The sequence below is a fragment of the Tachypleus tridentatus genome, chromosome 1 (assembly GCF_004210375.1).
Source record: "Tachypleus tridentatus isolate NWPU-2018 chromosome 1, ASM421037v1, whole genome shotgun sequence".
NCBI classification, from domain to species: domain Eukaryota; kingdom Metazoa; phylum Arthropoda; class Merostomata; order Xiphosura; family Limulidae; genus Tachypleus; species Tachypleus tridentatus.
The window spans coordinates 79747519-79805616 of NC_134825.1; the positions used below are offsets into that span (position 1 = coordinate 79747519).

General features: G+C 33.2%; 1 protein-coding gene across 1 annotated transcript; it reads right to left on the minus strand.

Annotated features, from left to right (window-relative positions):
- Window positions 1-8847: 8847 nt before the first annotated feature.
- Window positions 8848-25498, minus strand: LOC143253137 (uncharacterized). The gene is made up of 4 exons (XM_076506473.1): window positions 25181-25498; window positions 20322-20557; window positions 14280-14351; window positions 8848-13049 (listed from the first exon to the last, which is right to left on the minus strand). Exons 1-4 carry the CDS (start codon window positions 25293-25295, stop codon window positions 12660-12662), a joined length of 813 nt encoding a protein of 270 aa, XP_076362588.1. The 5' UTR covers window positions 25296-25498; the 3' UTR covers window positions 8848-12659.
- Between the last annotated feature and the right edge of the window lie 32600 nt (window positions 25499-58098).

Below are 58098 nucleotides of genomic sequence, written 5' to 3' on the forward strand. Positions count from 1 at the left end.
TGAATCCTTATAACCTTTAATGTGCTGATATACAAACATGTTCATGACTTCATTCTCTATTTAATTTTGTAAGAAATTAACTGGAAAACCCAGAAGAGAAACACGTGTCAGCATGAAAGAACGAATTGTATCTTTCTTCAGTTGCGGTTACATTAAAAGATTGCGAAATACAGATATAAAAAATATCTTCAATACTCAACGATGCACATAAAATACTAGGAAATGTCATTTACAAACATCATATACCTTTCATATGTGTTCCACGAAGATATCAAATTATTCGATGTAAGTATAAATTTCAACTTCATTCTCTCTCTCTACAGTATCTTAATGTCACTCTTTATAAACTTGCTCGCCTGTGTTTAGTTGAAACTTAACGTTGCTCTAAGCAAAGTAAAGAGCAAAGATCGGCAGGGTTTTACTCTACAAAATGACAATCGTTACTGGTTTCTTATGGGTAAATTACGCCGATTAAAATTCTAGCAAACAAATGTCTTGCTCGCAAGTGTAGGGGGCTGTTGTCATGGTTTTAAACAACGCTTTCAGTATATTTTAGCTGATATGTCAAGGCTATATAGATGTACACGGACAGACAGGTTTATACATTTGCTTCCAATATAAAGTATTAGTTAGATTAAAATTCTCTTAATGATCGTCTAAAAAAGATATATTTAATCGTCAGACTACTTTATTGTTTCATCATTTCGTATGTTTTACAGTTACTGTAGTTTTATATTAATGATTTTTTTCAGTAATGAAATAGTTAAATAAAGTTAATATATGTTTCTAGTGATTAGACATCGCACGCAGAAAATGGTTTTAAATGAGATTCCTAACTACTGTATATTATTTATGTTAAAATAATTCATTTCTAAATATTCTGTACTTAACGTTTATTCTTGTAAACTATTGATTATACACAAAATGTTACACGTTCGAGATAATAAATATTTTAATCTTATGTTCATCAGAGGATAAATGTTTCACAAATATCTGCTTATCGTCACTAATTGTGGAATTTATATCTACCTGTTGTCTTAAATTTCGTATCTGCAGTTTGTCACTGTAATTCAAAAGACTATGAGGAGTAGTCACCTGTGGTCATACATTTTGTGTCTCCAGTTAGTCACTATAATTCAAATGATTGGGTATAGCAGTCACCAGTAACAAAATATTTTAAGCTTACTAGTCGATTTTAAACATAAATTGTTTCTACTAGTCACTTATTGCCACATATTTTGTGTTTAATAACCATATAGTGATACAATATATTTTATTTCTTTTAGTCACCAGAGGTATCGGTACTTGTCTTTTATAATCACTAGTGGTTAAATATCTTATTCCTTAATAATTTTTGTCATACATATGCATATAAGACCCGACACGTAATCTGAGGGTCGCGGGTTCGAATCCCCGTCGCACCAAACATGCTCGCTCTTTCAGCCGTGGGGGCGTTATATTGTTACAGTCAATCCCACTATTTGTTGGTAAAAGAGTAGTCCAAGGTTTGACAGTAAATAGCGATGATTAGTTGTCTTTCCTCCAGTCTTACACTGCTAAATTAGGGACGGCTAGCGCAGATAGCCCTTGTGTTGCTTTGGGCGAAATTAAAAAAACAAACAAACATATATATAATTAGTCGTTACCCCAGCTGTTTATCGCCCAAAGATTCCACCTCACACTGATTGGCATTATTTGAAAGTAAAAACATGGGATAATTACTATAATTTCTACTAGTTACCATTGGTCACAAGCTTTGTGTTGACTAGTCACTGCAAATCAGAAAGTTTGTGCCTAACACTAAGAGTTATATTGGTCATACATCTTACGTCTATTAATGACTTTGAGTCACATTTTTTCTAATGGTCACTAGTATACATATATTATAGGTTTAGTGAGCATACATTCTGAAACTACTAGTCATTGGTAGTTATAAATTTTGTATTTAATAATTATCGTTCGAAGAATGTTTTCTTTGAATTAGACAGTGGAAGTCACAAAGTCACAGTTGACCTAATAATTTTTATCCATTAATCACCAGTGATCAGCTTATTTGCGAAAATAATCAATGCTGATCACAAATATTGTTTCTTTCATTTAGCAAGAAACATAATACTGTATATAGGAACCAATCACCGTCATCGTTTTCTGCGTAATAACTGTGTGTGTATTTGAATCATTGTGGTTTACATATAAAATGTATACTTTATTCACTTTCGTGAATAAGCCATCATTCATTTACTGAAGTCTATATATTATATATGTCTCTAGTCATGGAATCATAAATTAAAAGTTTATATAAGTACATGCCTTATTATATCTAATTTATTATTTAGTAATAAAAGTCCATATATTTTGTATGTATCTTATTATATCTAGAATTTACGCACTTATCGAGAATATAAGGTTTATATATTTGTATTCGGAATTAATAATAACGAAGTGTTCTTGAAAATTTTAAAAATATCCTCTTTAGTACGTCTGTTATGATAAATGGCACCACGTATTTTATATTATTTTGTAGCAAATTAGTGAAATTTTATAATAATGCCCCTCGACATGCTTTTAGTGATTTTGCTAATTTTCCTGTGTTTGATTTCGTTGCTTTCTTAAAGGTGTCCAATACTAGAGAATTATTGTCAATAAACTGGCTTGAAGCTATTTTATACAATCTTTGTATAATTTTCGAATCGTGTGGCAGGTAAATATAGTATTTTGTTATTCTGCATGTTAACCTGAATATAAAAAAATATCGGAAAGGTTAATGTTTCTTGGAACGTGTCAAGGTTTAGTATTCAGGAATTGTAGTTCTCTGTCTTTTACACTCTCTATAAATCTTATTTAATCTGTTCCCATACTTAAAACTGTATCCAGAATATAACTGAAGAACATTGTTTTTACAATCTATAATTATAATGATGAAAGTTATACTTAGTGAGAAACTTATTACGTTATAGGTCATTAGTCACTAAAATAAAACTGACACTTATTAGATCTTAAATGACACACAATTATGTTTTCTGGCCCAATAAATCAATGTTCGAGTGCAACCAGAAGAGTCGTTTTTTGAAGAAAATGTATTTTTGGACCAATGGTAGGCAACATATTTTATGTTTTTTGTTAACCCTATGAATGATTGCTTCGTTGCTCTATGTAAACAATAGAGTTAATTTAAAGAGTATATATGAATTTACATCAGCTTCAAACATGAAGATTGGAAGATTCTTTCTTGTTTTCATTCATTTTAAAACGAACAAAAGTGTTTCATGTAAGCTATTTTGTTAGAAAATGAACGAAACTTCAGTTATGAAATACTTTATAACAAATTTGTTGGTTTGATGTTTTATGGCGCAAAGCGGCTAGGCTATCTGCGCCTTATTACGAATAATTAAATGTACAACTGATTTATCCTAGACAGAAGGTGATTTTACGGTATGTCATTTCCCTTGTCAGAACGGTATAGAACGGTTCGGTACTTGGACATTCACATTTCGCTGAGAAACATTACTGTTGGCTTTTCTATACGTTTCAATACGTCACGGTTGTGCGGAGAATACTGATTTGGCTTCAGTGTTTACTTGTAAGTAACTATAGCGGTTCGTGGAATTATGTTTACACCCCTCAAATCTCCCTGGTTTTAATGAAATGACCAAAACATTTAAAGAGCTTTATATATATTTACCAAATATATCTAGAAAGTTGATGATACTGTTATTTTAATGTAATATATTGAAATACGTATTTGTATTGTTGTTCTTGTTTTTTGATTTTCGATCACATTTAAATTAAAATGTTATTGCTTTATACACTCGATTTTGAAGTTTGTTTATGAACAATCGTTACTTTGCCACAAAATGTATTAAAGGAAATTTATTATGTGAATAGATGAACAGACAATAAAAAATACGAATGTGATTATGAAATCATAATCGCTTAACGTACAAAATATTCTTACCTGCTCTAGTTTTTTCTTTATTTTTAATTTTTTTCTTGAAATCATTCCAAGTCGCTTAACATTTTTGCTACGGGCGTGTGCCCCCCAGTGGCTCAGCGGTTTGTCTGCGGACTTACAACGCTAAAAACCGGGTTTCGATACCCGTGATGGGCAGAGCACAGAGAGCCCATTGTGTAGCTTTGTGCTTAATTCCAAATAACAACAACTACTATTACGGGTGTGTATGGAAGCAATTAGAATAAGTGTAAAAATTAAAAATAATTAATTGTTTTTCATTAATATTTACAAGAACACCAAATGTTATTAACCAAGCTATAGTTCTGGTGTTGTAATTGAAAAAATCAAGATTTTTTCTCAATTCAGTTTCGATATCCATAAGACCATTGAGAATAGCCATAGCCTTTGAATACATTTCTAAAATAGAATTAAATATAGAAAATAACTCATAAAACTCATAAGCCGTCCCTGCCCTATTTTTTGACGATCTTCTAAGTCATATTATTCGTGTTTCAAATAATAACATTTTAAAAATATTACAAATTGTTTGAAAAAGATGGTTATTTAACACGTTCATCAGGAACCATAGGGTTTCTTTATACTACAACTTGTTGAATATTAAAAGTAAGTTCAATCCGTTAACTCCCAAAGACGAAAGGAACAACTTCAAGACAATATTTTGTTAGTTAACTGATATTTTTTAAGTAAAATACAGTGTCCTTAAGTTTCCATATTAACCAGTAGTAAGGTCTATACACTGTGAGTAAATTCAGTATATATCGATAAAACCACATCCTCGGCATCATTCATTAAGCAAGTGCCAATCTTTTGTGCTTTTGCTATGACATTTTTATGTTTATTTTTCAATTAATATACGAACGATTTAAGCTGCGATTCTATTAAATAAAATAAAAATTTAAGGCAATCCTTATTGTTCGTGTATCTCTCAAGCTTTCTTCTGAAGTCGCTCAAACTTGATGCCTTCACAACATCCAAAAGCAATCCATTCCATAAGACATTCACCCTATTTGAAAAATAAAATTGTCTTAGCTGACGATACTTGTGTCCCGAATTCTATAATTCCCGCTTTTAAGTACGAAAATTGTTAACAAATTATCAATATCAATTTATTTTACAACATTAAACACTTCCATCAGATACCCTCTAACTCTTCTTATTTCACGAGAACACAATTTTAATTATCTTAATCTCTCCTCGTATGAAAACTCCTTCATCCCAAGCACCATTATAGTAACCCTTCTCTAAATCTTTTCCAACAACTTAGTATCTTTTATAAGGTATATAATCCCAAACTAAACATAATACTCCAAATGTGACCTAACTAGTTACTTATACAATGAAGTTATAGCCTCTTAGACTTGTATTTCTGCATATACAACCTAAAATCCTATTTGCTCTACCACTAGCAACAACACACTGCTTGGATGACTCAAGAGACTGACCAAACATTACACAAAGACCCTTTTCTTTCATGACATTTTCAAGATTATTCTTATTAAAATTATACTTATAATTCAAATTATGAAAACCCAGATGTATTACCTTGCAGTTATTATAATGAAAAGCCCATCTGCCATATATTTTCCCAACTCACTAAATGATCTAAATCATTTTGTAAAGTAGCAGCATCCTCTTCACAACTAACAACAACCAAGACCTTGATATCAGCAAATTTAAGTAATTTACTGACGATACCTTCATCTATGTCACTAATGTAAATCAAAAAGAGCAGTAGTCATAAACTAAGCCTTGAGGTATAATATTAATCCAGTTTGATTTAAGTTGATTTATAACAAACCTCTGCTTTGTTCCATCAAGTCACTCTTCTATGCAATTAGTTAACTTATCACTATAGAGATGTTTCTTCACGAGCATTTTATGTGGCACTTTGTCAAATGCTTTCTAAAAATCTAGTTACACCAAATATCTATACCCTTACCCTCATCTATATATGCAGTAAAATTTTCAAAGTATATCAAAAGATTTGTAAGGTACTTAACTGACTATCCAACATAATTCTAAACTTTGTTAAATGACTATGCAAAGTATCTCTTGTCAAACCTTCCCAAACTTTTCCTATGCCTGATGGAAAACTGATAGGCCTCTAATTACTATGACGACTTCTATTACTTCCTTTGGAGGCAGGAGTGACATTAGCTAATTTCGAATCTATTAGACTTGCAAAACATTGTGACAAGTGACTTTCATATCCAATTCGTGACCTTCTTTAAAACCTTCGGGGAAATATTATCTGACCCAGGAGACTTATCATTCTTTAAACTTCTCAATTCTATTTTGAGAATCTCAAAATTTCCGCAATTGTGTCGTTCAAATTCGTTTTCATCCATCAGTTGTTTAAGATGAGAAATACTGACTAAGTTGTCATTAATAAGAACTGAAGAAACATTTAATAACCTAATCATTTCATAATCATCCATCAAGGATCATATCCTCATCCCAATATATTGTTTATCCCTAATGTACTTAAAGTATTATGGCTTTTAATGTTTGTGTCTTCAGCGAAATGTTTTAACATAGATTCTTTAGTATATTCTAATTGTCTGTCTGACCAGCTTTCTTGATCTTTTATAATCTTCTAAATTTTCTATAATACCAGTGAATTTAATTTTCTTAAATTTGTGATGTGTTTCTTTGATTTTATTTCTTATACCTCTTGTGAGCCAACCTGGTTTATGTATTTGCATCTATATTCCCTTTTCTTTCTGTAAGAAGGGCATTCGTTTTGAATATCAAACATTTTTCTTTAAAACTTTTCACATTTGTTCAGTTTCTTCAAATAACTCAGCAACCAAATTCACAAAAGATAAATTCTTGTTGCAGTCCTTCAAACGTTACTATTTTGAAATTTGGAGTCAAAATATCAAACCGAAGACAGCAGTGACTATTTGTATCAACGTGTTCCCCAATTTCCACCATCTAAACCATTTCTATGTTAGAAGTTAACAGTAAATCTAAATTAACATTATTTCTAGTAGGTTCCTTGACCAATTGTTAAGAAATCTATCTCGAACAGTTTTGCAGACATCTTTCTCCCTCGTGGTTTGACTCTGGCATTTCCCAGTTAATATGTCTGAAATTAAAATCATCCATAATTGTGAGTTCATTAGCAGCAGAAATATAAATCTCACTGTAAAGTTTGTAACTAATTTTCTCAATTTCATCTGATGGTCTGTAACAAATTTTTACTGAGAACTTTTTCTCTTAATACCCACTAACAGAAACCCAGATGGATTCAATCTCCTTACTATTATCCTTAATATTCTTAACTTTAACAGGACGTGACTCATTCTTCACATATAGAGCTACTCCTCCCCCTCTCTTTAGTGATCTGTTTTTGCTAAATAACTTATAACCATGTACATGAAAGAAATGTCTGTCATCAAAATAGACTACATTTAACCTTGTTTCAGTTATTCCCGTTACGTCAAAAGGTAATAACATCCCTACCAGTACCTTAAAATCATCTATTTTATTTCTTATATGCAATAGTAATAATTAAGTCTATTCTTATAACTACTTTTACACTGACTTTCTATGCCAAATTTCTCTAATCTCAATTTTGTTTCATTTAGCTTATCTTTGCCCTCACCACTATGTAGTCCTAGTTTAAACTTCCCTTACAGCTGAGTTAATAGCCCTTGTAAACATGCTCGACCCTTTCCTATTTAAGAGTAACTCATCCTTTCCAGGAAGTTCCTTCCTTTCACTAAACTGATTCCAGAAGTCCAACCAGCTAAGCTGCTCATTCTTACAAATTAATTTCAGCTTAGCATTTAGCCCTAGTGACCTAGTCAAAATTTCATCCCCACAATTAATTCTTGGCAGAATCCCTGGCAAATTTGATTTATGGCCTTTATCTTTAAATACTCTTGTGAACCTTTTGTACGTATCAATTTATCTAATTTATTATTTTCGATATCGTTAACCTCTACGTGCACAACAAAAATTGCATCATTTCCATGCTCTTCGTTATATCTCTTGCTCTGTCAGCTCTGTCTTCTACCTCTGCCCCAGGGTAGCATAATCTAACTCTTTTCTTTCTTCCTACTTATCTCACAGACTATTCTATCCACATGCCGTGTCAAGAAATCACCTATAACTATAACCTCTTTAAGTTCGTATTCTGTATCCTTTCATTCTTTTGCTTTCCTTCTCTCTAATAGTTCCTTGCCAAGAGCTGAAATCTGTTGCTCAATAGTCAGCAGTGAAATGTGCAGACAGGAAAACAGATATAATATTGTTTGTACTCGACTTGATGCACAGTATCTACTAAGATGGTCCTAAACGGTTCCTGAATACGTCTGAGTGTCATTTGGAAACTTTCATGCTTCTCGTGCTTGGCCTAACGTTAAGTTCGTTATGCGCTGATGGATTCCATTCACCTTACCATTTCAAATCCCTTTTCGCATCCCTAACTCTAAAAGAGTGCGGCGGAAAAGGCATTCTTTTTAGCCAATAAAAACGTACAAAACATTTCAGCTCAAATTGAGAAAAACGAGATTGTGTAGTGTTGTTTGTTTTTTTCAAGAAAAAAATGTCTCCCACTGACTCGTGAGAAACCTGTTAAAAACACGAATAGCAATAACAGATTAGATGAAATACAGAAGTTTATAATTGGATAACAGAATAAAAACAAACGAGGATATCTCAATCGCTTTAAGAAAAACGTCCTCCCCAAACCACTGGCTTACTTTTCTTGTTTGCTTTCCCTTGGGAGATATACATAAAAAAGACTTAAAGAATGGATCGGTGTTTAAAATGGATCATTGCGGCCTCACACCCTTGTTACCTGTTACCTTAATGGTAACTTTTTTTTTTCAATAAATAATACAAAACAATGACATTTCAAGAACTGTATTTTAAAAACTGTTTTTATTATTTCTTCCTTAAAATCATCTTATAATCGTTAACTTCTCAATGCCAAAAGCTATACCAGATCAATTATTATTCTCATTGAATTACACAAAAACTCAAGCCTATTAACTTTAGCAAAAAGCCTTCCACCAAGATTCTTTGACATGGCATATAGAACTTCATCATAGACAGTTAAGATACATTAATAGTATTTGAAAGAAATCAGTGTGTAAGTACACATTACCTTTTAATAACCAGTCTATAACACACTACAGTAACATTTTTACGGAAATGTATATAAAAACACAACATATACAAAATGAATGAATAATTTTCACGTTTAAATACAATTAAAACTGAATTTTTTCTTGTCGAATGCATTACAGACTTGTAATAATTATAATTAAGAATAAATAACCATAGACACCATATAAGTTAAATAAATACAACACTACGTATAATATAAACTTCAAGAACATTTGAGATTATAAGGATTATATATGAGTGGACAAACCCCTAAAATGAACGTTTACAATGTTGACTTAAAACAAAACATTTTAATAAAGGCACTTCAAGTTATATTTAAACAAGCAGGGATATGCCCCAAGATTATGCTAATGTTCGGTTTCCCAAATAAAAGACATTACTTGTACAAAAACTTGCAATTTGATTTGAATATTCTATTTGCGTCGTATTTCATTTGTTGTTACATCGACCTAAGATTCATAATTTTGTTCAATTACATTGATGTACAAATATCTCGAAACCGATCAAATGGCTTCCTAGTCGTTGTAGAATATATTATAAAAAATAATCTCATCTATTAATAACTACCTTATAAATTACCTTGACTTAGTACTAATTTTTATCAAAATATATATATATATATATATATGCATAAAAGAAATGCAAAGATTATGATTTTTGTTCATGTTGACATGAATCACATGTATAATACCTAAGAATGTTATGCCCACGACAGATGTTAAATTTGAAAAACAGCTGCATATTTTACATTGTGGAAATTTACTCATACTGTTGGTTCAAATAAAACAAATTGTCGACCCATAACTTCAAAAATAATAATAATACACATTTTTCAAAAATTAATACATACTCATAAATTACTTTACTCCCTAACGCTACAATGTTTTTCAAAACTTCAAACAAAATCTCTGCCAGTTTCCTTTCACGTTTAAGCCATTTTGCGTATCTAAAGTGAGCCAGGTATCATTTCTTAAACATCACACAAACAAGTTTAGGTTAGTTACAAAACAAAGTGAAAAACAAAACGTACAGAATGATTTAAAGCTCCAACAGAAAATTAAAAGAAAAATTTCCCTGAAATTACCTTATATGTGCGTATTTATACAATGGGAAGATATAAAGTATAACAGCAATAATCGTATGGCATTATTATTGTCCCACTTTGTCTTTCAAGTGGATGTGTTAAGAGGAACTTTTACCATACTCTAAGTTTATTAGATTTTCGATTAAACACACAACCATGACATCTGACACACACAAAAGTTGTTCAATAATGATTCAGATTCTTAGGGAACAAAAAAAATTAAATTTAGTAATATAGAAATTATATTAGCAGTGAAAAAAACTTTTTTGAAAACAATTAGGTATATTTAACCCTGATAAAGCCGCAAAGGCGAAACGTTGGTTAAAATATTTTTTTTATATATATCTACAGTGTAAAGGTCGTTTTTTTTAACTTTTCTTCAAAACCCTTTAGTGTGTTACTGAAAATATATGATTTTAACTTCTAACCATTTTCCTACAGTTGTACAAAAAACATATAAAAAAACTTAGATGTTGATTAGAAATATTGCAATCAAAGAAGGTTACATATTATACAAACTAGTATCCTCTATAAGAGAGCCCATAAAAACTATTTTTAAATGTCTTAATTGTGTTATTTTAAAGTGTGTGTGTTTTTTTAAACAGCAGTTCATTCATTGCTTACTTTTAAAGGAGAACATGCGATTGAAAGTTTGACGACATATTGAACCCACGTTAATTCTGCAAAGGACGATTATCCGTTTAAAGTTATATCTTAATAGTAATTTAAAGTTTAAGATATAATTAGAAGGAGACCTATAGCCTAACTTATTTAGTTATTATCAAATAGCGGATAAAATTATAATCAAAACGAGTATCTTAAGATACCCACAGTTTAATTACGTTACCTCACTACCAAATCGTTCAAATTATATGCTATGGATTGATATTTCTATTTGTCATTTTACTTCAATAAGTCTATTTAACTTACATAGATATTTTGGTCAATAAAATGACGATACCTTCAAATCAAAAAACTATTTTTTATAACGAAAATAGTTATGGTTTTTAAAGGTTACAACCTAATAATTCATTATACCATTTTTGGACGACTGGTTCTAAGAAAAGATTAGATGGATCCAACAGAGTACCTTGTTTCAAAATAAAGATATTGATAAGTAAACAATGAACATTGATTCCAAACCAGGAAAATTTACAGGAAACTACATGCCATCGAGTTTAAGTACGAAAAAATAACATGGATGATAGGGACACAATAATGTAGAACAAATATTCACATGTTTCAGCTTGGATTCCATACAGGTGACATAAGCTACCATATTTAAAGCATAAAACAACAAGGTTTCAGCTACATATGTAAGTAACGACAAGAACAACAAGACGATCTTAAATTATGATAAACAATACAAGTCAAAAAGCCATTAAGTTTTGAATTCGTGCATGGACAACAACAGAATACAAACCATTACTTTTAAGTTGCATGTGTAAACAAGTTACGATAAGCTACTAGATTTAAGCTGAAATTATTAATATGGAAAAAAATCATTGAACATAAAATCAAATTATTGATGGTTTTAACATACCAGTCCGAGAAAATTTCCAGCAAAGACTACGTTTGAAGTGAAAGCAACAAGGAGAACAGTTATTCATCTTAAAAGCAAGACGACAACCTACTGAAATCTGAAATTTAATTTTTAGAAACATGATTGTTGCAATTGTTTATTAGTTAACATTTTTCTCGCTTGAATAAGAACGTCATTTAAATTTTGTCCGTCGGGGTAAAACTAGTTATGTGGTTGGTACAAGAGCTAGGTATAAAACAAATCATGATTTATATATATACATTGCTAACGTTAAGCAACCGAGACTACCCAATTACAATTTGATTTATTTGAAAAGAAACACTAGGTACAATCTTATTTATTCTGAATTTCGTCATGCATTTTGATCATTTGAGCGAAAATTAAATAAACAAAATGTACAAAGTACTGTTTTCAAGACACAAGTTGTCACTATGATTGTGTATGAACTACAAGAAAAACAAAAGGATACCTCTGTTTGTTATAGGTCTTTGGCATATGAAGTAGACTAGGCCTAGTACTATCACATAAACAAACGAAAGAAAACAAGAGGTCCAGTTTTTGCCACAATAAACTGATAGCACTATTGCACTGATTATATAAGGCTTTAATTTTACATGATCTGGCACTAAACATTGACCTTATAATACTTCATCCATCATCCATTTAAAGCCAATCCCAACCTCCTCTTTTACTAAGTATCACCTAATGAAATTATTCAAAATGTAAAAAACGAAGTAAAAAATAGAAAGTGCTTTTTTTCTGATTTGTATTGCAGGTGATGGTCGCATTTAAGAGGGTCTCTTTCCACCTCTCACAAGTTCTTCCTTCCTCTTTGATATAAATAAATAAATTACATATAAATAGTTCTAAACGTTTCAGAAAATCACAGTAGATTGTCATGCTGGAAGACAAATCACTTAGCCTTCGGCCGATGATATTTGACTGTTTAAGTACTCGAAAAGTACATCAGATAGCGATAAGACACTGTCGATTAGCTGGCAGTCTCGAAATTCGCGCCGAGAACATGCTTTCCAGTCCTTGAAGCTTTCATTTAAAATCTTGTTTGTGGAACTGTTGATGTCTATTTCGTGTCCTCGAACTTGGCTAGCTACTTTCAAAAAACATCTAACGTCTTGCAAGTGAACGACAACTATTTGAGCTCGTTCCACAAAGCTGAGATCGTTAGTTTTATTAACGTAACATGATATTCCGGAGCTTTGTTGTTGGTATTTCAAAAAATAGACATACGCAGTATAGTTAACTACTAACTCATCCAGTAGTTGCATTGCTTGTGATGTTTGAAGATCCTGCAAAAGAAAATGTAATGTTAACTGCAACTCCATTTAAATAATGGCAGAATAAAACATCACTGAAGAATAATTGATCAAAAACAGTTTCAACTTTTTATTATTCGATTAAAAATTATAAAGTACTAGAAACGAAAAAAAAATGTACACGTCATAATAAATTACTAACAGATAAAACATTATTTTTTTCATTCAAGGCAAAACACACAATCTGGGCATGCTAAGAATACGTGCTTAAATTAACAGTATTCTACTAAAATATTTCACCAAACTTAAAAAAAAACATATTGATATCACAGTAAAGCCAATTTAAATGATGTTGAGAGAGAAGTACAGAAATATTAACATACTTTATTTCTTTAAATGTGTATATGGAATCGCTCTCTATGGCGAACCACTTTATGTCATAGTTAATTTTAAAATCAAATATATATAAGAGGTTGACTATTTTTTTGTATTCTAAATTATTTGTACAATAATGTATTTATATCGTTCACTTGAATTGCTTTACGCCGGCAAATTGATAAAAAAAATCTTCGTTATTTAAAATAATCTTACAGACCTTTCGAAGAAACGTGTGAAAAAACCCATAAGAGTAATAAGAATTTTTAACTGTTTATTTTACGTATATTGATAAACTGGGAGACTTGAAAGCAAAAAAAAAATGTGCAACTAAGAGATAAATACGGAGCAAAGCTTATACTATTTTTACAACTGAAATCTCAGTAAGTGTTAAATCTATCTAAAGAAAACATTATGTTTTTTTCATCCGTGAACCTTTTTCAAAGATTACAAGTGTACAAACAAACGCTTTAACTGAAACCCATAAAAAAGAATTAAAATATAAACTATACTTGATAGATTTAGTAGGCTTAATAAGTGTAACTTATTTTTGTAACAAGCTAGTTGTTCTAATACTTATACGCTGCCCGCTGCTTGTACAGCGGTATGTCTACGGATTTACAACGCTAAAATCAGCGGTACGATTTCTCTCGGTGGGCTCAGCAGATAGCCCGATATGGGTTTGCTATAAGAAAACACAAACATGCCTAAACGCCGAGATAAGTGACATTCAGAATAAGTGAGACAATACATCAATGCTAAAAGTATATTGGTCGTTTCTTAGGATGAAATAAAAAACATGTTTTCACTCGTATGTTTTGAGATTTTATGCATGCATGATATCATAAAATTGAAGAATAATCTGTTGGTCAGTTTTCGTTTACATACCTTTAGTCTGTTCACATTGGGAATCTCATACACGTCATGAACAAACTGATCTGAGCATTCAATTACCAAGTTCTGTAAAGAAGAGAAAAATTAAACATCAGTTAAATGTTTCAAAGCTTATTTGAATTGAATATTGGCACAGTAAAAATATGAAACAAATGAAGTGTTATCAAATCATATTAAGTCGAATACAATTAGATATTCTTGCTAAAGACGTTAAATACGTTTCTTTGTCAGACCTGTATGCGATATACGTTTCGTCTTAACACGAGAAGTTCTTTCTTGCCCTTTAACCTTTAAACAGCGGGAATGTTGTAGGTAACAACATCAACTAATGATGGCCGCCGTTTAAGGGTTAAGCAAACGAAAATGCTACAATAGGACAGAAGAATTTTGCCGGCTATGAAAACTTCATTGTTATTTGTTATTGTAATAATATATACAAGTTTTATATATAAGTGGGAACGGTTGTTGTTGTTATGAATTAAGCACAAAATTAATCAATGAGCTATCTGTACTCTACCGATTACGAATATCGAAACCCGATTTTTAGGGTTGTAAGTCCGCAGACATACCGCTGAGCCACTGGGGGGCAAGTGGGAACGGAGAAGTATTCATTTGTATCTGTTTATTTGGCTTTTATAATTTTTCTCAAAAAGAATTTAGGTTATTAGAATACCAAATTTTGATACAGCATACACATTTTGGATCATTTAATTTTGATGTGATAATTTGTTTCTTTCAAACTAGGGCGGTCGACTCGCAATCTGATCTGAGGGTCACGGGTTCGAACCCTTGTTCCCCCAGACAGCAATGGAACCGTTATAAATGACTCTGAAATCCACTATAAAGTAACAAAGTACCCTAAGAGTTGGTGATTTTTGATGATGACTAGCTGCTCACACTGCTAGGAATGACTAGAGCAGATAACTCACGTGTAGCTTTGCGCGAAAGTCGAAACAAACCAAATCAAAATCTTTCAAATTATTTTATTTAAATTTTGTTTATCTTTAGCACAAACAGCTCTTCTTGTGATTATGAGCGAATTCAATATTATCTCTATCCATTGTGTTCTGTATTTCATTTTATTAGAACATGCGATTTTCTCTGTATTGAATTAATACGTATTTTTGTTGTTGTTTACTTTAATGAAGCAAGTCTATTCAAACAACCCTTTTGACTTATTCAAAATTAGCAATGCTAATGTTTTAGTAAACTACCAAGTAACCTCACAGCCGCATATCTTCCTACTTTTTTTGTCTTTACGCATTTATTGCTCCAGGGTTCGTTGTTCAGTAAAAACCAAATTTATTGTGGCTATATTGAATCGAACTACCGGCTGTTCTGTTATTTCTCATGAATATTACACGAAAAGAAACAAAATTAGAAAAACCAGACTAGTAAACCTCTAGCTTCACTCTTCTTTATATCTGTCTGCAGGCACACACCTGCATTGGTTTTAGGTGACTCATTCAGGGTCAAGTAGATCTAGTTTCTACCCATTCCCCTCTCGAGCTACCCCACCCTTTCCGGATTCCAAGGAGACGGCGACTGATGACCGATATTTGTAATCGGAAATGTCAGGCATGAAGTTTAAATACCCCCCTCGCTCGAACATCTTACCTACTCCAATTATTTGCTAAAACCGTCTTGGAAATATATACAAGGATTTCAACTGTTAGAGGTCAATTCATTAATATAAAATCTGCGAGACTTCAAACGCGCTGTACTTTTTACTACCGCTTGAAGGTACACACGTGCACAAATTTGGCTGTTCAGAAACTATAATTTGTAGGTTCTTATTTTTGTGACGGAATAAGTAGTTCTGGTTTTATTTCGTTTTCCTTTTTTGTTTTATTTTCCATTTCATGTTTAGTTTAATGATTGAAATTTAATTTACCACATAGCAAGGCGGGCTTCATGAAAACCAAACTAGACGTTACATATTATCTGTTTTCGTTACAAATAAACACTATATAGTATTTAAAATGATAAATTATACAGTGGTTATCAACAATATAAAATCAAATTAAACTTAAAAATCTTATCTTTATTAAACATCAACAAAAGGAGAAATATGAGTGCATACAATAATTTACTCGTCTCAAGTAAACTGTTAGCGTATGGTACGATTTGCTTTTAAAACTACTTTCAACGAGTTTTATTTATAATGTAAGACATAAATTATTCCTTATCATTTATTAAAAGACGTATTCCTACAAAATGCAATCAGATTCAGCCCTAGCTTTCTATATATTGTCATGATATAAAACAATTCTCTCCATCTACCTTGCAAGTAAAGAACTGCTAATTATTAAAAACTAGATAACGGGATACCAAATAAATTTACCTGAAACGGTTGCTTACCAGTTAGGGTATATTAGTTGCATAAACTATATTTATCTAATCTTCCCGTGTATTAGGTAGCGTAATATCAAACTTAAGGGTCAGGTTAATTTAACGTTGTAAACCGGGTGGCGTACTTTTAGATGCATAAACTACGATAAATTACCTTATACCAAACATACGAATCAGAGTAACTTTCACCTATAATTAATCAGTTGGCAAAAAATAAATAAAAAATATGAATAGATAAAAGTTTCTCTTCTCACCTACCAGGTGGCAAATACCATACACAGGAATAAGGCTCAATTCGCTTTTTAATGGATTTCTTTTTAAAGAACATCATTATCCTGTGACGCTGCTATTCAACGAATGTATTGCGTGACTACGTTGGTGATTCATTTTGTTAAGAGGTATACCATACTGGATAATTATCTATAGCTAAAATCGAAAAATTGTGTGCGTATCGATGACTGTCTATGGCTCCTTACAAAGGCTGTGCAAAGAGCGGATAGTGCTATGTGTGGAATAGTTTCATGTGAATATGGGTAAAATGTTTTGTACTGAGGCATCGAAACGTTTGGTTTTGTTTAGTTGTTTTGAATTTCATGCAAAGCTACACGAGGGCTATCTGCGCTAGCCGTTTCTAATTTACTAGTGTAAGACTAGAGGAAAAGCAACTAGTCACACCACCCACCGCCAACTCTCGGGCTACTCTTTTACCAATAAATAGTGGGATTGACCGACACATTATAACGCCTCCACAGCTGAAAGGGCGAACATGTTTGGTGTGACGAGAATTCGACCCCGCAACCCTTAGATTGCCATAACAACCTGGTCATATCGAAACGTTCTACAATACCAACCTCTCCTCTGTTTACCAATCTTTATGGTTCTATATTATCAAGTAAATCTGAATCGTAAAGCCTTACTCAAAATTTAAATAAAAACATTTCAAAGGTAATCTTTAAATGTACTTTATTGTTCATGTTTTTATTTTGTTAAATAGAATCAAAACAACGGGATATCTCGCACTGTCTCTTCACTATTTACAAAATTTTAGCGAGCTGGAACAATCACGAAGAAAATAATTTTTCGATGTTGCTTACACCTAGAACTTAGTGTCATGGGGATTTCCCCGACCAAGTAGGACGTCTCTTGTGTGATGAAACTTTACCTGTCTACACGATTTGACTCCAACCAAACCACAGCGTTTCTTTGATCAAACATAGAACATTGCATGACTTACTACAGCAACGTGATTGCCTTATCCTCACGTCATAAGCAGAAAATGACATGCCCAGACTGTTCGTTAAATCGTTCAACTAGAGTAGACCTGTTTAACTGCATATCCAAATAAAAGTGCAAACTTCATATCATATTTGACGTCTTAACCAACAGCAACTTACCATTTTCAAGCCTTTTCCTCAATCCTAGCTTAACCTTTACACAGTATTGATGCCTAACATATTAGTTTATTTCTTTTTTCTATTATTTATTCAAACTGAAGGATTTTAAGCCTAAAAATATTATCATAGATGAAATGTTCTTAACGTAGGCTTAAGCTTAAACATTTCTATTTACATAAAGAACTTTGAGGACACGCTTTTAGGGTCAATTCAATGCATTTGTAAAGTTTATATGAACCCAAATAATAACAAGTGTTATAAATTATGGGTTTTATTTTACAATCTTAAACTTTGAAAACTTGTTATTTAAAATATTTAGCATACTCTTTAACTGATATGAGCACAATTCGTGGACAAAGATTTATTTTCTTTTTCTAGTTTGGATCTAACTTTGTTTCGTTGTATGTTCAATGATTATTGGTATTTGTGTAAATTTTATTGTGGAAAAGTCAAACAGGCTTAGTTGCTACGTTAACAAGTTTCATAAGAAACGCAGAATTTTGTTTAGAAAAATCAGCATTGAATTTATGAAACAAAGTATAATTAAATGTTATATTTCAATAAATTATCTCAACGTGCAGCTTTTATAAGTGATATTTTCACTAAAAGGCAGATTACTATTTACCTGAATATATGAAAACCGTTCTTTGAATAAAGTTATTGTTTCATTCTGTAAGAGGGTGAGTAATCTCTGAAGAGCTAAACCAAAACGGTAAATCCGTACTTGACGAAAACAAATTACGCAACCAAGCCTTTCTTTTTCAGGATGAGAATTATAATAGGGCAAAGAACTTAATTTTTCCCGGTAACTTGGTCATTGATCCTGGTGTTACAAATAGTAACCAAGCTTCAGTCGCTCAAAAATCAATTCATTAAAAATAATAAAACATTTTCTTATCTGAAATCTAAATCAGTACTTTTAAACGTTACTTTAACGCATGGTTCAATGAAATGTAATTATCACGGTAGAAATCCGATGTGCGAGCTCGGTATACAAGTATAATTATAAACTCCTAAAAGAAGAACTTGTAACCTCCTTCATTTCACTCTTATTTATTCAGTTATGTATAAATTATAAATGCGCATGATAACATTTTAATTCGCTTTAAACCTATCGGCATTCGATCTTTTTTTTTTTTATCCAGAACGTGTTTTCCAAACATCTTGGCCTGGCATGGCCAAGCGCGTAAGGCGTGCGAGTCGTAATCTGAGGGTCGCGGGTTCGCGCCCGAGTCGCGCCAAACATGCTCGCCCTCCCAACCGTGGGGGCGTTATAATGTGGCGGTCAATCCCACTATTCGTTGGTAAAAGAGTAGCCCAAGAGTTGGCGGTGGGTGGTGATGACTAGCTGCCTTCCCTCTAGTCTTACACTGCTAAATTAGGGACGGCTAGCACAGATAGCCCTTGAGTAGCTTTGTGCGAAATTCCAAAACAAACAAACCAAACATCTTGCATTGTATATTTACACCTTGAAAATAATTCAAATGTGAAAATATTATTTTTTACTTAAACTTGTATTATTAAACTTGCAAGGTGAACCCAAGACTTCAACAAGTTCTAAATCAAAATTATGAGAACTAAAAGAAAGCAGAAATTAGTGAGAACATACCACAAATTAATATATTAAAAACATTAACGACACCAAGTTAGGTTTCTGATAGCTTAGACATGGCCTGAATAAAATATAGCGTGAGTTTAAATATTCTTTTGTGCATTATTACTTGAACTTTGTAATAGCATATACCTCCTTTAATCGGCGTTATTATTAAATTATAATTACTTGCATTTTATTTAAAGTTCGTATTAGTCTTTTACTTTTATAGGTTTTCATTAAGAGAGTGAAATAATTCAGCAATTAGAAATACAACCTTTAAAACATTCAGCCCCTGGTTAGAAGGATAAATGATTTGTCTTTTTTTATATATTTGTAAACCAGTTAGAAAGCATTGTAGAAGGATCTAAAACATATTTTATAAATATTAATTCACACAAGAAAAATGTATTATAAGATGATAGAATTAGATGAAACTCTGTGTGAAAATACACTGTTGAACATTCTGTTTGCAATCCAAATATCCTATTTTGGAAAAAAAAAAATTATTAACACTGAAAATACCAAGAACAAAAATCCGTTGTATGGAACACACCACAGAACTTTTGATTTTCCTAGCCAAATATATAATCTATTAAAATGATGGAAACGGAACTTTTTGTGGATATCGGGGGAACCCTTTGTTTGAGTATAAAGCGTACCATTAATTTAAATTAAGACCAAACTAGACACACTTACAGATCGACGCATTTCCTTCGTGACATTATTCAAGCTGCTTACGCGCTTTTGCACGGACTTCAACATTTCTGCGTAGTCCACCTGAGCAGAACCTTGCTCCAACGTAAAGCTGTAACCGCTGCAAGGGTTCCGAAGATTTGGGGCGAATGGCTGTTCCGAAACCAGTACGTCGTTCGGTTCACGTTCCACTGGATGACCAGTCACGTAACCGAAAATATGAAGAACGATGAGAAGGCCTAAAGGAAATACATTTACAAATTATTACTAAGTATATTGGATATTTATAGTTGATCTCTGTGAATACTAGTACACGTTACTATAAGAACTTTTATTTACTACACATTATTACAAACGCAACTGGGGTAATCAAAAATGGACAGGTATAACGTTTACAGTGTCACGTTTTTTTTTAATATTGTGCAGTGGTTCTAACAAAGTAACATTGTCAAACCTCTCTGTAATTTTGTATTTATTCAAAACTAAAACCTACTGTAATAAATCCTCAACAAAACCAGCTTCATCAAGAAAAATAATGAATGTAATATAAATGTATGTTTGTTTTTAAATAATTAAGCGATTAACAGAAAGCATACGCACTATTTTTAATTTATACTTTTAGAGCATGAATGAAAGAAACAATTCATAAATTTAACCATAGAGCTCAAAATGCACGAATAAAAAATTGTTTGTTCGAATTTCCTGCAAAGTTGCACGAGGGCTATCTGCACTAGCCATCCTTAATTTGGCAGAAAATCACTAGATGGAAGGCAGCTAGTCATCACCACCCACCGCCAACTCTTAAGCTACTCTTTTACCAACGAATAGTGGGATTGACTGTCACATTACAACGTCCTCATAGTTGAAATAATAGGTGCAGCGAGGTTTCGAACCCGCAGATTGCAAGTCGAGCGCCCTAACCAATATGACATGCCAGCCCTAAGAAAGAGAGAATAGTATATGAAAATTAACATGATACATGTATGTGACAGATGGTAATAAAAAATATCACAATTACCAATGGTGCAAAATGAACTAATGTGAAACATGATACTGCTCGTCTTTGGATTGACTGAAAAAGCACGCATTTCTATACTTGTACTTAAAATATTTTAAGACATAATAAGCACAATCTTTCACAACAATATTTTCGACCATGTTTAATTTTAAACATTTTCATATGCTTTTTAAATCCTATCACAAATCGTTTTGAATAAGAATGTGTAGCGATATATGTTTATGGTTACATTGTTGTTGTAATGTGATCTGTCACCTCTGAACTACAGTAGAATAAAAAACGGATATTACTCTGTAAGTTGTATTAATGACATATTTTTCTTCATCCATTTCTTCATTTTCTGACTTCAGCTTGTAGACAGCTAAGAAAGCTGTCAATTCTATGATTGATCGATGAAGCAGTGAAGTCACGTGAGACGCCTTCAATCTTTGCATTAGATTAATGAAGTGATGATGTCATTTGTGAGATATCAAGTGAATGTTTCTATGTAACAATTTTGGTTTCCTGTTCTTTTATAGGTGTACAAAAGTGATATTGAAAGCAGCACAGTTTCCAAACTTTACCAATAAAGCAGTAAAGCTGCCATTTTTCAACATACTTTTATATGAATGTTAAGCTCGCTGAAGTGTAGTTCCTAAGCATATACTTAAATCCGGCTACAACTCTCTATCCTACGTAAGTGTTATTCGATTTGGTTAATCACCATCAATACACACACACACAAAAAAAAAAAGAGTTTTGTTAGTAAAACATGTGAATATATTATTTATTCATTTACAATTTTTTAATTAATTCTGATAACAATGCTATGCTCGTTGTTGGAATAATATTGAAGATTATCTATTTTTATATGTTATATAAATACAAACAATAACTTTATTAAGATAATTCTTGAGTTGAATTTGGAACTTTTCATGTTAATAAGGTTAACTAATCTCGTTATAATTTTCGAGGTTAAGTTGGTATTTTTAATCTGTTTTCCTTTTTCAATGGTACAGCTATGATTATTGTGTTAACGAGATATATCGTTGTACAGTTAATCTTAGAATTAAATATGGCCCTTTTGAGCAACTGTATTGAATTTTATTCATTGTGAAGAAAATCCTATCAATAAATATTTTCATTTTAAAATATTGTATTTAATAAGAGTTTAATCGTGTCTCAGTTCGTTCTTTCTAATCTACAATACATTTGTAAGACAAGAATATCTTTTTAATTTCTTAATCGATATTTATTTAAATTATCCTGTATTCTCACAATTTTAATTTTATCAGTTCTTTAATGACTCAAATTTAATATTTATATGCTACCTGTTTCGTTATTTATTAATGTTGTACTTTTTATTAATCTCAGTTTTCTTCTTGAGTTAAGAGATCTATGTATTCATACACAATGCTCCTTCCATTTGCAACAGTTCACTTACATACTAATATTTGATTACATACAATTTTATTTTGTATTTACATAAGTGCGATACTCTAACATTTATTCAACAATATGACTCTTACAACCATAGCGAAGAGGAAGTAAGAAGGTTATCATAAAACTTCAACAAATCCCTAAAGATTTAATAACTTAAAAACGTATACCTCTGATTTATGTACTTATAAAATACAGTAATTATTTCATTATAAACAGCAATACGTCTTTTTATTTATTATATTTATCAACAAAACATATTTATTATAAATAGCATGATGAGCTCTATCTCATTACGTATTATAATACCTACAAATATTATTTGCCATTTTGGATTACCCAAACATACCCAAAGTTTCTGCATAGTTCATCCTAATTAGCAATATGTAGTTTCATCTTCTTGCTTTCTCTTTAGTTTCAGCGTGAATTTCACACACAAACATATATATAAGCTGATTTTACTTGAAATCCCGGGATTTCTGTTTCAAAAGCAACCAGTGGTTGGTCAAGTTTGCGAAATTTTTCTTCTGTCCCCCTCAATGTTTTCTTAAAGAAAGTGATTGTGGCTAGTTCCTCCTACTTAAACAATAGTACTTTCTGTAAGATTCATCAAATGAATCTTTGATTAGAATATAAATATATATATGAAGGACTCCAGACGGAACCCTTCTAATGCGAATGCCATGTCATACGAGTGAGAATAGAAGTATTTCCTTTCGAATAGAAAGAAGAGTATAAGATCTTGTTACGAAGCTTGAATTTCTATAGTTAAAAATAACTTGGAGTGGGTTTTATCCATCGCGTCTAATATTGCATAGATCATGTTTCGTTCTACGTACATTGAACGTAAACTGGAAGTCAAGTGTAGGCACACTTTATATGCATTCGTTATTAATAATATTCTGGTCACAGTTTAAGCATGCTACTTTCCTATTTCACTGGTTCATGATATGAAGATTGTTACCTTAAGATTATTATGATTACTTCATTACTAGGCTATTATATCAGCACTGTTGTAATTAATAGATAATAGTGTAAAGAATGTAACTATATTATAAAGTAACGTATATATATATATAAAGTGTAGTCTTTTCGAGCGCAATAAATATATATAAATATTGTATTTCAAGCATCACTACGTTCGAAATATCGTATCTTTTGTTTATATGTTTGATTCCGGTAGGTCGGTAGCCCTCTTTACTGAGCATGCAAGTTATGTCCACAGGGACTGTAATTTTGAATTGATGGTTAGAAATATTAAACAGTGTAAGACTTTAGTTACTTCCTGTATATATAGCACTATAGAAAGGGACGTTGGCTGAAGAGAGGTGTTAAAGCTGCGAAAGCGCTACCATCGTACCGAAATAAAAATGTAAATACAAGCATGACAACGTTTAAACCTTGTAATGCTTTGAACATTTATACATATACACACACACATTTCAAGACAATTACTAGCACATAATATGAAAAGTTTCTAGTACATACCAAAATAGTTGATAGCAAGTGATGTCAAGCTGCAGTTACTACACTATGAAACCAAGAATGTAACTAATATATTATATATCAAAATAATTCTTCGTTTCTCACTACTTTATGATGGTAAGGTGTCGATATTCACCGACTGCTGTGTTTCATACATTTCAGTTACGATAAAAACATGGATGCTATAAAGGTCAAACTATAAATAACCTTAATGAAGACACTTCTTTCACAGTCCACTGAACAACACACTTTAAAACAGACATTACCTCACCATGAAGAATTGTTAACCATCGCTTGTTCCACAGGGACTGGAATTTTGAATTGATGGTTAAAAACTTGTTGGTGCTATGGTTATATGTAGTTTAGTGGATGTCATCTTACTCAAATAAAACGATTCGTGCTACGAAAAGATACAGCGATACTAAATCTGCAGCTTTCAGTGTTTATTTTGAGACACTTATCATTTTGAACATAAATAACTTACGTCTCAGAAGATTTGACGTAAGTCTACGACTTCCCGTTAACTCAGCTGCATCAGACAGTTTTACATCACCCGCAGATATTACCAGTCTGACTGCATATACTTATAAGATCTTCAAGGTTGTATGTATCGCGACGTTTGGAAATTAAGGGATTGAGAAAACTCGGTAACATAGTCAAGGATTCGGAACGCAGCCGCTGTCGATAGAGAAAAATGACGCAAAACATTGTTCAAATAGTAGCAGGTACTGGCACGAATCCATGTTTTCCTCGCGTAATCTTACGAGGGTTACGTGCTTGTGAAGCAAAGACCGTGCATTCGTGGCTGCTTATCATTATCGTCCACCCGATGGTAGGAATATATAAACAGACAGGTACAGGTGGAACACAAAGCATGCGTAGGTTTGGGCTTCCCACTTAGGTTAGAGGCTTATTTTATATAAAGATAGGCTTAACTTACCTGTTAAAAACTTTCGAATTTTGAAAACATCTGTAACCATCAGGTGATGAGTCGAGCAGACACGTAATAACACGTTCACTTGTAAAATATGCAGCCCGGGCGCTCTTAGTGTCATGATTCTATTGGTATTGTATCAGGTAACAACGGCGAATGGACAGCTTGATTGGGCAAAAAAGGAAACTAAACGAAAGTTGTGGCTGCCTGTTCCACTGACTCGCTTTTATATTATAGGATGCCACTATTTTTCCGCCGGCTAGTGGGGATTTCAGATTTTGTGGGTTGTGTTGTGACGTACGTGTACGTCACGAGGGATTTGATGTCATTCCGGCCGGATGCTACCATGGAAAGCGCGCGCGAGTGGACTGCACTGTGAACAGACCAATCCACGTAAAGAATGACCGACAGAAAAGAGTGCTGAAGACGTGAAAGAACACGTGGCGACCAATAACACATGTAAAAAGCTTCTGATTACATTTGTTGTTCTAGCTCATTTCAGGATACAAACAGAATGTAAGTTATTTCAAAGGTCAGGATTCCATGTCAAACTTTCACATGCGCTGTGAGAAAGATATTGTTATCACAGAAACCAAACGAACACCGAATTATGAGAAACCAAATCTCTTACGTCACGCTACTCTACTCAGAAATGTAGCATTTATATATCTATCTATATATATTTTCTGGGGATGGTATTTACTTCCGTTTTTGATAAATCTACTAACGTTTAGTTGTGACAAGATACATTGACAACTTTCGTATCAACAAAAAAATATTGCATGCTATTCTAAGAACTTAAGTTTCTTAGGGCATTATTTCGCATTGCTATTTGCCAAGAATCATGCTGAATCATAACTAGTGAAAGATAGGTACCCTTTTGATAAAATAACTTACTTGGTCTTTAAAGAAATCAAGGGAGAGTATATCCAGGTCTTTAATACATCATCGTTTTTGTTATAGACTTTCATCCAAAACATTTTCCAAACTACACCACATTTTGTATGATCTATTAAGTAAAACACTATTGACTGGTCAGCGGTAGAATCAGTAAAATATTACCTCAAACATTTCCCATGTCTATTGCTTGTTATAATCTGTAAAGCTAGTGTTTAAACAAAGATTTTCTTCGGCTCTTAATGAAACATTTAATGTGATGCTATAAATGGGATGTGAACCTAAAGCCTGCCAGTCATAATATTAAATTTATTGTTGTGACCTTGGTATTGCGTAGGCCCTTATAGTTTGTCTCCACACCCATTCAAATTCGTAAAGCCATTTTTCTCTTTTAAGAACGTATACGAGCTGTTAAAACAAAGATTATCAAACATAAGATCTTCGATTTTCTAGATGTAGAGAAAAATCCAAAAATAGCACGACAAAAATTTCATTTTTTTGATGACAAGAAACCCACTTGAAATAAAAATGTATCTCAGAAGAGCTTCTATGGGTATTAACACTTTTATTGATAAGCAGAGAACAACGTTTCGACCTTCCTAGGTCAACTTCAGGTTGACTCTTCTTATCAAAAAAATTCATTTTCTTCACGTTTTACCCTCCAGCAATACAAAATCCCTCAGTTTCTGAAGAACTCACACCATGTGATCTGTCTAACTTGATATTCCTAGATTTAAAACCATCGTAACGAATTATTGGAAATTGTGAATAAATTATACTAGGAAATCATAACAATACCTTTATTTGACCTATGTGCTGCAGCAATGTCGCTTTCTAGCAGCATAAGCAGAACCTATGAAACGAACTTCAAGAATGCAGAAATAACACGGAAATGAGTAGTAACCTCAAATATTCGTAGGGAAGATAGGAAAAAAAAATTGAAACGAAGTGTTTTTACACATCTTGTGTATTGTTTTCCTTTCGGCAACAGTTTGACGCGATTTCAGAGAAATATAAATTAATAAAATGCTACAAAATGAGTTTTAATTATTAAAATTGTTTCCATTTTATTTCCTTTTCTTACACTTTTTAAGTTATTGTCCTGAAGGCTTATAACGCTAAAAACCTGGCTTAGATACGCCTCTTAAACACAGAAAGCCCACAATAACAAACAAAAACATAATAACTTATTTGTAAAATAATTGTAAGTATGTTAACTTTTACTCATTAGTTTTCAGAACACTTCTAAACTTATTTTAACCAAACTTGATAATTGCTTGTGTGTCGATCAGGGTTAAATTGCACTACTTGTCATGTGTACTCTATCAACTACAAATAACAAATTCCAAGTTTTAGCTCTACAAGTCTGAGAACTTTTCGCCGAGGCACAGGGGAATTCGAAGCTGATGAGTGTGTGTTTTCTTATAACAAAGCTACATCAGGCTATCTGCTGAGTCCACCGAGGGGAATCAAACCCCTAATTTTAATGTTGTAAATGCGTAGACTCATCGCTGTACTAGCGGGTGACTAAAGTGATGAGAAGCCAAACTTAATATAGTAAATTAGAACATAAACAAAATTATAATCTTACTTCGACATCATCTATTATTTAATATTGTAACAAATATATTGCAATATTGTAACAAATAAAATAATTATTTATTCTTAAGCCTTAACATCTCTTCCTTAAGAGAAATTTTATAAATATTTTATGAATATTTTCTCCTTACTAGGAAATGAAGAATGTACACCTTTGGCGTTAGCTGCAGCACGAAAATTTTTATTAACAGTTGAGGCAATACGTCACTCCAGATTTGGTGAAATATGTTGTCACTCTTATTTTCAAAATAGCTCCAAATGTAATAAAATCGGAGCAAATTTTTGTTTCTCTTAAGAGTTCCGAAATGATTCAAAGCGACTGATATGGTTTAATTCGAAGTACTGTGTTGACAAAAACATGCCATAGACATTTTTTGTCTCGAACCAATGTTGTAGACGTTGTCATAATACCTAGAGCAGCCTATATCGAAACAGATGAAAAGTAGCAGAATTAATCGCTCTATAAAATAGTTTTGTAAAATTATTCACTTCAGGATTGACGCTTGAGACTCCGTAAGAATGAACACATTATTGTATGTAACGGACTAGAGTCTATGTTCGTAAAAATCAGTCTCACGTGAAAAATGAATAATCATCTCTTAAAAGGTATTAAAGCTTTGGGTGTTTCGTTTGATAGTCCGCTTCAAAGTCCTCGTGAGGCGAGTAGTGAATAATATTTTGGGTGCCACACTGAGCACCTCTACTGACGTTGAACCTGGTCAGCATATTGTGGGTTTTGTAAGAACGGGTGCACTCATACACCTACGTTATATTTAATAACCATTCCTCTTTGAAGGTTTACAGACACTTTTCTTTCTGACAGTTTTACTTCAGTTTGTGGTCTGAGGCAATTGAGAAGCCTTATAAAACCTAAGAAGAAGTGCAGTAGGGGATGAGCCCTTTTAAGATTGAGTGTCTGTTGTCCCAGTATTTATGGTACAAATTGTATTCCATGTACTATACTTAATTTTACCGTTACAATCATGGTTTATTACAATTATACTAACTGGTGTTATACATAGTGGAACGTTGAGGTTACAGTATTTGTTGTTGAGCTCAAAGATAAGCAATGGCCAATAGCGTAGCTACAAGAGATGTCCCCCCCCCGCATTAAAAAGTAATTGTGCTACCTACATTTATTTTCACTATAATTGTACTATTGGTTCGACCCCTCGCACATTGCGGGTTGCAGGGGCATACTTACGCCATTGACGTTTCGCTTCTTCTTTGTGGGTATTTGGGTATGTTGGGTTTTAGATACCCAGGAGGTACCATCGACAGTGACTATCTGTACTGTGTCTCGAATTTTAGCGCTTTAGAGGGCTTGTTTGTGACGTCACAAAACTTCCTGTTTCATATGTCTTCGCAACATTAGACGTCAACATCCTTTCTAGCAACCAGCAACAAAGCATATCTACATACGTAAGATTCGATAAAGCTTTACAGATTGTTAACAGTGTGAATATTGCTTTTGGCATATAATGCAGATCCGAAACTTTATATTTAATGACGTTTCTTTATGCGTATTTCTATATCCACCTCGCTGAAACCGTTTACTGTCAAATAACGTGATAACACAAGACAAATTTGCCATGTTTCGCACTTGCAAGCACCTTGAGTCAAATATGGCGAAGATAAATATAAACCACGTAACTTTTACCGGCCCAGATCTTACCGCTAAATCAACGGGACAAACGTTTCATGCAACGTTATAACTTTTGCACACAATGAAATATGTTACAAGCATAATAAGATTACAATGTGATGTAATTACTGTAACCCGAGTTAGAATTACAGTAAAATGTTTTATCTTCACGATATTTAATACTTATATTCACTTGTTTCAAACGTTACATCAATTACAATGTTCTGTATAAACTAATTTGTGTATTAGCAATACATAAGTGAGGTAAAAATATTTTCATTGTAGAATGGGCTTAAATGAACGTAAGAAGATGATTCTACTTTTGTTTACGTCTTTTAATCGCAATATTTGCATACGAAATTGCATAATATATAAATAATAAATACAATAATCCCACCCGTGAAAATTATCGACAAAACGCAAATTATGTTTGCTAATATTTAAAATAATGACAGCGCTACATTTTAAACAATAGTTCCAATTTAAAATTTGTAATTATAAAAGGAGTCACAACAAAACAGACTTTATTTACAGTAATTGCTTCCCACTAGTTTTGTTTTATTATCGTATTAATTCAGTCGATTTTATAAAGAAGGTTCAAAATAAATCAACCAAAGGTAAGATTGTCATGTCCAGTTCGGTAAGAGCGATTTTCTATCTCATATTTTACTCGGTTTAAAAACTATTTATATTTTAACAAGACTCTATTTTTTTTGTATTACAATATCATTTAGATATTGGGTAATATTCTAACATTGTCGCTTTGTTGTTTAGATTGTTTGTTTGTTTTGAATTTCGCGCAAAGCTACTCGAGGGATATCTGCGCTAGCCGTCCCTAATTTAGCAGTGTAAGACGGGCCTGGCATGGCCTAGCGCGTTAAGGCGTGCGCTTCGTAATCTGAGGGTCGCGTGTTTGCGCCCGAGTCGCGCCAAACATGCTCGCCCTCCCAGTCGTGGGGGCGTTATAATGTGACGGTCAATCCCACTATTCGTTGGTAAAAGAGTAGCCCAAGAGTTGGCGGTGGGTGGTGATGACTAGCTGCCTTCCCTCTAGTCTTACACTGGTAAATTAGGGACGGCTAGCACAGATAGCCCTCGAGTAGCTTTGTGCGAAATTCCAAAGCAAACAAACAAGCAAAGCAGTGTAAGACAGTGTAAGGGAAGGCAGCTAGTCATCACCACCCACTACCAACTCTTGGGCTACTCTTTTACCAACGAATAGTGGGATTGACCGTAACATTATAACGCCCCCCACGGCTGAAAGGGCGAGCATGTTTGGTGCAACGAGGATTCGAACCCGCGACTCTCGGATTACGAGTTAAACGCCTTAACACACTTGGCCATGTCGGGCCGTTGTTATTTACAATAACACTAACTAAGTAAAACCTTTCTATGGCTTTTGAAATCAAGGCGATTTGTGAGTGAACAGTTAGTTTGTCATTATACGAACCACATTTTTTTTAGATAACTAACATTTGATTTCTTTTAAGCAAAAAAAATGCGTTTCTCGGAAAATGCATGTATTGGTTTTTTTATAAGAACTTTTTACAAAGACAAATTATAAAGTTTCAAGATCTTGAGTGGTCTTTCTTTAATAAAATGTATTCTGTACGATTCATCTGTTCCAATTAAATCTAAGGAATACAATTTACAAAATTCTACTTAGCAGAAATTATAGGGTAATTGTTAAAAAAATGTCTTTGTAGTTTAAAATAATTACTCATTTCTTTGCTTGAGAAGTACAGAAATACTGAATATGTGTTTTGATATTCAGGTTGAACGAGGTCCAGTTTTTTTGACAAATTGTGACATGTCAAACGGTCTTCTTTGTAGCTCACCATTTGCAGTAAACTTTGTTATTCCAGAAGCCGACATTTTAAAGTTGTAAATGCATTTATGCAACGTTGGAGATCGTTTTTCAACTATTCTAAGAAGTTGGACAATAATTATTTTTCGGTTGAGCTTAAATGTTTTATTATTGTTCAACTTACATTTAGAAGATTTTGGTAAATATATGATGTATTGAATTTAAGTAATTCGTTGAATTGGAAAATAAAAGTTAAGCACGTGTAATTTTAAAATAACAAAATGTATATTATAGCGCTTTGTACAAAAAATATGTTTGACAATAAATTTTTACTTTTTGTCCATTATGTCTCTCTATGTTAGCTTCATAACAAGGATTAGTGGCTTTAGGTATGCACTAAAATTTATCTCTTAGTAAATATAAAATAAATTTAAAGGAAATCGTGACACTTTTTTTCTTCTGTTTTTCTATCAAAATCTGACGGCACCTCCAAGTTTAGGTTTTCATTTCGAGTAACTTGTGGATTTTAGCAATTGGATGCAAAATTAACGACAAAATATCTCTTTCCTAGAATAATTATTTGCAAAATGACAAAAAGTCACATTGTGATACTAATTAATTGAGCGAAGAACAATCCATTTAATTTATTTCATCTTAGTTTCGTGAATTAATTCCAAGTCTGTATATTAAATTATTAAATATTAAATAACCCACTCTAGGCTTTATTTATTAACTGTGAAAAAGCTACGTCGTTCTGCTAATGACCCTTCAGCTGGTTTAATGTTGATATAGTCTTTCTTCTTAATATATGATCAAAGTTTTAACTTGTACACTTCCTCTTGCAGAGAACCAAGGAGGAGTCCATGAAACGTTATCATACACTACGTCATTAAAATATGGCAAGCACGTGAAGGTTTCTTGCAGTCAAGTGTTACACATTTTCCATTGTATCAGTCAAGTGTTACACATTTTCCATTGTATCAGACATCTATGGAAACAAATAACCAATTCCTATTACCATAATAGAATTACAACATCCCACTAGGAATGATACCATTCCACAAGTGAGAGAAATACGATTATACCCTGTAACGCATAGAATGCTTAATGAGCAATTAATATCCGTTATATGTTAATCGCAAAAACCAGTTTTTGAAACGTTGCCATGAACGACGTTTTTACTAGAATAACGAAGCTAAAATTCCCAGTAAAATTATTAGTGACAACAATGAATATTAATCAACTTGTTTCTTAAGAATTTCAAATTAATGCCTACACGAATGTAACACCAGATATGTGAATTGCAACAGTATTTGCTTATTTGTTTCACACCAAAATGTTTCTGAGTAACAACTATTTACTGATAAATTACATACACTAAATGCATTATATTCTCATTTACCCCAGACTATATCTTTCATTACTGCCTTTGATTCTTAGCAAAATTATCTGAGAAGTGTATCATTACATAACGTACCGATTTTACTCTGTAGTTTTATTTGCTAACTTATTATAAAGTAAAAAGATTTTTCCAAGGGTTTTGTGAAGCATTGCTGAAATTGAATTTGTCCGGTCATTATTAGATTACTTACACTAGCAGACCCAGCATGACCAGGTGTTTAAGGCGCTCGATTCGTAATCTGAGGGTCGCGGGTTCGGATCCCCGTCATACCAAACATGCTCACCCTTTCAGTCGTTAGAGCGATATAATGTGACGGTCAATCTCACTATTTCTTAGTAAAAACGTAGCCCAAGAGTTGGCGGTGAGTGGTAATGACTACAGCTTCCTTTCCTCTAGTCTTACTCTGCTAAATTAGAGACTGCTAACGCAGATAGCTCTCGTGTGTCTTAGAGCGAAATTCAAAATTTATACTAGAGGCATTTTTATTTCTTGTATACCAAAACAAGTTCTTGTTATCCTTATTTTTCCTTCATCATGATTCGTATCCTTAAGTTCTATATTGACTCTTTAATCATAAATGTTAACGGTTCAGTTTGGCGGATTTTCATGAAAGACTCTTTCTAACAATCATATGTAATTACTCAATGAATTTTATGGTGTATTTTGGTTTCGATAAACATTTTGTTTGAAATTTGAAAATTTGAAAACTTTTTATTTGAAAAAAAATATTTTTTCAATGAAACAACGTTTGATCGTGCGCTTAACCCTTTTGCTGTTTGACGCAAATTCATTATTTTGACTGTGACACTTTTTACCTATTATAGCTTTGCTTGTTTTTTAATTTTGCGCAGAGCTACGCGAAAGATATCTGAGTTAGCCATCCATAATTTAGCAGTATAAGTTTAGAGGAAAGGCAGCTGGTTATCACTACCCATTGCCAGATCTTGGGCTACTCTTTTACCAGCGAATAGTGGGATTGACCGTAACTTTATAAAGCTCCCACAACTGAAGGGGCAAACATGTTTAGTATGACAGGAATTCGAACCTGCGACCCTCAGATTACGAGTCGAGCGCCCTAACCTCTTGACCATGTCGGACCACCTATTATATGAACTATATAGTTTGGACTAAAAAAAATGTTTTCTAGATTTTTTAATTAGAGTACGCTCAACATTATGTCATTTACAAACCCTGAATATCACATATGATACCCAACCATATGAAGTTATTTTTACTCCGGCTACGTTTTGAGAATCATAAATGATTGATTGTCATAATTACTCAACATTCTAGTGTATTGCATCATCATTGCCACTTGCGCAGTTTTTGACTATGTAATAGTCTGAATGGAAAAATTACACTATTCTTATAAGTTTAATAAGAACCAGAAAGTCTACGTGGTGTGTTTGATTTCATAAAATCCATTTGTAATATATTGGTTTTGATCTTCAGGTATGATACTCAAACATGTCAGTTGAACCATTTGAGCGTATCTCTATATAATAATTTGAAGGGGAAATTACACTATTTTAATATGTCTAGTAACAACCAGAAAGTCTAAGTGATACTTTTGATTTTATAAAAATCCATTCTTAACATATTGGCTTTGATTATCACGTGTGATATTCAAATGAATCACCTGAGAGTCAATTTTGACACTTCAAGTTGTGAAAGGATTAAATAAATGCACAGAAACTTTTGTAGTATTATTCGCTATGTTTGCGAAAATCAGTTAATACAGAAAAATGTATTTCAAGTTCTTCTTGCATTACAACTTCAATAAGACAAAATCATTGGTTGGTATAATTTACATTAAATTATATTAAAGTTTCGCATATACGTATACAGTATGTGAGACAAGCCCATCAGGTAATGAAGAAAAGATGGCAAACAGAAAAGCGTAAGATAAAAATTCTTATTTACCAAAATCGTATCATTAGAAAGTGATCATACTGGTCCAGACAGCCATTCAAAATTTTAAAATTGATTTTTAATGATTTATTTTCGGCTTCAATACACCTAATAAGGAGATAAAATGTATGTCCTCTGTATTATCTTAAAATTTGTTAGGGCTCGAAATGGCGTTCGACTCGTAATCTGAGGGCCGCGGTTTCGAATCTCCGTTCCACTAAACATGCTTGCCCTTTTAGTCATGGGGCTGCTACAAAATTGTTGTCAATCCCGCTATTCGTTGGTAAAATAGTAGCCCAAGAGTTAGGGGTGGGTGGTGATGATAGCTGCCATCCTTCTAGTCTTTAACTGCTAAATTAGAGACGGGTAGCGCAGATAACCCTCATGTAGCTTTCAAAACAAACAAGATTTGTCAGTTCGAACTAAATTGCGCAGCTAATCCTCATGTAGCTTTGCGTGAAATTCAAACCAAACCAATTGAACAAAATTAATTTGTTGAGATGACCTCTATTAAATAATTTTAAAATCTTTAGCAACTGCTGCAATGTTATCAGAGCAATACAATTTCAAATTAACTAATTAGTAATTTCATAAAACAAGAACTAGAGAAATAATAGATAAATTGTAATATAGCAAACGACAATTTATTCCATGAATAGCAGAACTAAGATCCCTAAACTGGATTTTTGAAGTTAAAAATCCATGTTTTGACGGACTAGTAGCTACAGATCATGTTTTTGTTACATACTGTATAAGTTTAATAACGTTTATTTGATGATGTCAAACCGCTTGATCTCCTATGTTTACGCTCCACCACAATTTAACTTATTTTAACTCAACTATATAAGAAATTTACACAAGCAACTTTTTTACACGCCTCTGCGTTTATTGTCCTTTCAAGATATGCTGTCCATCTGGTCTCCAACAAAATAAGAAGAAAGAGCTACCTAATGTCAGAGTGTAAAACCTTTCAGCCATGACAAACCTTGAATTAGTCTGTAGCATAGAAATTACAATTTTACTTTTTTAAAATATATGTTTTTGTTTGTTTGTTTTAATTTCGCGCAAAGTTACTCGAGGGCTATCTGCACTAGCCGTCCTTAATTTACCAGTGTAAGACTAAAGGGAAGGCAGCTAGTCATCACCGCCCACCGCCAACTCTTTGGCTACTCTTTTACCAACGAATAATGGGATTCACCGTCACATTATAACGTCCCCACAGCTGAAAGAGCAAACATGTTTAGTGCGACCAGAATTTTAACCCGCGACGCTCATATTACGAGTCGAACGTCCTAACCCACCTGGCCATGCTGAGTCTGAAAGATATAGAATTTCCTTTATTTTAACTCTCCATGTTTTTGTTGTCAATTTTACCTCTTCTTTCTTTCTATCTTTAACTGCTTAGGTAAGAAGTATCAAATTTTATTTTGAAATAATTGAGTATCAAATAAATGCCCTGATAAAAAAATCATGATAGTTCATTCAAAATACGATAAAAAAATCATGATAGTTCAGTCACAATACGATAATATTCATTATGGTATGTCCACGGATTTACAATACTAAAATCAGGGGTTTGCTTCCCTTCGGTGAACTCCCCAGATAGCTTTTTTTTTCCGATATTTTCGAATATTTTGACGTTTATTCTTTATCACTATTCAAAGGACACAACATGTGATAATAATAGAAAACACTTACTGTAAATTAGTTTAATACATGTTGATACAGCTAGGTTAAAAAAGCCTTGATAGATCGAAGCGGTTACATTTGTTTGTTACATTTGTTTGCATGGAAAAAAAAAAAAGGTGTACTATTGCTTAAGAACTTAAAAATGATTCTGTAATTTATTTGTTTTAACTGTTTTCTTTGTAAATCAAATTATAAATGCTTATATTATTGAAAACAACAAAAATTCTTATAATTGTATGTTTTTATTTAGTTGTTTTTATATGTGTATGTGTGTATGTATATTTCAACCAGAATGTATTTGCATCTTACATTATTATATTCCGCAAAATTTGGTTTAATATTGAAGATTTTGGAGAACATATACATATATTCCAATAGTTGATTTATTATTAAATTATTCAGGGGTCGTAAATAATTAGTGTATTGAAACTGTATATTTTGAAAAGGATGTTGTCGTGCTTCAAAAACTCTATCTTATTTTAATATAAAGTAGTCCTATTTTAGTAGTAATCAAACGTTATTTTAGTACCATTTGTAAATAACTGTTAGATAGGGTAATCCTTTTGTCAGACAGCAATAAGTACTGTGAGACTCTGAGGTCTATCTTTAATCTACCGTAGGTGATGTTTGAAAACATCCGAAGTAGTTTAACCGAATCCAGGTCGGAGTTCTGGACTGGCCAAGACAGATATTAGGCATTATTTGTCTCAAACCGGTACTGTGTAAAATATGTAGTAAGTCACGGTACATATTATGTGAAAAGAAGTATGGTCCTTCCCCACACGTTTTTATCAACGTGGGCAGCGCCACACTGTACAAACTTTCAACAAGACAATCATGACACCCGTATCTATTATTGAAGGAACAAGTCCAAGCTAGTTGTAACAAGTTTACAAAATAACACTATCCCACCATTCTTCAGATCGTTCTTTATTTTGTCTTGAAATCCAGAGCAGCCTACTTTGGAAAGCGATTTTCTTCTTAAAAGACTCCAAGCTATTACAATCACTAAAAATTTTAAACTGTGGTTTAGTAATTACTGTCCCATGTTTTTAAACGATAAAATATTTCAGTAATCTTAATCGTACACTAACTTTTTCACGTAATTTTTTCATCCAAGGCATTTTCTTTTATATTCCCAAAAGCACTGTAAAGTAGGTTTCAGCAAATTCGTATCGGCCCATAAGAAAATATATGTGGATTTTCAGTAGCTTCTATCATTGAAACTAAATAAAAAATAGATTATATTTTTCATGTTAATATTAATATGTTTATGAGTGATCAAAATACTCCAAGAAAAAAGCAAACAAACTGTGACAAAGAATTGGTAAGGTGAAATTCAAAGAAAAGGTGCGGTATATAAGAGAAGGAAAACAGAAAAGGTTATAGTTTTCTGACAGCCATACTTAAGCATCATTAACTACGCCACCAAATAAGCTGTACGAGTTTCTTGCGTAAGTTATGAATAGGTTTAAGGCGCCCTCTATATGCCCTTTTAGTTCGATGACTTTAATACCAACAGACTATTAAAAATGAAAATAATAATGTTTATCTAATGTGCACGACGAAGATTTCGTGACATGTTCCTCCATATTGAATTTTCTACAACACATGTAAATATATTAATAAAAGTTGCTTATCTTGTCAATTGTAATTTTTGTTACGTAAATCAATAGAAAAAAGGACACTAAATATTATACATTTGTGCACGAATTTCAAACCCAACTGGTACTATAATTGTTTTGCCTACAAAGACGAATATAATTTTGCAATTGCAATTGGTCGAGTAGTTAGTGTGTTTGTACAATGAATTCGACAGTTCATGGTTCGCGTACCTTTGCCTCAAACACGTGCTCCACACTATTAGGTCGAGGATGCGCTACTATAGGAGTAACGGGTCAAATTCTTTTTTTCGATTAAATAAGAAAAGTCTAAGAGTTGACAGTGGGTGCTGTTTATTAGCTGTATTCTCTATAATTTATCAATTGAAAATTATGGACGATTATAAGTGAATGTAGTTTCGTACGAATTGCTTAAATGAAAACAAGTATTCAAGCTTGTATCTCAATCAGTATAGGGCTTTACAAGCTTTAAATTAACCTCTTTCCAACGAACATATCCAACATGAGAACTTGATAAATTTGAATTAGTTAGTGTTCAATAGCTTTAATCTACTCAGTTAAAAAAAAAAAGAAATTACTATTTGGTTAGCCAAAGGTTTGGGATGTGACGTACTTTCAATTGTTGACGTGTTTTAAAGATTACATCTAGAATCGTAAACGGCCTTGTGTCAGTAGATACCGCTCTCTACTTGCCTTATTCTGGTCAGTAGTTCACAATAAGAGACCACAATACTTTAACCAAGTGGCTGGTGCTTTGGATTCGTGGTCATAAGGTTGCGAGTTCGTGGCGTGCTCGCGACACGTCGGTGTGTCCTTGAACAATGCACTTTAGCCCAATTGGTTCAGTCTACATAGATGTATAATGAATACCAGCGTGTAGCTTGGGGTTAACTTGTGACGGACAGGCATCTCCGCCAGGTGGATATGTTAACGTTTTCATTTGCTTGTGCCATTGAAACAAGAGGTAAACTCTAGCTCTTATGAACCGTATAGGCATGGGATGAATTTATCTTAACTAAAAACAGCTGAATCCTAGGGATCTTTGACCTGGTATTTTACCCATGTTCACATAAGGTGCCATAAAACTTGAAATTCTTAGTCCCAGTTTTTATTATTTCCATGATATTGTAATTTATGTTACGGCCCGGCATGGCCAAGAGTGTTAAGGCGTTCGACTCGTAATCCGAGGGTTGCGGGTTCGAATTCCGGTCGCACCAAACATGCTCGCCCTTTCAGCCGTGGGGGTGTTATAATGTGACGGTCAGTCCCACTATTCGTTGGTAAAAGAGTAGCCCAAGTGTTAGCGGTGAGTAGTGATGACTAGCTGCCTTCCCTCTATTCTTACACTGCTAAGTGAGGGACAGATAGCCCTCGAGTAGCTTTGTGCGAAATTCAAAACAAACAAACAAATTTATGTTACCAATCATTTTTGGTTCATTCATCTAAGTAGATCTAGTTCGTCAGTCATTATTTCCAGCTATACTTGATATTTTTCATTAGTTGTTAACATAGTTAATCTAGTTAAATATCATTTTAACCTTACACATGTGAATTTAATCGCAGTAAACAACATTGTAATACTATATGTCAAATAAGTGTTGATCACAGTAAACTAATAGCGTTTTTTGTTTCTACATAACACGTATTTTGCTGACACATAAAACATCGTGTTAACAATAAGTCACTGCTAACTAGAATGACGTTCCCCTCAGGGACAGCGGTAAGTCTTCGGATTTACAACACTAAAATCAGGGGTTCGATTCCTCTCGTTGGACACAGCAGATGGCCCGATGTGGCTTTGGTGTAAGAAACACACACACTAAATAGAATGTAACTTTATTAACAAAAATTGAAAAATAAAACCAACATCAAGACATTGAGCATATAACATCGTGTTAACAATAAGACTCTGTTAAGTAGAATGTAACTTTATTAAGAAGGAATTGAGAAATAAAACCGGTTCAAGATTTTGAGGCACTTAAAATGGTATATACCTAAGATAATGAAACAGATAAGCTATGTTCACGGTAAGATACCGAGATACATAACCTCATATTAACAACAAGATGCCGAGAAATATAAAATTTAATGTCAATAATAAGATAATGAGATAAAGCTTGTTATTCGCAATAACATACTTAGAAATGGTACATAAAAGACTGAGAGAAAAACGAGCCGTTCTCAACAGCATGTTTATACAGTGAACATATTTTCCCAATATCTAAAAGAAACCTGACACATAGAATTTGAAGTTAATAGTAGGATATTAAGACATGTAATCTTATATTTATAGGAAGGTACTGAAGTAGAGAAGTTAGTGGTCACACTGAAACACTGGGGGCAAAACTTTACGCTATCAGAAAGACTTTGAGACGTAGGTGGCTGAAACTTTGATTAAAATAAAATACTCTGGCATGGGACTACAAGTCTACGTTAAGAGACTAGGACATTGAACGTCATGTCCACATTTATATACTGAGACGTTGAACCTCATGTCTACACTAAAATATTGAGATACAAAAACACAGCAAGATATCAAGGCATAGAACATAATACACGAAAATATCAATTTTTAGCCGCGGCAAATAGGCTCATAGATTAGCTCTGAGTTTGTTTTCTTTGTTTGTTGCCAAGTGCAAACGTTTAGATCATAGCTCTTTTGATTGGTGTACTTGACCATGCCCAAAGTCTCAAAGGTTAATTTACGCTAATCCTTCCTGAAAGAATTTCAATATCATATAGGTCTACAGAGGTCCTGATGTGTAATAAAACTGAATGGGGTATACACGCGCCTCATGTTTGTTACTGCTCGTGCACAAAAATATAACTAATTAAATGGAGATGGTAAAAAAAGGTCTCATTGATTAATTTACTTTAATCCTGCTTAAAGAATTCAGGTGCCGAGGCTATTGATGATTTCCTCTTATTGATTTATATATTATATAAATATACCTTCATTAATATTAAAAATCTACTGATATCGTATTGAAATCCTTGCCGTTGTTTTTTTTTCCTGTATTTTAAATTGTAAATGATATGTGTTTCATATGTATTCACCATAACCCACCAATGTTTTTCAAGTAAATAATTTTTGTGTGTGTGCCCTCAATGTCCTTTTAACTTGCCACTCATTATGGTTCTAAAGGTTTTGTTTGTTGAATTTCGCAAGAGTTATACGAGGGCTATCTGTGCTGGTCATTTCTAATCATGAATTGTTAAACTAAAAAGAAACACTTAATCACCAAGGTTTACAGCGAACTATTTTGCTGCTCTAATCGAACAGTGGAATTTTACTGTTACTCTTATAATGCACCCACGACTTAAAGTGCGAATCATAAACTCCTGGATCCACTAGGCCATGGCCGGCTCGTTTCGTAAAGAATATTAACATGGCATTTTGCTTAAGTTGCTAAGATTCATTTTAAAATAGACCTCATAGTAACATGTACTACCAAAGCGCGAAATTTACGAGACACCTTACATGACACCAAAAAATTGTTGTTCACATTTTAGAAAAGACGTAAAAGCAGTTTAACTTCTCTGATGAAATCTCTCTCACCCATACTTTACATGAAACGCTTTCCTAGTCAATCGTCACATACCCTAGACAACACATACGAAATAAAAAAAACCTTCTCACTTGCGATTTAAAATCACTCAATACATCTATTTCAAACAGCAGTACAGGCTTTATTCTTCAGCCTCGAGCAATTATATTGGACCTGTTCTTACTAAAGTAGTGCAATACATAACAAAAAAGCGTGAATTTTGGTGGTAAAAATTATTTTCTTAATTTGTTTCAACAAATCTATCAAATTAGTTTATTTCTCAACTTCTTACGTTCATTGTTTGTGCACGCTGTTTGAGAGTAAAAAATTAAATAGAATGTTGTATTATATATTAACTCGTCCCTCAGAAGCCAAGAGGTGTCTTAACACTACAATATGTTGATTATTAAAAGTAAGTTCAATCTGGAAAGTCCGAAAGAGGTTGGTTTTGATCGTATCTTTTCGAGAGAAGTTTGCATTTCTTAGTTGATAAATTAAGCATCAATTCTCCATATCAATAAGGCCACATTCTCAGCATCATTAATTATGTCATTACCAACATTTTATACTTTTGTTATCAGGTGTTTATGTTTAGCTTTCAAATAAGATAAGAACAATTTCAGTTGCGATTCCGTAGGGAAAGTCGAAGTATCACGATAGTCCGGCCCGGCATGGCCAAGCGTGTTAAGGCGTGCGACTCGTAATCTGAAGGTCGCGGGTTCGCATCCCCGTCCCGCCAAACATGCTCGCCCTTTCAGCCTTGGGGGGCGTTATAATGTGACGATCAATCCCACTACTCGTTGGTAAAAGAGTAGCTGAAGAGTTGGCGGTGGGTGGTGCTGATTAGCTGCCTTCCCTCTAGTCTTACACTGCTAAATGAGGGACGGCTAGCACAGATAGCCCTCGAGTAGCTTTGTGCGAAATCCAAAAAACAAACAAAACAAACACGATAGTCAGCAGTAGGATGAGCAGATAGGAACACTTTGAAAGCAGCTACAGATATAATATGGTGCTCGACTTCCTGCACAGTATCTATCAAGATGATTTTATGTGGCTCCTGAATACGTCTGAGTGTCATTTGGAGACTTCCATGCTTCTTGTACTTGGCCTAACGTTAAGTTTGTGATGCGCTGACGGATTTCAGTCATCTTATCATTTCTAATTACTTTTCGCAGCCTTAATTCTAAAAGAGTGCGGCGGGAAATACCTTCTTTTTAACCAATAAAAATGTCCAAAAATGTCAGTTCAAATTAAGGAGAAAAAAAAACAAATCGCATAGTTGTTGTTTTTCGACAAAAAAGGGTTCCCCACTGGCCTGTCAAATTTCTTCCTCATAACATAAAGTTCAGGGCTCTGTGAAACAAGCTGGTTAAATCAACCAGCCCTAATAGTGGTGAATAATCACGAACCAGCAGTAGCTCAGAGACAAGTCTCTGAAGGCTTATGACGCTAAAAATCTGGTTTCGATATCCACAGGAAGCAGAGTACACATAGACCATTATAATGCCTTATGTTTAACACTAACCAACTAAAAAAACCTATACTTCTATCGGTGCTCATTAAGCTTCAATCACTCTGTAAACTGATCAAATCGATAATTTAAGTTGCGCATGCGCTACAGTATTTTTTTTCGTCGTTAAACTGTCGACGACTCGCTTGACAGCTGTACCTACGGGACTAGCACTGGTTGACACATTTTATGATGAATGTATACGTACATCTTTTGGTCTGAATTGCTACGATATAATGCAGATGTTTTGTAAGATGGACTATAGAAACAGTGAAACGTTTCAAAATATGCCGATCTTTAAATCAGATAACCAACCTTGAAATTTGCTTCTATTATTTTGTACTAAGGGTTCCAAAATTGTATTACTTTTCCTTATTACTGTTGTAGACAGTGCTTGACTTAAGAGAAAATGAAAATTTCGAGATGAAAATTATAAACATCGGTACTACGTTGAATGCTGTTAGTAATTCGTTTAGAGTTTGTTTTTAATTTGTCTCTTTTAACTGGAATCATAATATTTTTCTTGGTTTGTTTTGTTTTGTTAGATGCAAAGAAATTTAAATTTGCGTGGAGGGTTTTCAAAATTATTAAAAATATTTGGTAAAAAGAAAACAGAAAATGGTATTACTTTCTAAACTTTACAAAATGCAGCGGAAAAACTACTGAAACGTCTTTAGTTGAATTCCATAAAATTAAAATAAAACAACTTCATAAGCCTGAACACTTGTTTAACAATGTACATATTGTTAAATACGTTTTCAGGCTTATGAAGTTTTTTGTCTGAGAATCTATGAAGAAAATGAAAACATCATTGTCTAGAAGTAGCCCAAAACACGTTCTTCCAAGCTGTCTTCAACTGCTGTAACATACATCCTCCATTTTGTAATCCTGCCAAACGTTTGTTCCCTTTTAGAAAGAGTATAAAAATTTCAGTTAGCATAAACAAGTGTGAGTAGCCATCGGGACCATAAGGTTTTGGTTCAACGCGTACTCGAAATTTCAACTATGCATTATTGCCCTGTATATGTATATATAATATGTTCACAAGTATTAGATCTAGCAACAATATTTAAGTTTTATTGGTTATTTTGACTGCACGTTAAGTCAATAAATTATAACTCTGTTGGATACCGAACTAAAGGACCATAACACCTGTTTCTCATTAACTGTGTTGTTTGCAACTGAAATGCATCATAAAGATTGATGAAAATACAAATAGAAAAACAGACAAAAATGGGAAATAAACATAAGCGCTGATTCTATTAATTAAAAAATAAACATAAAGCGCTGATCCTATTAATTAAAAAATTGAACTAGTATTCATATAACAATTATATAATCGTTAAAATAGATATTTACAAACATACATATAAAAATAGGTAGGTGCATGAATGTGATGAAAGGTACGTGTTTAATGGCAGGTATTATGAAACAACAATCTGAACAATCCCGAGTACGAGACCACGAGGTACGTGAGGTGAATCACACTACCACTGAATACAGCAATCGTTGTCCTCTCGTGATCTTTCCCTCCTTCAAAACCCACGTAACCCTTCGAGTCTTGAGATTGCTACGAAAACAAAACCGTCACATACCAAGTCTATTACGCTGGAACCATGTTTGTACATAATTCAGCTCCTGTAACAAAAACTATATTTTTCTTACATCTCTTATTAGGTCGTTTGAAAACCATAATTTGACCTCTAGCCAGTACAATACTAACAAGTGTGGTAATTGGATGTGACTGTGTTAGTAAACTAGGTCATGCACAGGTGTTCACAGGCTATAAATACCATCTTACCCTCGATAACAATTTTCACATATTCCCATACCTTAATCTTAAATTTCCTGTATCTCTCTGCCCACTTACTCAGCACTGAATAGCACAGGCCTAAAAACACATGTATTATTCATAAGATAGGAATATTTTTATGGATTTTAAGCTTTATTTACTTTTAACCTTTAAGCACATGTCTTACTTCTCTTCGTCAACATTTTTGTATTATGCATATTCAACAGTGACCTAATTTCTTGTGGTTTAGAAAGAAAAATCCAAGGAGTACTTTTATGTGTGTTTTTATTTATTTGTTTTACATGTTGAGAATATCTTCATTCTAAACTTCTAACCGGCTCTTCTTTCTGAATGCAATTTATATAAATCTACATGAGTATTTTTGGACTAATTTTATTACAACAAGGGTAAATTTCAGTTTAACTTTCAACTTATTGTTGTACTTTAAATATATCAAATGTATTTCCTTTTCAATGTTCCAATTAAACAAATATTCATTTCAAACTAATCATTCTTTATTTGTACAACTTAAATTTCCACCATTTAATGGATCGGTACGGGTTTCCGCTTTTAAAAGAACCATTATTTATTGGTTTAGTTTGCATTTGCGCTTTCAAATGAATCACCCTTTTTTATTATTATTGTTTTACATTGGGCATTCCCCAGTGCCACAGCGGGACTTAGAACGCTAGAAACCAGTTTTCGATACTTGTGAGGGGCAGAGCACAGATAGCCCATTGCACAGCTTTGTTCTCAACTGCAAACAAGCAAACACATTGGACTATTTATTGTGTTCACCGTGGAAAATTGAACCTCGGATTTAACTTTGCGAATTCAGAAACTTGCTGCTACCCGCCGGGGATCGCGTGTACTAGTCTAGCACATATATTAGTTTTATACGATTACACTTTACTGGCCCAATACAAATTTGCACTTTTAAACGGATCACTATGTACTGTATGTGTGTGTTTTCATTATAGCAAAGCCACATCGAGCTGTCTGCTGAGTCCACCAAGAGTAATCGAACCCTGATTTTAGCGTTGTAAATCCGTAGACTTACCGCTGTACCAGTGGAGAACCACTATGTACTGAGCCAAAAATAATTTTATAGCGCTTAAAATGATTACTCTTTGCTAGTTTGTGCAGTTTGCTATTTTACAACGAATCGCTCAGGTAAATACACTCTTGCACCTTTGTTTTTATTTTTTTCGAAACATATCGTTGCTGGCCCAGAATGAAATTGAATTCAAAATATTTTATGGTAGAGTTATCATGAGACAACCAGGCCTTCCACCTAATATTAGAGCTCGTCAGATTATTTTTGGCCATCTTCAGTGTTATACGATTTAAAAGCTACTTTACTTTATGCTTTCTCCTAAAATAAGAAGGGCCCGACATGGCCAGGGGGTTAAGGTATTAGACTCGTAATCTGAGGGTCGCGGCTTCGAATCCCAGTCGCACCAAACATGCTCTCCCTTTCCGCCGTGGAGGGGTTGTAATGCTACTATCAATCCCACTATTCGTTGGTAAAAGAGTAGCCCAAGAATTGGAAGCGAGTGGTGATGACTAGCTGCCTTCCCTCTCGTCATACACTGCTAAATTAGGGACGACTAGCGCAGATAGCCCTCGTGTAGCTTTGCGCGAGATTCAAATACAAACGAACAAAACAAACCTAAAATAACATTTTAAATTCATTTAGGCTTATTCTTAATTTAATTTCTAAAATTAACAAAATGTTTTATACCTTTATTTTGTCCTTTAAGACAAATTATTTCTTGCGTTTAATTCCTTTCCTGCTCAAATATACAGTGGACAATAATGATTTCTAATATAATTTTACGTATTGTGACAAATTTCAAGTTTCGTTGAAAGAGGACTAACATAATTAAAAGTGTAACATATAGAAGAATAAAACGGAATATTCCAATGGTAAATAAGAATAACAGACAACTAAATAAAATATAATTGTTTTTTTCTAAACATTTAAGTAGGAAAAACGCCATCAATATAAAGAGAGCCCAATCATAGATGAAAACCAATATTTATGAAAACTACAATTATCATAAAATATCCCCACTCGTCCACAGTGTTCAGAGGCCCCCTCATGATTCACAAAAATTTTAATGTACCAAAAAAACTCCTTCATTATCTCAAGGGAGATTTGTGACCAAAATTAAACCCCGTGAAGACACCACGTATCGTAACTAAACACTTGTTTGTGAATAGGATAAGAACATTTACATGCCATTGCCTGGATCCAAAGAAAAAAGAAAGCCTAAATACAAAATTCGATTCAAGATTCAGGTTCAGCGACCCTAAAAGACTACATCTAGGCTTTCGTCATGTCAGTAAGACCTTCTGTGCGAGTTTCAGCCCTCCTTATTATCCTCCTGAAAGGAGACTAATTCATAAAGTGGACGACACCACCGGGGATACCTCGAACTCCCCTGCCAAGTTTGTTCCTGCTGGCTATAAAACCGTGGGAGTGGTTTACAGACAAACAAACGCCTATTAATATAGGATAATAATGAAATTAGAACGAAGATAATCCGCAATACAAACACTGAAAAACACTAGTTATTCGTGAATTGATAAAGTAGTTGTTTTGTGGGAATTCTTATAATGTTTAAGTGCAGAATATCTTCACGAGAGAAACGAACTGTTCTAGCTATACTTGGCATCTTTCTAAAACTCAAGAATTATTATTATTGGAAGATATCAGTAAATAGGACTCCAAAACAAACGAGACAACATATATGCTATCTTAATCGCTTTTCACGGGAATAACTATTTGTGGGGGCGGTAGCTGTTCTTGTGGCAAAATTCTGTATGATGGAGCAATTCAAATTACAATTACAATCTCTTATTAACAATAAAATATTTCTATCAATAATCTAACTCCTCACAAAGTCTGAAGGCTTAGAACTCTATTGTGTAGCTTAGAAACAAAAAACAAACAAACAGTAGTATAAACATTCTCAACAAATTATTAGTGGTAAGTCTACGAATTTACAACGCTAAGATTAAGGGTTCAATTTCCCTTGGTGTGCTCAGCAGATAGCCCGATATGGCTTTGCTATAAAAACACATGCACACAACCACACAGTTATTAAATAAAAACATTAGTGGAAAGTAAAGAAGTTAAATCTTGAAATTACAATAGTACGTTTATAAAGGATAAATAAAAACATCTATTGTTTTTTTTTTCAATAAACGAGCTAATATTATCAAACGTATCTTCCTAATGAATTCGTTTATGGGAAGGAATACATTTAAGGTTATATCATCATTTCTAAGGAAAGTCATGATGATAACATGATGAACATGCAGACACATTTTTCAGTGCTATCCAATATATTCTTCAGTGAAAAAGTCCAAGGTTTCAATGTAGCCTTAAGCCTGGTGGGAATGTATGTCCAATATATTTTATTGTAAATGACTATATCATGAGGACATGGTTTAAACGTATGTATATACTTTAGTATTATATATATTATATTGTCTCCGGTATGAGTTTGTGATAGCGCCATGTGCAAGTGTTAGTATGTCACTTAGTATCATACAGTATATCTTCTTTTGAATGAATTCCTGATAGTGACATATAGTTTAGTATCATACAGTATATCTTCTTTTGAGTGAGTTTGTGATGGTGACATGTGTAAGTATTGGTAGTAATTTAGTATCGTGCATTACATCTTCTCATGAATGAGTTTTAGACTAATATGTGTAAGCTTAGGTGTGTGATATAGTATCAAACAAATGTAGTTTCTCTTTAATGAATTTTTTATGATGAAAGTGCCTACAACATATCATTCACTTTTATATTAAACAATTTTGAAAGTATTTAGACATTCATTTTTTAACAGCGGTCAGTCCATGAAATCCTTTATGTCCAGATTTATGAAAACAGATTAACCACATTTTACGTTCGACGCCTTTAATGTACAGATATAAAAAGAAATTAAACTCATTTAATGGTAATCAGCAACTTGACAGCTACCTACAACACATACCAATGGCGAGAAAGTATTGTTATTGCTAAGTGTTATAGACCCTAAAACTTCAAATATAATCAAGTTTTGTTTTACTTGTTTTTGTTAAACGTTCATTGGGATCCTTGATAAAGGTCTCAGATTTTGAAAGAAAATTAATATACCTTACATAAAGTCCAGTTAGTAAGCTGACCAAGTCCAAGGTTGTAATATTATTTTCAACCCACCACAAAAAATTTTGATGTCTCTACCATCCGACCAAGAATTGTACATTGAAGTTCTGAATACTAGTTTCGGAGACTTTATGTCAAAGTTCCAAAAAAAAAGGTATATATATTTTAGTATAATTGCAAAGTAACTTGAAAGCTCCAAATTAATACGCATCTCACACAAGAAACATATACAAATATTCCAGTAAATAACTATCTAGATAGAATTAGGCAATTATTATACAAACACGCGTTTCTCTAGATGTATGCGTTGCTTTTTGTTATATTTTTCATTTGGAGGAAGTTAGCAGAAGATAGGTCAAAGGAAGACACAGATAGAACAGGAAATATAACAACAACAGGATAAAAGAAACATTTTCTTGTTCAAATCAGTTTGTTTTTTTCTCCTGGCTGGAACCTAAAATGTTTAGTTTACGTATTTGAACACTTAAGATCATGACTATTAAATATGTCGTTGATGCAACTACGTCACTTGTTACCTGAATAGCTCTAAATTCGAAAAAATAACAATAGAAACTGTAATTTATAAGTATTGAACTTCCCCTGTTTATCTTAGCATTGCATTTGGGCAGCTAAGAGCCTGTAATAAACAAGATTATCTACGTTTCATAAGACACTCTGTGATAACATACTAGAAAGTCTAATTGTATAAATAAATAGCGCGGCAAGTAACTTAGGCAAAAGAAGGGGCAGGGCTAGGAAAAATGTTGAAATATACATAAGAAACCCATACCAATCGCCATCTATTATCAATTATAAGAAGCTGCAATGGCAAGGTGGTTCAAGTGTTTGAATTTCCGCATTAGTTTAAAACTTAAATGTTTATGTCCGTAAGGTATGAAGTAAACGAAATGTTAAAACCAGTAACAATTTTCTGTTTTGTCGTTTAGCTGAAACATTACTCAAGCATGGGTTCCTTTTACTTAGTGGGCTATGTTCCATCACAACAGGGCTCGGCATGGCCAGATGGTTAGATCGCTCGATTCGTAATCGAAGGTCGCGGGTTCGAATCTCTGTCACACAAGACGTGCTCGGCCTTTCAGCCGTGGGGTAGTTGTAAAGTTACGGTCAATACTACTATTTGTTGGTGAAAGAGTAGCCCAAGAGTTGGCGGTGATGCCTAGCTGCCTTCCCTCTATTCTAACACTGATAAGTTAGGGACGACTAGTGCAAGTATCCGTCATGTAGCTTTGCGCGAAATCCAAAACAAACAATCTACCAAAATGTGTGTGTGTGTTTTTTCTTATAGCAAAACCACATTGGGCTATCTGCTGAATCCACCGATGGGAGTCGACCCGCTGATTTTAGGGTTGTAAATCTGTAGACTTACCACTGCACCAGCGAGAGAGATCAAAATGTGTGTTTAAATTTGGAAACGTACACTAGAGAGTGTGTTTTCTTAAATCAAAGCCACATCGGGCTATTTGCTGAGTCCACCGAGGGACACTAGAAAGAAAACAAACCTGCAAAGATATAATGATTTAGAGCTAAATGATGTTAACCTAACTGACAAAAATTTCTGAAAATAGTGTTTCGAACTGACTATGGATGAAACGGCTATTTTAATCTGTCTGAAGTGGCTGGATCCTGGTTGACGTTTTAATTTTCAGTTGCAGTAAATATTTAAATACCTGAACAAAAACTTCCGGTTGAAAAATCGGATCAATTTTATATCAAGTCTTCAAAATTGGCTTTATTTGTATTATATCCTACATGTAGGTTAAACAGGAAAACTCTTGTGAAAAATAACCGAAAAATTTGCTTAACTAGCTTGATCTACAGAGCATCCGAAAAGTCTTTATACGTAAGTGATTTCTAATATCAGATACGCGACTGGTTATGGTACTGTCATAACATGAGAGGGTCGAGTTAATTCAAACTGTTTCGAATTGCAAGTACAGTCTGTGGTTCTACGTTTTTTGGTAATACGATATGTTATTGGTAGTTTCAGAGATTTGATTATAGCTCAAAAGTTACACTACGATTGCAACTTATTAAACTAAGCGTAAATCACGTTTAATCATACTTTGATTAGTCCTTAGTAAGCTCTACGTGCTACGTTATTCAACTCGGCCGTGATGGAATCGCCACTTAACCCTACCACTGGAATTGGATTATATTTGTCACATCTTATAATTTGTGCAGGACTGATGGTAAAATAAAACTTTGTTTATAAGACTTTTTTACGTTACTTTCACCTTAAAAGGTGCGTATAACGTTTCCACAAAAATCTGTTGGAACACGCGTAACTCAACAATAACATATGTTGGAATGAACGTATCTCACATGCAAATATAAGAAACCGTGCGTGGAACAAACTTTCCAAAAATGTAGAAATTATTATTTATTTATATTAGTTAATTTATATTTATATCTACTTATGATGTCTATATTGTAAGAACGCAGAAGTCTTACTAAAAATGTCGAAGATTAATTAAATGTGCATTAAACACACTATTACTTTCTATTACGTAATTCAAAATCATGTCGATAATAATTGCCTTTAGCGTTAACTCTGCATGTTTTGATTGATACTTACAGAAAACAAATACTAAATTTAACAAATATTATGAAATGGTATAGATAACTGGGTGTTTATATTTTGAAAATTTATTTTCTATGAACATTAATAGTCACTTCAATTAAGTGTTTAATAGGCAAAAACAATTAAACTGATGTAAGGGAGAATATATTATTAGAAATAAAATAATGACAAATAGTTTGGATTTTACCATGTCCCTTATGGATATAATAACAATTAATAGTTTTGATGTTACCATAGATATGGTTTGGTTTTTGGTTTGTTTGGAATTTCGCGCAAAGCTACACGAGGGCTATCTGCGCTAGCCATCCCTAATTTAGCAGTGTAAGACTAGAGGGAAGGCAGCTAGTCATCACCGCCAACTGTCCGGCTACTCTTTTAACAACGAATAGTGGGATTGACCGTATCATTATAACGTCCTCACGACTGAAAGAGCGAGCATGTTTGGTGTGACGGGGATTTGAACCCGCGAATTACAAATCGAGTCCCTTAACCACCTTGGCCAAGCTTGGCCCCTTATGAAAATGATAACGATAAATAGTTTTGATGCTACCATGCCATTTATGGATATAATAATAATAATAATAATAATAAATTTATTAAGCAATAAATTAGACACAAAAAATCAAATATCAATATAAAACCATCAACAAAGAGTTAACTCGTCCTGTGATGGTTAAACACATAATAATGTAAAATCAAAACTTACAAAATCAATATAAAGTTCCCAGAATATTATCATCAGTATTTAAGATCCATTGTTTTAAGTATTTCTTTTGATTAACACGATTAATAGAAGATCTTATACTATAAGGAATAAAATTATGAATACGAGGTGCCAAATAAAGATATTGATGAAGTGTAACTGTTTTACGTGGTGTGGGTACATTAATTGGAAAAAAAGATTGAAATATTGAAATAGAAAAAGATTTATATGGATATAAAATTGGTATTAAGATAGACTCACCAAAATCTTATTATTTTTACGATAAATGTTAACCACAAATATGTCTCTACTATTGACCTTCAACAATTTGGTCATATTTATTATTTGTCTTTGGTAACTTTATCTGCACAGTTAATTAGTCCCCCCCCCCAATATACTTCACTAATGTTTAGTGTGTCTGAAACGACTACTCTTAATCGAATAACGAAGTTTACTGTTACTATTATACCTCTGCAACCGAAAGTGAGTGTGAAACGTGTTTGATGGGACCCGTGATTCTCAAATCCCCAACCTAATAGATTAGTCACTAGGCCACGCTAAGGGAATTAGGGCTGGAAGCGACTTACGATATGAACTGCGTAAGTCAAATATCGAATCACAATATAGTTGAGGCGGTATTAAAATTAATTATAATTTTTCTGCCTTTATATAAAAAACAGATTCTGTATTACAGATTCATAGACATCAGAAAGAAATTAAGGACTCTTTGATATGTATTTGGACCGGCTTTTGAAACCACGATCTCAAGGCTGAGAAAGGCGTTGCATATCTGCGGAAACATGGGATATGTTTTGAAATGGTCCCTTAAGAATTAAGATTACAGGTGTAAGAGTCAAGTAAGGGAAAAGGGAGTCGTTTAATAAGTTCTTAATTTGTAATCATTTTAGTTGCATGAAGTTCATTCCTTTTTTTGATCTTTTTTACACAAATCAAACATTACCATAATAATCAACCCTAAATGAAAGATAGTTGTCAAATTGACTATAAATATATTCAAACTTGTATTGTTATCATAGCAATGTCCACCAATGTAACAATTCTGTAAAGTATGAAACAAAAGTTAGCTATTCGATTAAATGCTGTCAATTAAACCGTTATGTTATCTGAAACGGCCTTTCAGTAGACATAGCATTTCCTTTTTAGCAACGAAGAAATGTAATCTAAATACATTTTATGTTTGCTTTTACCTAAACATGTTATTTTAAAAATAGATTTTTGAAAAACCATACATCCTTTTTCTTATTTATTTGCTTGTTTTGTAGTTAAGCACAAAGCTACACAATGTGCTTATCTGCAATGTACCCATTGCGTATATAGAAATCCTATTTTTAGCATCATAAACTTCAGATGTATTTCTGGGCCACCGTAGAGTCTCTTTTATTCCAAATAGCTTTGAAGAAAATTTAGATGTCCTATTGAAAACCAATTTTATACCACTCTTTAAAAAAATCAAGTAGAGCAATACGTTCCAGAGTTACAATTATAATACTGTTATTTGTAAATCATTTGCTAACGTTAATATAGTCAAAACTTATTTGATCTTGGTATTATTGGTATCATTATATGCGGTAGTATTTAACAGTGCGGATCGTGATGAACCAAAATGGGCGCCATAAAAGTCGCCCGTTTAAAACCAGCTGTCTGTAAATTTGAAGTTATAAACTAGGCAGAAAGTAGCTATTCAGTATCGCTCGCTGCTAACGCTCAAGCAACGTTTATGAGACTGAATATGACATTTGGCCTTCACTCTTATAACTCACCCACGATCTCAAAGAGTAGTTTCTAATGGCGAACTATGGACCCTCATCTCTATAGTCTAGCATACTAACCATTGTGACACACTAGGGCGTGAGTTCGTGCTCGTGTATCAAAGCAGTAAAATAGCGTAATACAAACAAACTAATAGTTTACTACTTAGTTTTTTTCTTTTGTAATTATTGTACTTTTGAATATTACTGTTATCGGTTGTTGTCTAATATGTTAAGTCTCTGTTTACTTATTTCCTATAACTATTTTCTTATGTCATAAGTGACTATATTGTGTATAACACAGTATCTGTTTTCTGTTGTGCTTTCATCTTTGAAGTCTTTAACCTTGACTAACTGAACTTAGCCACTTTGCTTGAATCAATTGAAAGCTCTCACACTTAAATGCATTTATTGGCTTTAATTACCTTGAACTTTACCTTACGACCTTCAATTCTGCTGTAGTACGATCAAAATGTCGCACAAAAGAAAGTAAAATTCCTATTACATTTAGTTTTTTTAGCCAACAGACCAACTTAACCTTCGTGGGCGGTTAATTCTTTCGCTAGAAATTACGACCTTGAATATTTTTATTTGTTGTTGTTGTTGATTTGAACGAAGTGCTTTATCAGCCATCCGGTGTGTTTAATCTCTTCTCAGTTTTGTGTCTATTCATTTGTTTTGTCTGGTAATCTGCACGACGGCAAAGTGAAACTTTATAAGTGTGTGTGTGTTTTCATTTAGCAAAGCCACCTCGGGCCATCTGCTGAGTCCACCGAAGGGAATCGAACCCCTGATTGTAGCGTTGTAAATCCGTAGACTTACCGCTGTACTAGAATTTTATAAGGAACATAATATTAATTTCCTAACTTCAAGTGGTGATAGCTATTATCGGACAACACCGCTGGATATTTTAATCCGCATATTTAATCCCATTTCTTAAACAATATTTTTTATTATACAAGTGACCAGTGGAGCGATTGTATTTGACCTGCTAAAATAAATTCAACAGAAAACAGAAAAATTCTTCATTAAGTATAATGCATCTCTTTAATTAATAGTTCCCTTTACTAAGATCTTAGTATCCACCATTCGGCTTTCATTTTATCTTTCAAGTCTTTACATGTTGTTGGTTAAGTTGCTTGGAAGAATAACAGGAAATTTTTTTTTCTTTTTAATCATATGTTGTTTGTTTTCCCCTTTTTTCCTTTCTCAACCACGATTCAACATGTTCCTATAAACATTATTATCCTTAATACTTGTTATAATGTTCAAAAAAATGTTATATAACGTATCTAACATATCCTACTAAAAACAGGAAGTAATGAGAAATTTCGTTGATCAATATTAATGCCTTCTTCCAACAGGATTTACATTAAATAAAAGTGTAATTTCTTAACCCTTCACTTCAGAATTTAATATCGATCTATTCAACTATTACTCCCGTTAAACAATTGGGTCCATGGTTTATCTATTTGCAGTTGTAGGAGGCTTGGATTTTCGAGTAAGTAAATTACAGTGTTTAAATAATTATTCAACTGTTTTAAAACATGAAAATAATACAAACTGTAACCACGTTCAATACATATTCCTATGAGTTATTTTTACAAATAGGTTTATTACAAATATTTGGCCAACTTTTCATTTTTGTTACTAAATTACTATTAGAATACCGATGTAGTAATCACAATAATTACTCATGCCCTTTACCGGTGATTTTGTTGTTGTTTTTTACTGCTAAGTTTACTAATACAACATGCTATATTAGCCTATCTACAAGATTTACGTATCAAAGTCCGGTGTACTTCAGTGGACCAGAGAACGAACTGGAAATATTTATTGTTATGCACCTTCACCTGATAGGTGCTCCTAGCTGTTTAATATTTATGAGTTTAAAGCGCTAGCAAAGTTAGAAAATGTGAAAAGTTTTTTTGGAGACAAACCTAGAGCAAGAAACGGGTGATATGATAAAATGGAAAGCGTTCGTTGCCTCGCGCGGTTTGTCTGCTTTTGGCAGACAATTTCTTTTAAATAAATCAGGAAAGAGAAACATGAATACTTTTACTGTTTCCTATCCTGCTGGCTAATCAACCTATTTTAATGCAACTATGCTCTCAACTGTGTGCATTGTATGTGAAATATTTAAAATAGTACTGATAAATCAGTTGAAAAACTTAGTGTTTTGCTGTTCTATGCAAATTCGTTTTCTAATATTACCAGCTGTTTATTTTTTACACGTTGCAGACATGCGTCAAATAGAGTACAATTTATACGAGGATAGTAATGAACGCATCCTTGAGTTATGCATTTTTCTACTTCGTTACCTTTATGGAGGTACATAATTAACAAATGTACTAGAAGATTTGTGTATAGAAAACTATAGAAATATTCTCAACTCTCGTAGCTTTGAAATTTTAAACTGTATCATCTGTTTTTACGATCCTCTTACACGAAATTTTAACTCTATATATTTTTTCTAATACACTCCCACAAACACCTTGAAAACGATGTAATAACCTTATTTATGAAATAGTCATGTTTTAGTATTTTGATATTTTACTAAGTCGTCACCATCTAATACAACTTAGATATTTAAAAAAAAAACTTGTGAAATTTGGCTTGAAGTAAATTAAACAAAAAAGTTTTTAGAATACTTAGATCCGTTTGTACATTGATGTCGCTGTTTCTTCCAGTTGCAGTAAAAAGTGAGACAAGTATTTTTCATTTATTTCTGTTTAACTTATTTATAGGTTACATCTCTATAAGGTTTAACCTTTTTTATTTTATTTTCTTTTTTGATATCATGTCTTTGCTTGTATGAACGTCGTATTGTGACTTGGTGGTTTTATGTGCACCCAAAATGTTTTGATTAGGTAACCATTATCAACAACGAGTATATAAATCTATATTAAATTAATTTCATAGGTTCAGTTCTCGTTTTGCTTTTAAAACGTTTCGTAGAAACAATGAATGAAAGTGTAACAAGCCTAAGTTGTTTAAACAGGTAAGTAGTCAAAGTCATTGTTTTAAATATATTCGTGTAGTCATGAAAACACCCGTACAATTACATCAAGGAAAAAAATGACGAAAGTTTTATTAAAACTTTTTTTTTTTTAACAAGGACACTTGGCATTCCTCCTAGAGATATTTCAAATGTAACTGATTACGTAGTATAGGAAGGTAATATTGTCATAGTGTCTGAGAAATGTATATAATCACCAGGAAAGCTTATGTAACAGAGCTGTAAGTTTATTTTCCTTATATAAACTTTGTTTTTGTTTGATAGTACAGTTGACCTGAAGCTGGTGTTATTTCAATTGTAAGATGATTCATTTGCCTTAAAAGTAGAGCTGTTTTAATAGTGAGAAATATAAATATGCAAGTATATAATGACAAACTATATTTTTGTAATTTCTGAGTAATGTAACCGCATTTTAACAAGTTAATGTGTCAATAGTTACTCCCAGTTGTTGCAACCAGACGTGAAATTACTATCAATGACGTCTAAAACAAACACTTAACAACTATCCTACAAAGGAGCCCTCTATGTAAGCATAAGCTAGTGGTATTACAAACGTCACCACAAATATGTTGAAATCCACTGAATGATGGAATCTTGTTATTCTCAACTTACATCTTTCTGACTCCCTGGCATGTTTGGGGAAGTGACTTGGCTGGTGAAGGACTGGTTCACTTGAAAGAAAATCGTGAAGGGCGTAAAATATTTCGAAGAAATTTCATGTGCTTTATCGGAACGAACGCGAGACAAGACGAAGTTTATCTGGCTTTGAAGTCACTGAGAAAACTGAGAAAAAAAAACTGCACGCGCTCTACATATCTGAAACAACGTCAAAATTACGTCATAGCCACATATGCCGTCTGACGAGGCGTCTGGGATTCTGATCACGTGATAAATTATGGTTGCATAAATTCTAATAAATATCGGTGTCATTAGACGAATTCTAAGTTGAAAACGCTTGAGCATTGTATCTTAAGCCTATTAACGCTTCATGGAGTTTACTAAAGCAGCAGAATATCACACTATCTAAGGAGAAGATTTCTTTGTTTATTTGTTTTGATTTTCACGCAAAGTCACACGAGGGCTATCTGCGCTAGCCGTCCCTAATTTAACAGTGTAAAATTAAAAGGGAAGGCAGATAGTCATCACCAACCACTGCCAACAGTAGGCTACTTTTTTACCAACGAAATGAAGGTTACATTATAACGCTCCCACGGCTGAAAGGGCAAGCACGTTTGGTGTGACGT

Coding starts and splice junctions, on each gene's coding strand:
- LOC143253137 (XM_076506473.1), bottom strand. CDS start 25,295: ATGACACTAAGAGCGCCCGGGCTGCATATTTTACAAGTGAACGTGTTA. Junction 14,352..20,321: donor CGAAGGAAATGCGTCGATCT/GTAAGTGTGTCT, acceptor TCTTCTTTACAG/AACTTGGTAATTGAATGCTC. Junction 13,050..14,279: donor CCAATGTGAACAGACTAAAG/GTATGTAAACGA, acceptor TTTCTTTTGCAG/GATCTTCAAACATCACAAGC.